The following is a 72,089-nucleotide window of genomic DNA, read 5'->3' as shown; positions in this document are numbered from 1 at the left end:
AATTTACCTTGAAGGTTGATTGGCTTCAAATGAAAATTTCCTTAGTGTGGAGCTTGCACTGATCCAGTATAAAGCAGTCAACCATTAAGTTTCCTTCTTGATAGAATTGGTCTGGGCCATGCCACTAAAAGTAGGCTTCCATTAGGAAGAAAGCAGAGCCCATGAATTAAAAAAAATTTATAACTATTTCAATAGCATTAGTTTTCTTTGTAATTCCATGCTTTATTTTACACATTTAAAAACATTCTTTTGAGAAGAAGACCATAGATTTCATTTGACTGCCATAGCTCTATGAGGCAAAAAATTCAAGAATCTTTAAGTCCTAGGAGTGTTCTGTTATCAGAGATATTTATTAATTTGTTCAACCAGTCCACAAATATCCATTAAACATCTACAAATTGCCAGGCATCATGTTATGTACTGTAGATATAAAAAAAGGCAAAAAACAACCAACTTCCTTCCAAACCCCTCTCCCCAAGCCCAACAACAAAAAATCAAGCATTGCTCCCCAAACCTTCATAGTGTAATGGAAGAGACATCATACAAACAATAATGTACAAACTGTTATATGCCAGATAAATTGGAGATGATCAACAGAGGGAAGACACTAGCAATAAGAGAGATCAGGAAAGGCTTCAAGTAGAATGTGGGATTTTCACTGGGACTTGAAGAAAGCTAAGAGGTGGAATTCCAAGATGACTCATTTGGGGAGCTTTGGAAAGTCAGAAGAACCAGCCACTAGGAAGTCTTGGAGTAGTGCTCATGACCTGACTATTTGAGTCCAGCCAATCCAGCACTGAGATAGCCTAACAGCAACTGAACCTTGGACTTATCCAGTGCCATATTTGGATGTGAACTTGGTGTGACCAATGCTATGTAGGAAATGTGTTAAGTCCTCTGGAACTGAGGCAATAGCAATAATACTAACTAGCCAATAATACTGATGATAATATTTATATAGAGCTTAAAGTTTTGCACATAGCTTTATAAGTATGACCTCATTTTATAGATATTTTAATAGAACTTTATAACATATTTCCAATACAGGTATCCCTTCCATATTACAGCTTGCCCCATTGCGGTTTCAATATATCTTGGGTAGTTATAAGAAATTTAGTGAGAATTTTAAGAGAGTTTTGTGGAAACTACAGACTATCTGTGAAGACCAGTAGACTACACAGAAAAAGTTTAGAAAATCAGAAATACATAAAATATACATATGGATGCATGGTGTGAGGGTGGAATTTGTGCAACTCCTCCTCTGGCTCCTTTTTTCCCATCCCCCTTGCACAAATTCCATCCTTACAATGGTATTGTATAATATCATCATGGCTTATCTTTTAATACCACAAGTATACACAATTTCTCTTTTAAAGTTAAAATAAGTCAAAAGTTAAAATTTGCAAAAAAGGTAAAAATCAGCACAAAGGTTAGAAATGTAGAGAGACCTTACCATTTATCTACATATAGTGTATGACCAGATACTTACCCCAGATTTTACAATAAGGCACTGTATATATATCCCATACAAGAAAAAGAGAAAATTCAGATTTTCTTTGGTAGGAAGGGAGGGCCAAAACATTTTACATGGATTTTCCAGACTGTGGGGGTGCCATGTTCCTAACCTCTCCATGTGTCAGAAACAGTATTTATATGAGCTTTAAGATCTACAAGGAGTTTTGTAAATGTGATCTCATTTTATCCTCACCAAAATCCTGAGAGACAGGTGGTAGCATTATCCCTATTTTCCAGCTATTTACATAGAGTTTTATAATATAGAACCAGTCGTCTTGACTATTTGTCTTGCCTTTGGATTTCAGTGATTCTGGAAGAGAGAGTGATGCCAATGACTTTGTGCAACTCTGACTCACTTAAATCTAATTTATGGCCAAGTCAAAGGACATAACAAGTGATGTCATTTTGATCCTTTTTGAGTATAAAGGAGAACAATCATACTATAACATATTTATAATATTTATGTAGAGCTTTATGGTTTGCAAAGGGATTTATAAATGTGATCTTGTTTTTATCCACACCATAATCCTGGGAAATAGGAGTTATTTTTATCCCTCTTTTACATAGGAGGAAACTGAGGCACCAGCAGTTAAGTGACTTCCTCAGAGTCACACAATAGTAAGTATCCGAGACAGAATTTGAAGGTCTTCCTGACTGAGACCTGGAGCTCTGTTTACTGCATCACCTACTAATAAATGGGAGGTGTTCCCTGCTGAGCTCAGGGGGAGGGAAATGCTAGTACTTCTGTTCCTGGCATATCTTAGAAATGAATTCCTCTCTTTTCTTGAAGTTGGGTTGCTTTCATGGGAAGCTTGGGGCCATTAAAAAAACTCTGCAGTTTCCCAAAGACAATCTAGCTCATTCCCTTCTGAGTGTGTGCTCTCATTCTCCAAATACTCCAAATATCATTTGACATTCCTATGAATACCCCTTCCCCATCACATGCATTTTAAAGGAAAATATCTCTTGTTATGTCTCCTACCTTTTTTTCAGTTTATCCTCTCATCCCTTACCCAGAGATCAATTTCTTCTGACAAAGGATATTTAAAAGAAGATAAAAAGAACCATATCAGTATACCCAAAACACTGAAAAAAAAATGCTCTCTGTGGTAGTCTATCTCCATAGTCCCCTGCTTCTATAAAGAAGCTGGAGATGTTTTTGGTTTTTGGACTGACATTAGGGCATAACTCACAAAGGCCACGGATTTGGAGGATGATTATAATTTTAGTAGCAATGCCATTAAAATATAAGCTAGTACAGGTAAATGCTCTGCTTTGTAGTCACCGATTTTGGGGAGAGTCTTAGAAATTTTCTTAAAAGGGAACAGACCAGGTGATCTTCTACCCAAGTGATACCATTTTCTTGCCCTTCCTCTCGGTTTATTTCAGATCCCTTTGTGCTGTCCCATTCAAAAAAGGCAGCTCAGTGGATAGAGCACTGAGTCTGGAATCAGAAAGTCTTGAGTTCAAAGTCTGCCTCAGACATTCACTAGCCGAGTAACCTTGGGCAAGTCCATTTAACTGCTGCCTACCTCAGTCTCCTGAGGTGGGAATGATAATAGCATGTATCTCTCAAAGTTGTTGTGAGAATCAAGTAAGATAATTGCAAAAAAAAATTTAGCACGATGCCTGACACATAGTAGGTACTATGTAAATTTTTATTTCTTTCATTCTCTACAATAGGACTATTTATTCCATAATGTGCCAGGAGAGCAAGGGTTTGGGAGAAGCGCATATGACTGGTTTCCACATATGATGTCATAGGCAAGTAGATGCCAATTACCTCCAGAAGATGGCAGTTACCAAAGGTGCGGGATTCTGTAGAGAGGACAAGGTGGAGAATTCAGACCAGAGAGAGCCCGTTAGAGGATCTCATCTTATTTGTAGGGAATACAGATTTTAAAGAGTACGTGGGGGAAGTGAAGGTTTGAGTGGAAAGCTATTTGGATATGCATTGTTGACTTAAGAGGAGCACTTGGAAGGGAAAAAATTACAACGTGATGACCCCCCCCCCCAAATGCTCATGAGAAAATTTAGCCAAAATTGAATTTCCCAATTACTAAGCATGTGGAGAGTCGTAATGAAATTCTATTGAATACCACAATTTAGTTGTTAAAATGACAACGTCTAAAATATGCCCTCCGTGTTTCATCATGGGTCTTTTGGGCTTTACTATACATATTTTAAAAATCCAAGATGTGCTCAAAGAGGTGTCTTACATAGATTTTCGTTGGTAGGAGGTTTATGTGGTCTGACTGGGGATGAGAGCTATTGAATGTTTGGCATGAATATGGAAAAATGACTCTGTTACCCAAACTCTCTCCAAGGATCTCCTAAAATGTTACTTTCAGAATTACAATCAGAGAATGTCCCTACGCATGACACAGGAAAATGGAACAAGGGGTGCCTTTGAAACACTGGACACAATTGCAAAGCATGCTGAGAAGGTGCTCCCATTTGGGTCCCTGGTTACACAGCAACAGGGAATAATGAGAAAAATCATTTCCTTTTTTTAATGGCACATTATTCACAACAACTCTGCCAGATGGAAGGTCCAAGTATTATGTCCTTATTTTCGAGATGAGGGAACTGAAGCTCAGAGAAGTCATTTCACAGAATCTCAGGTTGGGAGGGACTCTGGAGGCTGGCTATTTCGACTTGTATATGAATAAGAAAAACCAAGACATCTGGAGTGGGGACATGGAAGGTCCAGGGAATGAAGAACTAGCCTAGGACTCAGAACAACCTGGGTTAAAGACTTGCCTCTGACGTATATTAACTGTGTGACCCTGGATAGGTCACTTAACACCTCAGTGCCCAAAGCAACCCTACAGAAGCTATATAAGTTACTGAATATGTACTGATCTGCAAGGGCAGAGGGTATTCCCTCATTGGGAGTTGCCTATAGCAATTCAATTATACACCCAGATTTTAAAAATTGACACCTAATATGTTATGGAGATATAGGTGGTATGGTGAATAGAGCCCTGGACCTAAAATTGGAAAGATCTGAGTTCAAATCCAGCCTTAGACACCTACTAACTGTGTGATCCTGGGCAAGTCACTTAACCTCTGTTTCCCCATCTGTAAAATGGCAGTAACAATAGCAGCTAATTCCAAGGTTGTTGTGTGGATCAAATGACATAATAACAATAGTTGTAAAGTACTTAACAGTGCCTAGCCAAGTAATAAACATTATAGATATGTCAACTATATAGTGTTTAAAGATCTATGAAGTGCTCTTTACACTTGTAATCACATCCTTGATGTATGTTTATCCAGTCTTTGCTTACCTCTCCCTGTCTGTCTGTCGCTCTGTCTCTCTGTCTCTGCCTGTCTCTTTCTCTGTCTCTTTCTTTGTCAATCTCTCTCTCCCTCCCCCTCTTCTCTCTCTCTCTCTCTTTCTCTCTCTCTCTCTCTCTCTCTCTCTCTCTCTCTCTCTCTCTCTCTCTCTCTGTTTCTCTGTCTCTCTGTCTGTCTCTGTCTCTCTGTCTCTGTCTCTGTCTCTCTCTGCGCTTCTCTGTCTCTTGTTGTTGACCTCTCTCTCATCATTTTCATAAACAACTCTGGAATTTTGATAGGGATAATTATCCCCCCATTACAGAGGAGGAGAGAGATAAAATGACCTACTTATCAATCAACCAGCATTTATTAATGGGAGGACCTGGGTTCAAATTTTCTCTTACACACTTCCTGGACTCTGGACAATTCACTTAACCCTGACTTCCTAGCCCTTACTGCTCTTCTGCCTTAAAACTGATGTCAAGACAGAAGGTAAGGGTTGGGGAAAAAACAAACAAGTTTTTAATAAACGTTTCCTCTGTGCCAGATGAGTAACAGATTTCAAAGTAGAGAAATAAATCCTCACACTCAATGGATCTAATGACAGAGAATTTCACAGTCCATTCATCAGTTTAATGGACAAAGATCCTTGATGATGCTTATGTCCGGCCACCTCACTGCCATTCTGTACTACAATATTGTTTCTGGTTCTCAGAAATAAAATAGAACATGGAATAGCTGGAAGTCACCAGCCCTTATCAGACTTTATTGGTAAATTCTGCATACCCCAGGGAGTTTGGGATTTATGGGGTTTTATACAAAGGTAGACCAAGGGGACCTGGATCTTTTTATGTACACTTCGTGAACAGATGCACCAATAAAAGATAAGCAGACTCCAGCCACCTTTTAATTGGCCAATTGTAAGAAGGCCAGAAAAGGCAAGACTTAGGGGCCAAAAGGATGACTTTGGCATCTGGAGCTCTTCTGAATGCACTCAGTGATTCTGGCTATTTCCTCTTATATGCCCTTTTCTCTTTTGGGGACAGTGAGATGGCACAGTGGATAGAGTGCTGGGCTTGGAGTTAGGAAGACCTCAGATACCAGCTGTGTGACCCTGGGTGAAGTCATTTAATCTTGTTTGCTTCAGTTCTTCCTTTGTAAAATGAGCTGGAGAAGGAAATGGAGAAACACTCCAGTATCGTTGCCAAGAAAAAATGGGATCATAAAGAGTTAGATATGGCCGAAAAATGACTGAACAACCTGTATTGAATTGAACAAGACTGTATCAATTATATAATCAAGGGAGGGCAGAGAATTAAATTTAGACTGTCACCTCTATCTCTTGGACAGGCTGCTGAGACAGTTGGTGTTATGCTTTCATGCCAAAAGGTGACCACGCCAGAGAGAGAGAGGAATTAGAATATGAATACTCTCATCTTTGAAAGTAAGGGGTTCAACTGGAAAATTCCTAAGGTCCTTTCCAGATCGAAGTCCCATGATTTTTGTAATTCTCCATATGACTTTAAGAAATTAATGTCCCTGGGCCTCAGTTTCTTTTTTAGTGAGATTGGGGTACTAGCTGAGGATTTATTTCTCTACCCTGAAATCTATTACTCATCTGGCACATAGTAAGCACTGAATCAATTCTTTTTGTTTTTTCCAATCCTTACGTTCTTAGTATCAATTCTAATGCAGAAGAGTAGTAAGGGCTAGGCAATCAGGGTTAAGTGACTTGCCCAGAGTCACATAGCTAGGACCATAAATGGGTCCTCCCATTTATAAGTAGCAATTAGTCTTGCCTACCTCATAGGGTTGTTAAGATCAGAAGAAAGACTATCTGGGATAATGCTTTGAAAATTATAAAACCAATAAAAATCTTTTTATTATTTTTTGGTGTCTAGACTATATACCTAGGAATCATGGTTACCAGCTACATCTTATCTTCTTAAATCTCAGTCAATGTCAGAAAAAAATTGTCACTGAAGCAAGAATTGAACTTTAGCAAGCTTTTATTCATTTTATCTTAAAGTCACTTATGCTTTAAGGACTGATATGTTTGTGCTGCAGACTAATGAGCTATAATGCATTACATCATAGTCAATCCTAAGTGCCAGGTTGAGATTTTAAGCATGTACTGCCACAAATAATTGGAAAACCATAACAAAGGCTATGGCTCAATGAATGCAGCAGAGGCAATGACTCTTCTCTCTGGGGTGGAACAGATGTTGGAGAAGCTGGCCAGGAAGCAGGCTGCCATGATGAGGACTGATGAGATCTGAAAAATACATAGAAACAGAGAGCATGGTGGCTTAGCCAGCATCATTGTTCACTGAGCTTTCATGAAATGGGGAATGGAGTCTTAGTTCAGTGTGAATGATTTGCCACTTGATTGTGTGGAAAGCATTTAAAATGTCTATTAAAGGGGTAAAGGATGGAGAAAAGAGGGGAAAAAGGCACGGAGAAAGGAAGACTAATCCATTACACTTAAGTCTACATATTTATGGCACCTAAAGCATAACAAGGAGCAGAAATACTACAAATTATATACACAGACATACATATATATGGAGTCACAAATGTAGGATATGACTGAAATGATTCAACAAGGACAACACATATAGATATGCACAGATTCATAATTATATGTATTTGCAGCAGTATGTGGAAAGTACATTGGTTCTACAGTTGAAGGACCTGAATTTGAATCCCCTTCAATTCCCATGTAACCTTGGACAAATTACATACCCTGGACTTCAATTTCCTGACTGATAAAATGAGGAGCTTGGGCTAATTGTCCTCTGAGGTACCTTTCAGCTCTAGATCTATGATTGTATAGAGCATCTCTCAGCATCTCTTTTGTTTACCTCTCTCTCTGTCCTTCTCCCCCTCTCATTTCTTACATTGTTTATGTCCAAAAATGCATGTCTCATTCTGATTTAAGTCTATCATCTCTCTGGCCAGAAGTGAGAAGTGTCCTGTGAACTTGTGGTTAATGATTGCATTAATAAAGAATTTTTAAAAGTCTTTCAAAGCTATTTTTCTTATCGATATTGTTATTGGTTAATTTAATTAACTCACTCTATATTCTGTTCACTTCATTCTGTATTAGACTAGGGAACTCTTCCTAGTTTTCTCTGAAACTATCCATTATATTACTATAACACATTGTTTAGCTGTTTTTCAATGAGGGAGCATCCCCTTAGTTTTCAATTTGGGGCTACCATACAATAAACTGTTATGTATCTTTCGCTTTCTTTTATTAGTTTTTTAATCATATGTGATATGTATTTTCTATCACAACATGGGAATATGGAAATATGTATTTCATGAAATCACTGCTATAAACTGTATCAGACTATTGAGGAAGAGGGAAGGGAGGGAGGGAGAGAATGTGAATGATAAAATGTCAGAAAACAATTATCAAAAATTGTTTCTACATGTAATTGAAAAAATAAAGTTAAAAAACTAATATAAATACTTTTAAAGATATTGGAAAGATCCCTACCCCCTTTAAGATTGCCCATTCCACTCTGAGGTAACTCTCAGAGTTAACACATTTATTTGGTTCTCCAAGCTAAAGAATGCTTTTCTATAACTTGTACCAATTGTTACTAGTTTTGCCTTTTGGGTCCAAAATGAAGTCTAACTCCTCTCCCATGTGGCAGTCTTTAAAATGCTTGAAGACATCCATTTTATTCCATCTCCATCTTCTCTTCTTCAGACTCACCATCTCCAGTTTCTTCAACTGATCCAGATATGGAATTATCTTGCTATTCATTCACCATCCTAACTGGTGCCCTCTGGAAGCTCTGTAACTTTTCAATAATATTCCTTATTTGTGGTACTCAGAAATGAATATGGTTTCCAATGTAATCTGACCAGGACAGAGAATAGTAGGACCTCTCTATCTTTAGTCCAAAACACCAGGCATCCCTTAATGGAACCTCTGATTGCATTTGATTTTTGGCTGCTACATCCCCTGTTGACTGACAGTGGATTTGACCTACACTACAGTTCTAAGATAACATGAAGAATTTACTGCTGTGTAGTTACAACTTCTTCATCTTGTACTTGTCAAATTGATTTTTTGTGCCCAGGGACATGACCTCCCATTTATCCCTATATATTTTAATCTTTTAAGATAGGGGACAATATTCTAGGCTGTTAAGGTCCTTTTGATTTCAACTGTCTTCCAGTGAATGTGTCAGTTATCACTCCTTGCTTTGCCTTATGTGAAAAATGATGAACATATCATCGTTCCCATTATTCAAAACAGTTAAAATATTTATTTTGTTGGTTCTTCTTTTTAGGTCCTTTACAGTCCTGTCCCACTCTTTAGGACACCATTTGGAATTTTATTAGCAAAGATCCTGGAGATGTTTGCCATTTTACAATTTTTATCTAGCTTATTTTACAGGTGGGAAAACTGAGGCAAACCTGGTTAAACTAACCCACAGGTTCACACAGTTAGGAGGCCAGATAAGAATTCAGGAAAATGAGTCTTCCTGACTCCGGGCTTAGTACTCTATCCAATGTGTCATCTAGCTGCCCTTAAAAAGTGCCAATACCATATGTCTATAGACAGTTCTTTGGGACTTTCCCCTTGTGATCCTTTCTCAAGTTGATTCTAAAATATTAATAACTGATTTTTTGTCTGGCCATTCAACTAGAACTGGATATATTTAACTATATCACTGTTCATCCGTGCTTCCAGCCCATGGGGGAATAAACCAAAAGACTTGGGACTTAGCTGTCTGTTCTTCCAGCCAGATTGTGCCAATTGCCTAAGGTCATGCTTCTGACTTAGCAAAGGAGCTGGTGGGAGGAAGAAGCAGGATGCTTTACAAGCTGAGAGATGTCTGAGATATATCATCAGAAACAGCTGGTGAAAGATAAGTCATGAGGAGGTGCCAGAAGGTCAGGCCAACATGAAGCACTGCCATGACTGGAAGCAGGAGAAAGTGTCCGGATCACAGACGGTGGAGAGTGGGACAAATCCTGTGATGTAGGTTCAGCGAGAAAAGCAGAACATGGGGTCTGTAACCAGCTGGGGCAACGAGAGAGACATTTACCTGGATTAATGGTGTCTTTCTCTGATCTCCCAAGAGGAGCCACAGTTCTGTGAGCTGGTAATCCCTCCAATTTCTTAAAGAGGGCCTCTTACCCCCTTTTCAGCTACTGATAAAAGTCACCAGGCATGTACCAACTTGGGTTATCATTGCCCTTCTATTTTCAACTTAGATTTGAAAAATTTATCTTTCATAAAATGAACTGGACAATGTTTTTGACCCAGCTCAATTATTGTGCTACATGAAAAGAAGGGAGTTATAATCGTGGAAGGTTTGGAGACTGAATTTGGAATCTGCCAGTGCACACTGACTGGAGGTTCAGAGGTACTCATTTAATAGGGATAAATCAAAATGGGTTCGCTACGAACAAGAACAATTCCCTCCTTTTACATACACATAGGGGAACTGAAAACCAAAGAGTAAAGTTACTCGCCTAACTTCACACAGGATGGAAATTCATCCTTATTCTAATTCCGCATCCAACTCTCTCTACTACTCTATGCTGTCAGTGAAATGGCCCTGGAGAGAATGGGCGTTGGATGGGTATTGGGAATACATGATTATTTGAGGACTTATCCAGCTCTAGCCATAACTCTCATCTTTTGTGTCTGTGTGATTATTATTTTTCTTTTCATAGCTACTAAAATATGTGGAATTCCATCTATTTATTTGGGAAAGACTTGGTATTCATAATGGCTTTGTTCAAAGGCAGTCAAATAAGCAATTAAACATTGATTAGGCACTCATTATATCTATGCCAGACATTGTGCTATGCTCTTGGGATTAAAAAAAAAAAAGGCATATTGCTCTTAAAGTCTTGCCTTTAGGGAGCTTATATTCTATTGAGGAAGAACTATATGTAAATTAGAAAATACAAGACAAACTCGTAGAGGACACAAAATAAGCTTAGAAGAGATGGCAACAGTAACTTGGAGGGGATGGTGAAGCAGACAAAAAAAAACATCCTGGATTAAGGGATTCATGAAGTAAATATTAAAGTAAGGCAAAGACTTAAAATTGAAGGTTGGAAGGAACAGTATTGTAGGGATATAAAAGAGTCACTGCAATGGCACAGAAATGGGAAATGGGAAATGGGATGCTCTGTTTGAGGAAGAGTTAATTAGCCATTGTGGTTGGATCATAGATTTCTTGGAAGGGAATTGAATATCAAAAGATATGGGAAGGTGGGGCAGCTGGGTAGCTCAGTGGATCGAGAGTCAGGCCTAGAGATCGGAGGTCCTAGGTTCAAATCCGGCCTCAGACACTTCCCAGTTGTGTGACCCTGGGCAAGTCACTTGACCCCCATTGCCCACCCTTACCACTCTTCCACCAAGGAGCTAATACACAGAAGTTAAGGGTTAAAATAAAAGATATGGGAAGGTAGAAAAAGTTATAAGTATAAGGTTAAATACAAGACTTTGTTTTTGATTTTGGAAATAACAGGGAGCCCTTGGGGCTTTTTGAGCAATGGAATGATAAGGTTAGATGTCTAGCCTTTAGGATAATCATTTTGAGAGCTAAGATTTAGAGTGGCAAGAAACTTGAGGCAGGGTGAACAATTAGAATGCTATGGCCATATTTCCATCCTAGTCAGCTTGGCTAAAGCAAAATGTTATCCTATGGAAGAGACAGAAGGCAGCTTGTACCAAATAACTCAACCACTACTATCACCTTGACCACATCTCTCCTCAGATCCTTCTGGAGATAGCTTAAAACTCTGGACTCAGTGTTCTCCTATTCAAATTGCTATGGGAGAAATCATCATGAAGAAGGGGTGTGCCTTTGTCAACTGCTGATCAACTGCTACCAATGGGCAAGTAAGCACAAGAACCTTGAGAATGTTATTACTCCCCAGAAGACTAGTTCTGCTTCTAGCCCAACCTTCACACCCATCATAAAGAAAGACAATTCCTTTGGAGAGAGGGCAGCCAATACCACAAAGTGAAAACTCTTGTGGGGCTACTTGTGGGGCAAATGAGTCAGCCTAGCTGAAGTAATAGGGCACTGTAAGGGAGAGACAGGAAATAGTAGGGGCCAGTTAAGTCAAATCACCATCACCACCTTGACCAGGTATGCCCTCAGACTCTGATGGAGACGTACCATGACCTTGAACACAAGAGCCCTGGGGATGACAATGTTTCTAGCCTAGTGTCCACAGCCATCATCCTGGAATAATGTAAATACAACTAGCAATTGCCTCTGCAGCTGCTATAGCCATGGCTACCAAGGCCTACAGAGGAAAGTTCTTGCCATCAAAGTCTTTGGCACTGTCAAATTGTTCAGTAGTCGAAATTAAAGAAGAAACATTAACCTCTGTTTTGCCACTAAATCCTAAGGACCATGGGACCTTTCCGTCTGATTTGTAGTTGAAACTTTCTATATATGTGGTTTCACACATAAGCACATGAGCTTCTTGAGGGCCTCTGTCTTGCTTTTCTGTTTATATCTTTGGGGCTTAATACATAGTAAGCCCTTATTAAAGAGGATGAAAAAAATTCCTTAATTTATTAACAAACTAATGTCCTGGGTCTGTGAGTGGAGAGAAAGAGGGAAGATTCGAAAAAAGGTTGCAGAGAAGGGAATTACAAGATTTGTTGATTGATTTATATTTGGGGTGAATGAGAGAAAGGTAGATGACGTTGATATTTTGAATCTGGGTGACCAGGAAGGATGGTGGTGCCTTCAACAGTATAAAAATTTCAGAAAGAGATTTTTTTGGAAAAAGATGGGATATGTTGACTTTGAAATGCTCAAGGGACAACCAGACAAGCAGATGATAATATGGGATGATAGTTCAGGAGAGAGTAGGGCAGGATAGATAAGATCAGGCAGTCATGTGCATAGAAGAGGTCATTGAATCCACAGGAGCTGATGAGATCATTGAAGGATAGACTATAGAAAGAAAAAAGAAGACAGTCCAGGTCAGAGCCCTGGGGGATACTTAGAGTTAGTGAACATGCCATGTATAAAAGATGCAGCAAAAAAAGTTAAAAATGGAGTGGTCCTATAGATAGAAAAGAAGCAAGAGAGAAATATAATGAACACCCAAGAAAGAGAATATCTTAAATAAAGTGATCAACAGTTTCAGAAAGGTCAAGAAGGATGAGAACTGAAAAGTGGCCATTAAGATCAGGCAGTTAGATCTTTGGTAACTTTGGATGAAATAGTTTCTTTTGAATGATGAAGACAGAGACACATTGAAGAGGATTTGAGAAGAAAGTGAGAGGAAAGGAAGTGGAGATACTGAATGCAGACAGCTCTCTCAATATTTTCTCAACATCTTAATTGATAATGGGAGAAGAGATATAGCTGGAGGGCATGGTAGGATCCAGTTAGGGTTTTTAAGGAGGGGAGAAAGATTTTTGTGGTTGTTTATCGGCAGCAAAGGAAGGAACTTGTAGTAGACAGGAAAAAACTGAAAATTTGAGATGTGAAGGATAATAAAGGGAACATCTTCTAGAGAAGAGAGGAGGGGATGAGATCAAGAGTCCACATTGGCATGAAGGATTAGAAGGGCCATCAGAGCTTTAGTGAAGGAGGAAATAGTTGAGGGTGAAGTCAGAGGATGAGAAATGAGGAAGGAAGAAAGAATAGTCTGGGAACATAACATCTATATGAGAAATATAATATTATCCACAAACATACACACATATTATACATATTACATACACACATGAAAAGTCCTCAATAGAGAGGGTGGGAGGAGAGAGTGGAATAGGAAAGATGAGGAGAGAAGAAAAAGCTAAGAACAACTTCTATGGTGAGTGTGATAGAGAATACTAATATTATGATTGCTTTCCTACAGAGAGAATTTTATTGAGATTCGTTAACATAAATTTGACTCAGCACAGTTTCATGGTCTAGTTTTATTCAGCTGCATGTGAGCAGGAACAAAATATTCAGTTAATGGGTGAGAGTTTGACAACAGAGGAAGGGTTCAAGAGTAGAGGACAATAAAGCGTTGAAGTGGTCAAAAAGTCAAAATGTCAAGATCAACAAGAGAGAAGAGTATCTCTAGAACAGGGGTGAGGGTTTATGGTATTACTAAAGTTTAGAGGGTCTGGAGGTCACGGTGAGGAAGGTTTAAGAGGAGTGGGCATAGGAAGAGACAGAGGGACAAAAACTTATAACATAAATAAAATTTAGACATAGAAAATAAAATACAATAAAAACATATGTATAACCCAGTGAAATTGCTTGTCACCTCTGGGAGGGAGTAGAGAATAGGGAAGGGACACAAGAATCATGTAACCATGGAAAAAATTAAAAAGCAAAATCAAAAAGAAAATTTAGGCATAAAAACACAAAGCTTGTGGGTGATGATAAGATTAAGAGTATCCCCGCATATCTGAATGTAGGTCAGATGTAGTGGAAGAAAAGATAATAGACTGAACTACATTGAGGAACTGGGCAGTATAGTGCATAGAGTGCTGGGGTCTAGGGTTAGGAAGACTCATCTTTCTGAGTTATCTCTGGTCTCAAACATGTCCTAGCTGTGTGATCCTGGAGAAGTCACTTAACTCCGTTTGCCTCAGTTTTCTCATCAGTGAGTTGGAGAAGGAAATAAAACACTCCAATATCTTTGCCAAGAAAAGCCCAAATGGGATCATGAAGAGCTGGACAGAACTGAAAAATGATTAAACTACGAAGCTGAGGAACTGGGGATTTGGGGTGTTTGAAGAAATATCAACATGTATGCTGATGTCTCCCATACTAGAGGAAGAAGTTGGGGTAGAGAGGAAAATGTGAGCCAAGTATTAAACTTACTGTAAAAGGAGGGACAATATCCTAAGGGTCAGTAGATAACAGCTGCCAGAATCTGGATTGGATGATAAATTTGGATTGAATGAGCTTTAAGGGAGTAGAGAATGCTGAGTGATGGTGGAAAAGGAAGAGTCGGGAACTTTCAATGGAGAGCAAACAGAATTCTGACTCCATTATCACTACAAATGAGTAGGGTAGGAGTGGAATTATAACCAGTCCTGGAAAGGACAGAAAGTGAAATGATGTCATTTCAGCCAGTGCTGGAAGATGAAAGAAATGAAAAAAAGGGTGGGGGGGGTGGTAGAAAATGAAAGCAAGTTCCAGGGGGCACAGTGGAAGGGGTAGACAGTGGAGTGGGACATTGGGGTAGATGTCAATCAGGATTTTTTTTTTCTGGAAGGAAAAAACTTAGGAGAGAAAGAGAAAAGGAGAAAATAAGAAAAGCATTTCTTCAGATTTTATCTGTTGTCCTCGAGAGACAGATGGACAGAGGCAAACTGAAATGATTGTGCAATGTAGCCTGTGTCAGTAGGTCTGCTTGAGAGTTGTGTCCTGGGGCAAAGCTAGCAAGAATTATATCTGTGTACTCTGGAAAATCACGCTCCTTAGGAGCCTTTACTGGGCTGAGTAATTAGCCAGTGGCATTTGAGAGTTCTGCCGAGAGTTTACTGAATTGAATTGAACAGACTCACAGACCCTTCACACCAGGTGATTAATTTCTTCTAGAGCCCACATTGCAACACATTTGCTTGTGGCACACAGAACAAATTGTCTGACCACATCTTTTGGCATGTTCTAATTCCCTAACAAGATAGCAGCCAACCAGGTTTATTTCCTTACATCAAGAAGACAGAATATAGATCTGGAAAACACTTTAGAGGTTGTCTAGACTGAACTCATGAACCATTCAGATGAAGCAGCTGGAGATAAGAAAAAACACATGGCTTGTCTAAGGTCATATAACAATTTAGTGGCAGAACTAGGAGTAGAACCCAGGCTTTCTGATTCCCATCTCAAGAAGGTTTCATGAAGGCGATGACCATTATAGGCTTTAAATAATCACAGAAACAATGACAGTAAAGACATTTGGCACTAGGAGAGGGTGTCTCAAAAAGTTTTAGTGTCACTTAAGCTATTGAATTGTAAAGTTTGCAATTTCCCGTGTTAATACTATGGAGTAAAATAGTCCCTGCTGTCAAGGAGCTCACATTCTACTGGGGGAGACAATACATATGGACGATTTTGGCTGCAAGGCAGATAGAAAAGTTCCAGGGTCCTTGGGGTCCAGCAGCAAATTAGATGTCAACGCCTCGCCTCAAATGCCATAAAATATCATGTCATATCATTTCACGTTTCTAATGCTGAATCCTGTGACCGAGTCATGGACCTTGGTGACTAGACTCCTTTCTGGATCCTGAGAAGCTGTGGCCAGGCTGCATCCTCACAGGGGTTGCTTTCCAAGATGATGGCCTTGAGCACCGACCTTGATTTCAGATTTCTGGGCTGTCTCCATCAGGATCTAAGGGGAGATGATGGTAAAGAAGGTAGTGGTGATTTGGATTGCCTGGCACATGCCCTGTGCCTTATTTCCTCCTTTGTTAGAGCTTTAAACTTTGCCAGACTTTTGGAACAACCTGCTTTAAGATTTCTAAAGTACTTTACACCTATTGTTCATTTGATCTGTGAAAGAAGTGGAAGATCTGGCTGGGTGGAGTTTCGGCACTGTTAATTCTCTTTAACAAGATGCCATGGCATGCTTTTCAACTAATTAAAGTTTCTTCATTTAATGGCTGACAAATTCTGCACCAGGGTAACTTTCTGTTTCAGCAAAACTTACAGAGAATGCCTCTGTAATATGAAAGTACCTTAGGGAAGCAAATAATACTCGGTGATATTTAGAAAGCTTTTAATATTTGTAAACTGTCCTCCATCCATTATCTCAGTTTGATCCTTACCTTGATTCCCTTGAAGTAGGGAATTTTTATCTCATTTTACTGATGAAGAAAAGGAGGCTCAGAGGGCTTCAGTTACTTGCCCGGGTTTACACACCTAGAAAGCCTAAGGTAGGCTGGGAAACCAAGTCTTTCTTACTAACAGGCCAGAGCTGTATTCGCTGCCCTATGTTGTCCCATTAAATTATTGATTTCATAAATTTGGTTTTTCATATGCCAAACAGGGAACATATTACCTATCAGATTTATGGTACAGCAAAACTGACCAGACAAAATGACTAGACAGGAACGTGCTGATTGCTTAGGTATTCTTCCACATCTCCACCGAGGTTGGGGCCAAAAAGCCCATTATCTTTTCTACAGAACCAAGATTGGACAAACTGAGAATTTTGTTGGTTAAGATGAAATCCAGCATGCTGTGCAGTATAGGATAGTAATAACCTGGCTTGGTTTGGGAGCTGTAGTCCTCATTTAACAACTCACTTTTTCTTCCTGATAATTCAAGAACTTCTCAACCATTTTTAGCCACCCTGCCTTCCCTGAATGACAAAAATTGGTCTCAGGCCTGGGTTCTAGCAAGCATTTACAGATCTTCAGACTGTTCTCTCCTTTTCTGCTTATCTGGTGATCATTTCTGATGACTACTGGCATTTTTCTACAATATTGAATTTAGCAGCAAGCCCTGCTGTATTCTAACAATTTCTTAAGTTCAAGACACTAGGTATTAATTTCTGTGTTCATGCACCAATTTAATATTTCTGTTGGATTAAAATTCACCATGATGCATTTCCTTAGAATTTAGGACATTTTTACTTTGCCAACCTGATGAAGAGCTGTGAAATTGCTGTTAGATCGTACTTTAAAAGATAATTAATAACAATTCCTAGAGCAAGTTTCCTCACCCTGACCTCAATATTTCTTCTTGTTGATTAGAAGTGGGTTCAAAGAGTTGTTGCATTCAGGTTGTGTCCCTACTTATTAGTAAGCAGTGCAGTCTAGACAATTTCCCATCTCTTAGAGTTCAAAGCTTTGCAAAATTAAAAAAAAAATACATTTATCATGTTCCCTTAATGCTCCAGATCCTTCCCTTTGCCATTTGCTAAGGTGATTCCAGTTAATACTGAGTACTCCATTTTGGTACTTAGGGTAGAAGAGGCCCCCAAATAATTAGTTTGATATGAATAATGAGAGACTTTAGACCTTGCTTTTCAATAATGATTTCATTAAGCTTAATCATCTGAACTGCAGACATCCTTTTAACACCTATTCTTAACAAAAATAACTACTACCACATTTTTCTTGTGTTATCTTTAATCCCTTCCTGCCTCCTTTTCCCACAAAGTGCTACTTAATTAGAGCCAACTCTTTTTTTGTAGAATCTGCTTTTAATTTCCCTTTGGTGGATAAGGCTTCATACTACCTCGGTATAAAGGGATCTGAAGTCCTTCAATTTGTCAGCTCTCAGTCACCGAAGGCAATGAGTCCCAATTTTTTTCAGGCTGTGACCCAGATGTGAACTTGCTGGAGTGGAGCTGGGGACATTCCTGACCCACTACCTGCATCTTGCCATCTGGCCAGCAAGGCCACTACACAACCATTAAGGAAGGGTAAGAAGACACACACACACACACACACACACACACACACACACACACACACACGATTCAACTACCTCCTACCTGCATTCCTAGTTAGAAACCAGCAAAAGTGATTGAAGAAACCAGGATTCTCTGACACATAAGGGGTGTCTTTCTATTATCTGTGGCCAAAGTTCCTCCAGGATTATGAACTCACACAGATTTGGGTCCAATCCTAGTTGCTGGACTTAAAAAAGGGTCATTTTATTCTCTTTGGTTCATGGCTCCCATCTTAAGTAGTTCTAAGAAAACTTAATGTACTCAGGGCAAAGCTCACATTTAGATAACCCCAGATCAGGGTAAAAGAGAATCCTCAAACCTTTATAAACATTTATGGTCCAAATACATATTGGGCACAGGTCAACCTTTATGTAACCTCATAGAAACTATCTAAGATGTAAAAGGACTCAATAAACAGGTGGGAACACATAAAGCATGCAATTAGCCCATGAGCACCCCCTGGGAAGTGATCTTAATGTGGGGTTGCCATAATGCTAACTCTTGGACATTTCAGTGAATCTTTAGCTCCCTACTGAGTCCTATTAGCCTGTTTTCTCAGTGTCCAAGAGAGAGGCATGAATTCCTCTGGTAGCTCACTTTCATAGACCAAGAAGGGGACAGTCCCTTTAAAAATAGTCTCTGAACTTAAACGAGCCAATCATCAAGAGTTTCTGTATCCTTTCAGGAAGGTGCCAGTACCCAAGTCCACACTCCTTGGGGAGTTGTGCCTCAGCTGCTTCTATTGCTTGTAATCACAACAGATTGATGAGTAAGTTCATTAAGTCAGTCAGGGTCTCCTTTATTGGGTTTGCCTTTACATTTCCAAAGCCTCAGAGTCCTGGCAGACTTCTTGGGAAATGGTGACTAAAGGCACCAGATTTCAAGTCAGAAGAAGAACTGGTTCAAATTCTATCTGAGGCATTCACTGGCTGTGTTAATTTCTCTTGGTTTCAGTTTCCTCATCTATAAAATGAGCATTTGGAACCCTGTGGGTAAAACGTTGATTTTGAGGTAAAATTACAAATTACTGAATTGTAGGAAAGATGATTAGTTATTTCATTGTTTGAATCTTGCTTTGATTGACAAGAAATGAGACATGTATTGCTTAGAAACCAGACTGGTTTAATGCTTAACTTAGGACCCTGGGTTGTATCAACCCCAGAATACTTCAGAGGCTCCAAAGATTTATGTTTGGAAGGGAGAGTTAATTTATAATTTTCCAAGAAGTACATTTTAATTAATCGATGTGAAGTTTAATTAATCTCTGCCTTATTTATAAAACTTATTATGAAATAACCAATCAACTGATGTTTCTTGGCTTCTTTGTTTGAATCCTATGTTATGGGCTACTTTTAGAGGTCTATGGGGAGCATGCCACCTATTTCAGCTCTCCCCTCTGTTGAATGACTTCAATTTCTTTCTAAATTAGTTCACTTTGGTATTTTTTTTGTTGTTCTTGGCTAAGAACCCTGTGGTCTCTAAGGTCTTGTTTAGCCTTAAATCTATGTTCCTATGAAGAACTGAACAGTCACTGTGTCTTGAGGAAAGAAAGAAAGAAAGTACATAGATGCTGTGATAGAAGGAACTACATTTTTGGCATTACTGTTCCTTCATTGTGGGGCAGGGGTGAAGAATGTTAGGAGACTCACCTTAAGAAGGTAGCGTCTTCTAACTTTTCTCTGGAAAGCTTATTGTTTATCCTGTTTACTTTTATATGTTGCCCTTAAGTGTCTAGAGATTTCTTTTGGTGATCCATTACTTGTTGACAGAGCTAGGAGCTTAAAATACCAAGAAATTGGTTTTCCAATGAAGAACTTGAAGTAGGAGAATGTCAGGATTAAAGTAGTGGTATGTATCTCTTTGGAAGGTGAGAAGGAATGAGATGAGGAGCAGTGTAGTGTATCACGTAGTTCTGGACTTCCCACTAGGTAGACCTGGGTTTGAATCCATCCTTTGAATCTAGTTTTGTGATAATGGACACATTACTTATTGTCTCTGGACCTCAGTTTTCTCTGCTGTAAAATGTGAATAATAATAGCACCTACCTCACAGAGTTGATATTTGGATCAAGTTAGATGTATCAAAGTATTTACATTAAATGCTATAATTTGGAAGTGTTCTCCAAGGTAAATGCTATCACCTAAGGTCTTTTAGTACATTTATGGTAGCCATAGACTGACCATAAATAAATGAATTTGTTTTGTTTTGTTTTACTTTGAAGGAGCTTAAATTCCCCAAAGGTCATAAAACTGATGTGCTGGTGGGTTTTTTGTGGAAGAAAAATAATATCTGTGAGCTCATGCTTGCTTTTAATATCTCTTCATGACAATTATCTTTTTTTCTGTAATTAATTCCCAAAGCAGAGCTTACTCTGGTATGGATTTACCTCCTTTATTAGCCTTATTTCTGAGTAGAATTATACATAACCAGTTCTTGTTAGGTGGTCAATGAAGTGAGAATGAGGCTTTATCTTTCCCTTTTCTTCCTGTTTTCTTTCCTTATATACCATATATTCTCCAATTCCTGAGCACAGTGTCAGTTTATCAGTGTTCATCAACTGATTTGTAAATTGTTAGACAGTTACTTCCTCTTTTCCTCTTCTCTCCTGACTTCCCCCTATCATATATAACTATTAAGTTAGAAAAAGACTTTTAAAAAACCATACACACACACACACACACACACACACACACACACACACACACACAAAAACACCTTGAACTAATTGCCATATCATTAGTTGATGAGTTCTACTAATAGGACTCACTAACCTTGAAATACTGATTTTTTCCTACCAGGCATGCATAAAAATATTTTTAAAATAAAACTTTAGAGAGTTCAACGCTGTTTCCTTCCTTCTGCTGTGGCTGCCATTGGTGCTGCTTTCGCGCCGCAGTCATGGCCATCTGCTATCCTATGGCCGTGGACCTTAATAAGGGCCACAAGGTTACCAAGAGCGTTTCGAAGTCGCGACTCTCCCGCCGCCGTGGGCGCTTGACCAAGCACACCAAGTTTGTGAGAGATGTGATCCGTGAGGTATGTGGATTTGCTCCTTATGGAAGACGTGCAATGGAATTGTTAAAGGTCTCAAAGGATAAACGAGCTCTTAAGTTCATCAAAAAAAGGGTAGGAACTCACATCCGGGCCAAGAGGAAGAGAGAGGAGCTCAGCAATGTCCTAGCTGCCATGAGGAAGGCTGCTGCCAAGAAGGACTAAACTGGATCCTGCTTCCCTTCCCCACCTCTACCCAATAAAGATTTGACAAATAGATTTATCTGGCCCTGATCTGTTCTGAGAGTGAACAAACGTTGTCAGGTATTGTTAAAATAACATTGAGGCAAGAAACTTAGAAGTAGCACTGCCCTGGAGCCCTTAGCACAGTGTGGGTGGGGAGAGACCTAGGCTTGGCCGGCAAGTCAGGTTCAAATTCTGCTTTTGCCAGAGCTCGGATTGAGTTAAGCTTTGAATAGGTAAAAAGGAAAGGCAAAGCACAAAACAATGGGGTGTGTGTGTGTGTGGTTTAAGGTCAATCTCCTTTGTTGGGCAACAGCCTCAAGATGGGGTCTAAAACAAGCATTTATTAAACTACACTGTACTGCAGGCTAGGTACATTGATAAATACCACAGATAACAAAGGAGTTCATGCTACCAGGAAAAAAAAAAAAGGCTGTGATATGTAAGATGCCCTGTACTCCATTGATTCAGGTTGCACTCCCCCCCTCCACCCCGATATTTTTGATGAGCCCTAGCATCTTTAGTTTGATAAACTGGTACTGTATTATGATCAAGAAAAAGATTGTTACTGGCTTATGGGGACCAATATAGACATAAGACACATCCTTGATTTCACCAATCAGGGTAACTCAATCTAGTGCTCTTTGCTCCAAACTCAAACCTAATTGCTCTTTCCACCATATTTATAGTCTGATACATAGACAACCTCAGTCCCTGATCAAGACAATGTCAAGGCACATTGGTTCATATAACTCAAGCAGCTGTCCCTTATTCTGAATGATATTGCTAAGAGAAAAGTTTTTTGATTTGAATAGTTACTGTTGATTCCTCCAACCAACTTCTATTTGTAGAGAGAAAATAAAAAGGTTTTCCTGATAAAATAAAACTTTAATGATATCTTTGCTTTTTAAAAATATCATCTACATTTCCCAATGAATCTCTCCTTTCTATCCTCTTAGAGTCCCATCTCATTTAACAGAGATTAATAGAAGGGCAGGAAAAAACAAACAGATAAACCAATGAACACCTCAAATCTAACACCACATGCAGTAACCCATACACATGTTGACCCATGTCTGCAAAGAAGAGATGGGGTGGTAGAGTTAGACTTCCTAACAACTGCTTCTTTACTCATTTATTGTAGGATGCTTGGTTTTTCGAAACCCTAAGCATATCCTGGTAAATGTTTAATAACTGTCTCTCAAAAAACAAGTATATGCCTTTTAAAACTTAATCTACATGATTAACATGTGCCTAACTCTAGACAATGAACAAAACAGTAAACCAAGTCCTGATTTTTAGTGTTTTCCAATTTTGGGGTTATAAATGCTCACATTGAAATTTTTACTATACACTTAAGAGCTGTTTCAAGCTGGCTTCAACATACTCCTAGGGTTTGTGTATTGATGATGATCTAACTTGGTGCTTGAGATAAGTCAGAAAATTTTTAATACTACCATACCATAAGATCATAGGTTCAGAAATGTAAAGAAGAGACTTTAAGTTTTTTTTATGCCTTTTGTTTTTATCTCAGAGAGTTATTTTGAGAAATAATGACACTATATTATTATTATTTTTATTGAATACCCAACATTCCAACTTCCCTTGCAATAAAAAATACTTTAGCAAAAATAACTAATAGAGGGATGGCCAGTTCAACAAATCCACCTTTGGTAGCCCATGCAACACTGTTTTTATATTCTTCCACACTGCTAAAAAGAGGAAGGAGGTTATTATGTATTCCTAGGACCTCAATTGGTCATACAATTACTAGTGGGGTTGGATTTCTTTTAATTCACATGATTGTACCCTTGCAAACTGTTCTCCTAGGTCTGCTAACTTCCCTCTGCAATAGTTCATACAATTTGGAAGAGAATTTTCTAACCAATCTTGCTCACCCAACTTAAAATTTTAGAGAGGAATTCCAGAGAGGAAATGATCTAGGACAGTGGAGAACCTTTTAGAGACCAAGTTTCCAAACTGCAACCCCCACACCATATGTGAGATACCCCTTTACCCCAGATAGGGGAGGGAGGAAGTGCTCCAGAGGGGCGGGTGATGAGAGAAATGCCCTCAGGTACAGTGGAGAGGGGGAGAGGAACAGCCCCCTCTGGCACGTGTGCCATAGGTTCACCAACATGGATCTAGGAGAAGTCATACAACTTGGAAATGACAGAATTGGAATGAACCTACATTTTCTGATTCTGCATCCAATTTTCTTTACCTTATACTAAGTTTTTAATACATCTATCATTAATGAAAAGTTGATTGGAGAAGAATATCTGTTCATATCTAGCATAAATACTGCCAGTCTTTTAGAGTGATATATTTAATGCAGCATTTGTGATTGAATTTTCATTCATTACTTTCTATAAATGTGTAGGCATCAAGCAGAATGATGATTCCCCCCGCTTAGATTGACTTCATGAATAAATACTGGGAGCTTTTTACCAGAATTGAAAAAGTGACGAACAGTGGGACTCTAATTTGTGTTTTTGCATGAAAACTCCTGTTGTGAAGCAAAATACAATTATACTGATGGCAAAAGTCCTTGCCTTCACAGAATCAAGAGCACCTAGAGCTAGTCATTGACTGAAACCCAGGGTGTTTTATAGAAATTTTCAGTAATAGGTGTCAAACATAAAAATACATGAGAATGAAAAAGTGCCATGTAAATCTAAGGACCCATTATTTCATAACTGTGTCATGTACAAAGTTGTGAGAGCATAAAACATGAATCAGTCATTAGGATTTAGGTTCATTATAAATAATGAACCTAAATCCTAATGTCTCGACAGATTGAATTGCCCCCAAATGCTGCCAAGTTTCCTTTGTTCTTAAGATGTTTGAATTCATTGAAAAATATACCTCAAAAAAGGGATATATTCTAATCTGAGCAATGTATAAAGGAGAAATCTTCCAAGACAAGGGCCAATGAGGCAAACAGTGACTACTGACTAAACAAATTTAAGTCTTCTGCCCCTTTCAACCTTCTTCCACCAGTGAAAATTAATGGAATTTCCCTTTCTTTACTACTTTTGTGACTTTAGGCAAGCCATTTAACTTCCCTGGTCCTTATGTCCTTTTGTAAAATAACATTGAAGCACAGCACCTTCTTTGATGTGGGCACATCATGCTGGATGATCCTGTGTGCCAGTCTTTCCCAAGACTTAAAATCAATAACAAAGTTCTTCAGATAGACCTTGAGAATGTCTTTGTATTCTTTCTTTTGACCTCTGAGTGAGTGCTTGCATTGTGCAAATTTTCAGTAAGAAGTCTTTCAGTAAATGTACATTTGGAATTTGAACAATATGGCCAGTCTATCAGAATTGCCCCCTTCTCAATAGAAATTTGACTGTTTGGCAGTTCAGCTCAAGAAAGGACTTTGGTGTCCAGTATCTCATCTTGCCAGGTGATCAGAATCTTCCCAAGACTATTCAAATGTAAGAATTCAATATCCAGGCATGATGCTGGTAGACTGTCCATGTTTAAGAAGGCACATAACAATGAGGTCAGCAGAATGGATCTGTAGACTTTTAGTTTGATAGATAGCCTAATACCTTTTCTCTCCCATGCTTTTCTTCAGAACCTTTCAAACTTCTGGCAGTGCATGTGTCAACCTCATTATCTATGTGTATATCCCTGGAAAGTATACAGCCAGGGTAAGTGAACTTAATCCACAACATTCAAAATTTCTCCATTTGCTGTAACTGGTGCTTCCACGTATAAATGGTATAGTGCTGGCTGGCGGAGAACTATTTTCTAGGTATTGTCAAGAAAAAAGTTGGCACAAGAAACAGAATTGATTCATAGTCTATTGCATTTCAGTCTCAGAGGCTGCACTGAGTACACAATCATCTTCAATATATGGGATTCTTAAAGTTCCAGTCTTATGGTGTTACCAAGTTAAAACTTGTGATATCAAGTGACAGATGGACAAAGAAAGATATGTATATTTTGATTGATTTTATAGCATGTTAAATTTAGATTTAGGATGAAATAAGTTGGTGTTTAAAGAAACATTTCTGGTTGTTTGAGATCTCTTCTTAAATCTTTGACTTCAGCTCTTTACTAATCAAACACTCATTTCCATGGAAATAAAAGTAGGAAAGAGCCTTCTTCTATTGGTGATTCCATTTATATGGAAACAGAATTTTAAGCAGTAAAATCCAAAAATGAGACATTTTACAAGCAGTATTTTCTAATGCATCCTTCAAATTCGACTTCTCAATAGCTACAAGAGCTATTGGTATACATTCTCTGTAGCTCTAACTATAGAGCTAGAGGACATTTGAAGATATACACATCATTTTACTTATTGCCCAGACATTATTATCATCTTATTCTGAGAGTGTTGCCCCCCCTCTTATTTATTTCATTACCAGCACTTTCCCTGTTCCTGAGATGAAAGGGGGACCTGCCAGTGTGGAGGGTAGAATTTTCTTTTTTTTTTGTATTTATTTATTACTAATTATTCATTATAACAAATTTCTATACAAGTTTTCCTAAGCAATATGATTGAAATTATCTCTCTTCTTCCTTTCTCTTCCCCCTCCTAGTGCAGACAGACAGTTCAATCTTGGTTATATATGTATTATCGTGTAAAGCGTATTTTCATATTTTTTTGTGTGAATAATCTTGTAAAACTAAAACCCCAAAACATAAACCCAAATAAACAATTGAAACATTGTACATTTCATCTGCTTTCCTTCTCCAACAGTTCTTTCTCTGAAGGTGAATAGCATTCTTTGTTCTAAGTTCCTCAGAACAGTCCTGGATCATTGTATTGCCAATAATAGCTAAGTCTATTACATTTGATCATTCCATAATATTGCTGTTACTGTGCACAGTGTTTTCCTGGTGCTGCTTATTTCACTTTGCATCAGTTCATGTAGGTCTTTCCAGCTCTTTCTGAAATCATTCTGTTCATTGTTCCTTATAGCACAATAGTATTACATCATCATCATTTGTTCCATACCACAAATTTGTTCAGCCATTCCCTAATTGATGGACATCCCCTTAATTTCCAATTCTTTGCCATCACAAAAAGAGCAGCGATAAATGTTTTTATATGAGTAGGTCCTCCCCCATGCAATTTTTAAAAACCTTTCTGGGATACAGAACCTAGTAGTGGTATTACTGGATCAAGGGGTTTGCATTGCTTTATAGCCCTTTGAACATAGTTCCAAATTGCCTGGAGGGTACAGTTTTCAGAGACATGGATATCTAGAACCAACATATGCTTTGAAGGGATGAGATGTGATTTCTTGGTGGGGAAGTGTGTTCTGTTACTCTTTTCAAATTGTTAATGGTCAAACTACTTACTTTATTATAATTACATTATTTTATACAGAAAAAGGAGTGAGAATATTATATTTCATAGTGAAGATTTCATAAAATGGTCAGCAAGATCACTATTTGATGAATGTTTATTGACTTTAGAATTAAGAAAATAATGACAGAAAGTTTGTAGTTTTAACATTAATTTCAAGAATGACTCCTTGTGGTTCCAGTTTCTGGTGTGGTAAATAAATATTTATAACCAAGATACTTGTCTCTGAGAAACCAATCTGAAATCAATAAAAGCCATAATGAACTTGGTTACTGGTGTTATTTCTGTGGCTTTCAGTCTTACCACAGAAATTTTAGGTATAGCCTCAAATGAAGCAAATGAAGTTATTAGATTGGTTCACCTTCCTTCCTGTACAGTATTCTTAAACTTAAACTTTCCTATGAATAAAATTAAGTAGATTTTCCTTGCTCAAACATTGGAATCCCAGAAGCAGATGTTTTGCCCTGGGAAACAACAAGGACAAAGCCTTATTGTATAGGTGGCACCATTATTCAGACTTCTGAGAAGGGAGAAGGGTTGTGGTAGATCTAGTTAAAACTACAAAAAAAAAAGCTCTTGCTGATTTTTTAAATTGTATTTTCTAAATGTTTATTAATAAATGGAAATTAAATTTTAAAAGTTAAAAAGATAATTTGATTTTCCAGATATATTTTGTATAATATATACTAAAATAGTATATTACATGAAAAAAGGAATTCTTTATTGCTTTTCTTTAATTTAATGGGGGACCTGAAAGTCCTCTTACCATAGAGATGTGTAGGGATTAACCAGCCCACAGTGACAGGAAGGAGAAACCATAGATACAGGAAGGAGGAACCATAGAGAGAAGAAGTGAGGTCGAAAGAAGGTATAAAAAGGTGTCAACACGAGTTGGTCAGTCTGTCAGTTGCTGACAGTTAGGGATGGAAATTGTGGGGATGTTGGCTGCTGGGTGTGACTTGGTCATTGGGTGTTGGTTGTTGGTGGTGTGGGTTGGTGATTAATTGGTAGTTGTCATTTAGTTGCTGGAATATAAAGGCAGGCCTGAGCTTACTGAGAGGGCTTGTTGGCTTTTGGCTTTTGGTTTGGGCTGTTAGATTTTTTCCCTTCCTTGAACTTTTTGGGAGGTGACTGATCTTCATTGACAGACCGAATTGGGGTTGGATTAAACACTGATTGGGTTGATTTTGATTGGGCTGTATTGGGTTGGAACTTTGTGGGGTGGTTGTTATTAACGGTAGTTTTAGGCTGTTATAGGGAAATAAAGGCAATTTAGGTAATAATTATAGGTAGTTATAGGATAACTAATATAGACATCAGGAAATTTTCTTTCTCTACCTTTTTCCTATATTTCTCTCCTTTACTATATTCATTTTACCATATTCTTTTACTGTCTCTATTTTAATTAAATTTAATTGTTAATTGTTAAAAGCTACTAAAAGTTTTCTTTTCAGGGGCAGCTGGGTAGCTCAGTGGAGTGAGAGTCAAGCCTAGAGACAGGAGGTCCTAGGTTCAAACCTGGCCTCAGCCACTTCCCAGCTGTGTGACCCTGGGCAAGTCACTTGATCCCCATTGCCCACCCTTACCAATCTTCCACCTATGACACAATACACCGAAGTACAAGGGTTAAAAAAAAGTTTTCTTTTCTCTGGCTTAAAGGGATAATATTAATTTACAACTTCACTATATTCTCATTAAAACTTAAATTATTAAAAGCTGCTCTCCTATGTTGTCAAAACCCCTATTTTAACCCTTACATATAATATATAATGTTATTTATATGCATTAATTTACCAGATATATGTGTGTGTATGTAGAGTCATCACACCCTTTGGAGGTATGATAAATAAAATCTGCTTATCAATAATCATTATATGAACATAGGTGTTTTCTACAAATCTCAGAACCTACAAAGAACTTTCTTCACAATGAGTCTTTGAGGTAGGTGGTGGTCCCATTTTACAGATGAGGAAACTGAATTTCCCAATGTCATAAAGAAAATGATTATAATAGCATTTCTATTTGAGCTATGTTCTTAGATTTCAGTTTCCAACTGGATATTTCTATTTAAATTTCCTGTAGTTTCCTGAAAGTCAAAACCAAAATCATCACTTCCCCTATCTCTATTATCTTTAAGATTCATATTTCTATTAATAGTAGTACCATATTCCTCCTCAAAACAAATTTGAAATCCCAGAACCACCTTTGCCTTTTCACTCTGATGAAATACTAAATTTAATTACTTAAATCTTACCAAGTTTTCCTTCCTAATTCCTTTTGAATTTTATCTCTCATATCTTTTTCTGTTGCCTCAATAGCAGCCCAAGCCCTAATTGTCTTATGCTGGGGTTACTTACAAGTCTTCTAAGAGATCTATCACTAGTCTTGACTTAATTTAACCATCTACAAGCTGTCAGACAAACATGTGTCTCTGCTGCCACCATGTCACATTCATAGCATTGTGGAGGATGTGAGCTTCTCATTCTGACAATCGAGCCCTGTGATAATCTGGTTCTATGATTCCTACTCAACTTCATCTCACTTCTGACTCCTTCCTTTCTCTTCCCCCACCTCCTTTTTGGTCACACCCTATTTTAGTTTTCTTCATATGCCTTTCCGGAATGTTTTACCTATCTGCTAATTCAAATCCTACCCATCCTGTATATATGTTTATATAGTCTACTTACCATTTACTCCAGCTCATTTTCATTTTTCCTTAGTCTTATTTCCAATAACAATTATTGAACCTGCTTTAGTTTTCTTATCTTTAAAATGTAAGTAATAATGAATGACTCCCCTTTTATAATTATCATGAGGACAGGACCTTGTACATGTTGAAGCACTATAAATATGAGTTGTGATGTTAAAAAACAATCAACATCCATTTATTTAAATGCCTACTCTGTGCCAGGTACTGTTCCAGGCACTAGGATATAAATATGAATTTACTCAGGGATTTAACATTTTAACAGTGAATAAGGTACATACGTAAGAATAGTATATGCAGTATAAAATGGATAAATAATACAAAGTAGTAAAATATAAGACAGTTGGGAAGAAGGGCACCAGCAGTTTGGGGATCAGGAAGGGTTTCATGTAGAAGATAATGCTTAGACTATGTCTTGAAGGAAGAGAAAGAGACTGTGAAGCAAAATCTGCTTGTCTCTGTTGCCCTGCTTGCTTTCAGCTCCACAGAACCAGATGCCCCCTCACAGGTTACCCCAGTGTTCTGCCCTTCATCTCTCCTTTACCAGCCTCAGCCCCTTTCCTACCTCCTTTTGAGTGTGGTCCTCTTCCTTTGTATGTAAACTCATTAAGGGTAGGGACTATCTCTCTTTTTATTAATTGTACCCCAAATTTTAGTGTGGTGCCTATCCTGTAGGCACTTAAAAGTCTATTGGATTGAAAAGGTGAGGAGGGAGTACATTCCAGGCATGGAGGGCAGCCAGTGCAAAGACACAGAGACAAGAGATGGACTGTTGTTGGTGACTGAGAGAAGCTATTTTAGCTGGATCAGAGTTAAAGAAGAGCAGTACTTTATAGAGAGGCTAGTGCCTACCTGCCTGCCCTCTGAGGTTGCCTGCCACTGTCTTGATCTTATATGGACATGGTTGTTTGCATGTTGGCAAGTCATCAGACTTAGAGCTCCTTGAGAACAAGGACTGGGTTTTGCCTTTCTTTGAATCTCCAGCACCTAGCATAGGATCTTGCACACAGTAAGGTACACTTAATGTTTGATAGATACTAAATACTCTAGTGAGATCAAATTGGGGACTTTGTGCTATTTGTGAGCAAATATACCCAAATACAAAAACATGGGGGCTCACCTCTTGTACTCTTCCTTCTTGATCTGTCTCAGAAGCACCTGCTCTCACAAGGATAGTGTTCACAGAATGCAGACATACATTCATGTCTCCAATGTGCCCCTCCTTTTGGGGGCCAAGCCCCAGAATGGGACAAGATATTTTATCTCAGAGAAAAATTTTATTTGCATTTACTTATGCTTAGAATCAACTTACATTAATTCCTGCATGCTGGTAGCCATCTTAGCTAATTTTTATTCCTTTTAAACTATGATTTGTAAGTTGTGCTTATAAAGTACCTAGTCTGAGGGATCTTTCTGTTCTCTCATACTTGCTTTTATTTTCTGTAACTGCTACTGTCAAGAGTTATGTTTTTGAGTACTGGCAGATCTTGCTAAAAGTAATTCTCACCTACCTAGTCAGGGAAAGCTTCCAGAGATTTGGCAAGACTTAATGGCTGTTGGGTTTAATCTCCCAGATGCTGTAATCCTATATCCCCCATTGCAGACATCAAATAGTTGGGACATCAATGAGGGGTCAAATGGGAGGAAGGGTCATGGAGTCCTCTTCCTTGGGCAAATGATGGTCTTATATTTCCGACCTGAACAGCCGGTGTGTCATGAGTTCAGTCAATTTTGGCAGAAGTACAAAGGGTCTTGGAAATTCTGAGTGAATTATTTAAAGAAATTTCTGTGAGAACAGGTAGAAACTTTATGAATTTTCAGACAATATAATTTTGTAAATGAGACATGTTTCCACATTTTACCACACAATTTAGTAGTCCTTTTAATATGATAATTAGAAAATTGACTTTGGGATTTCAAAGATTCAGGTTAATCATGTTTAAAAGCCTGCATGAATGCTTTGTACCTTTATGATAGATGATGAGTGTGGCTATTTCTATAATTTCTCTGAGTATAGGAGACTTCCTCTACCCATAAACCTTCCCTCTGTTGAATGGGAAGATGGTAATTCCATACCAGTTTGTTAAGGATTGATTTGATCCTGAATTAATTTAAACTTTCTAACAACCATTTTTTACCCCCAAATAACTAGGCGATGCTTCCTTTTATATCTCCTAAACAAGTATATAAGAACATATAAAGCATAACTTGAAAGTCACATGATTCAGAGGAATGAGGAGTATTTAGAATATAATCAAAATATGGCATTAATTGCTAACATTTACATTGCATTTTAAGATTTACAAAGTAATGCATGTTAGCTATTTGTAAAATTATGATAATCCTATTTTACAGATAAGGAAACTGAGGCAGGCAGCCCTTAGGTTACTTGCCCAGAGTCACATAGCTAATAAATGTCTGTAGTGGGATTCAAATTCAGGTTTTCCTGACTCTAGGTCCAGAAGCTACCTAACCTGGTTATGGAAGAAGTTATTGGCATCAATACCAATATCATCTGTGATAATGATTTTTCACCTTCTTTCCATCTTCCAAAGTAGCATGTGCTGCTGAGTGCTCACTGTTATCAAACCCATATTATATTATGAGCTGTGCTTAGGACACGAACAAGCAATACCTAGATTTCACACCAAGACAGCCAGATGGAACACCCACAGCCTAGCAGTGACATACATTGAATCATTTTCCCCCCTCTCTAAATGGCCGTTAAACTCCTAAGCTTTGACTCCCTCCTCCCTAATGATAGTGAACTAGCTCCTATTTTCTGGGGTAGTCATGTCCTGAGGACCTACAAGGCTTATTACCTTTTATTGCCACCATGCTACCACTAACCATCCATGCCATAATAGATATGTAACATCAAATCCCCTTCCTACAGCCCTATCTTCTCCTTCCCCTTATTATCAATGCTACTCTAACCATCTCCTGAAATCCAAGATGGTATTACCAACGCAGGAGAAATGGGAATCCTGGACTTGGTATAGTATATAGTGATTCTGATGCTTGTTCTAATTTCCTTAGGACTTTGGAACTCTATTGCTATAGCTATTCTGACAACTTTTACCCGCTGCTTTTTGTGTCAGGTTTCTCAGTGTCATCATGTTATCTCTACAGTTGTTTATTTGTATCATCACTTTTTTTGCATCAGACAGTTCAATTTGTTATAGAAGAAAAGAACTGGATATCTCTTTTCTAAAAACTTGTATAAGCCTAATATGTTGAAAAGCTGAATGTTTTCAGGGACTGGCAGAAAAGTATACTATAGCTGCAAAATTGCAAGGCTCACTGATATTAATATTAACTTGAAAATAACTGTGCCCTCGGTTAATTGTAAGCAGTAAGACTTTTTGGGTGTGGTGGTATCTCTTGTGACTATACATTTGGCTATAATCTATTGTATGTATAATGTTTACTCAGGTAAAAGTGTTTATGATGCTAAGACAGTAATCCACCATGCAAGGGAAGATACCTACAGCTGCCCACAAAGCTTGCTCTACAACACTTCCCAATGTTGCACTCATCCAGGTGGATGGAAGCTAAAGAGACAATGACCTCACAAAGGTCATGCCTGGTTGGATCCTCTTGACTCAGTTTTTCCATTGTGCTCTTTTCCCTTGGAATGGAGGTTTCCCATCTCTTAGAACATGAGTCTCACAGAATAGCTTGAGGCAACTGTATTTCTCTTTCTTCTTTCATAGTATATTCCTCTGAAAGGAAGAGGAAAGAAAGGAATAAATATAGCATTTACTATCTTCCAGGCACTGTGCTAAGCATTTGTAATTCTGTGAGGCTAGATGCTGTTATTATCCTCATTTTACAGTTAAGAAAACTAAACAGAAACAGAGGGTAAGTGATTGACCCAGGATTGCTCAGCTAGGAAGTGTCTGAAGCCAGATTTGAACTCTTCTGTTCTTCTGACATTCTTTCCCAGAACTCTATCCATGGTGCTACATAGGTTGCCTTTCAGGGAATATTCAAATGCTTTATGATGAATCTTAGTATCTAATAGTCATCTGTAAGACACCCATGCTGGATCTATAATATGGTAAATTATTCCTGTAAGAACCAGACTTTCTCCCCTAGATTGATATATGTACAATTCTTAAGTGATTCCTTGTGCTATTACATGGTGGTGTGAAATGTAGGCAAAGAAGACAGTAGTGAACTCTTGTTGGCAAACTGATTGTGTGCACCTCAAAAGCCCTGTCATGATTCTATTACTATCTTGTGCATCCTCAGGGTGGAAAGAAGAACAAATGAACAAGAAATGGGATGCTATTATGCTGTAAGGAATGGGATGGTTTCAGAGAATTTATATGAACTGATGAAAAGCAAAGTGAACAAAATCAGGAGAACAATTTATTCAATAACAATAATAATGTTAATGCCAACAACTTTGAAAGACTTAAGAACTCTGGTTAATCATGTCAAGTAGTCAACCATGATTCAAGGGGACTAATGACAAAATGTGCTATCTACTTTCTGATACTGATAGAGAAGTGATGGTTTTAGAGTGCAGATGGAGACATTTTTATTTTGAAAATTGTCAGTGCAGAAATTTGTTCAGCTTGACTATATATGCTTATAACCAGTTTTGGGTTTTTTTTGTGCATTTCTTTCTAAACTATTACCTTCCATTTTAGAATCAATACAGTGTATTTGCTCCAAGGCAGAAGAGCAGTAAGGCTAGGCAAGAGGGATTAAGTGACTTGCCCAAGGTGATGCATAGTAAGAAGTATCTGAGGCCAGATTTGAATGCAGGATCTCCCATCTCTAGGCCTGGCTCTCAATTTACCGAGTCACTAAGTGGCCCCTATTTCCTAGCATGTTTATTTTTTGTTGTTCAGACATTTTTCAGTTGGGTCCAACTCTTCATGACCCCATTTGGAATTTTCTTGCCAAAAATGCTGGAATGGGTTGCCATTTCATTCTCTAGCTCATTTTATAGCTGAGGAAATAAGCAGAGTTAATTGACTTGCCCAGGATTACACAGCTGGGAAGTGTCTGAAGCCAGAGTTGAACTCTGGAAAGATGAGTTTTCCCAACTCTAGGTCCAACACTCAATTCGCTATTCCACCTAGCTGCCACATTTAATTTAATTTTTAATTAAGTAAAGTTTAAATTTAAATTCAAATAATTATTTAATTTAAACATGAATAATTAAGTACAGGGAGTGGGAATAGGAGGGGGAGGAAGAGAATATTGAAAATAAAATTGAATTTTAAAAAAAGTGAATTCTAGCTCCTTGAGGACAGAGACTGCATTTCAACTTTTTTCTTTTTTTCTCCTTAATTTCACTTGCCTTTTTTGCCTAGTGTTTGATACATAGTAACAATAAATAATAATAATTGTTTATTGGTCAATTTGCTGATTGAACAAGAAGATATCTGTATAAATTTTAAGGCAGAAAGGGTTAGAGAAGAGTTATAAACTTAAAGCTTTCTCTGTGGAGTTTCTCTTTTATCCTTCGATTTACTTACCATAATTAATATGGGCTAATTAGCATAATGGGGCCCATTGACCATGCCAGAGAGGAAGTGACTCATCAGCCCAATCCTACAGGCTGTTTTGATGACTCTTGGTCCCAACCACACAGATGGTCACTCTGAAGTTCAGGGACAATAACACTATGGAAATCCTGTTTGCCATCAGCAGATGGGTTGATGTGGTCCTTGCCAAGAGTTTGGTTGTACAGATTTTGAAGTGGCTGAAAAATTACTTCGGATGAACAGCTGGGGTATTCTGTAGTACATACAGTATGTATAAAGGAAAGCCTGAGTCTTTAGGGATGAGGGAGACAGCAACACTTCATCCAAATACTCAGAAAGAGGAAAAGGATGGAAAGAGAGGGACAACATGATATGAGTCAAATGAGTGCTGGATTTGGAGTCAGAAAAGCTAGATTCTGGTCCTGGCTCTGCTACTGTGTATCCTTCAAGAAGCCCCTTAACCTTTTTAGGGCTCAGTTTCCTCAATAACCAAATGAGAAGGTTGGACTTGATGACCCCAAAGGATCCTTTTGATTCTAAATCTGTGATCTTACGATCTCTTCCACAGCCAGGTGTACATTAAGCTATTATTTTCTGGGACTTGAAAAGGAGGCTATATTACATAGCTTTGGTGGTATCTATGGCAACCTGTTTGGGCATCTTTGCCTGAGCCACTTGAGGCCTTCAAAGCAGCACAGCTTCTCAAACTCAAAATATATTTCAAAAGGTTCTTGATTTTCATGTTGATGGGGTCCCTGTTGCTTTGGGCAGCTGCTTTCTCACAGGAGATAAACAGAAGAAATTTCCAAAACCCTTTTCCCTATCCCAAATCTGAAGTAGCTAAGATCTTGTTCTTGCTGCCCAGGGCTGTTACTGAATGAGATTCTGTTAGTCTCTGCACGGGGAAGATGAAGAATGATTCTGGGGTCTGCCTCTAGATATTCTTCTAACATAGTATAACCTTTGTACAGCTATTTCTGTGCCCATGGTTTTACCATTCCTTTCCTAATTTTCCTTATGTGGCTGCATGGTACAATGGTTTCTTAATGGTGAAGAAAATAATTAGCTTCTCAGTTTATTCTGAGGCTTCCACTCTTCTCCGTACTTCTGGATTTCATTGGGGGGACCGAAGTCATACAACCTCCCCAAATCCCTCTTTCCCACCCACCCCAAGACCCCAGGAGTTTGTTTGAGCAACTAAGGACCAATGAAATACCTGTTTTTAAAGTATTTTTTAAAAGGACACACTGATCACCTCATGTGGCTTTTAAATATCAGTCAGAAGACTCATTTTAAATTCACTATGTTGAAAAAAGCCCAATGAAAACCAGTCTCCCTATGTGGGGTGGCATTCTGTTGTGGTGAAAACAGCCTTGGACTTGGAGTCCAGAGGGTTGAGTTTGAATTTCTTATTGAGAGAGTGTTGCAGACTGTTCATTCCTACCATACACTTATCCACTGACCTTTTGGTAATGCTCAACTTCAGTTCTTTAACTTTGATTTTCAGTTATACTACAACAGTCACAGAATAGTGGTACAAAAAAGGTGTACCTTTGCTTTTGGGCTGAACATGGGGCTGGTAAAAGAACCTTGCAGTTTCCCAAAGGCAATCCATTTCTCTTCTTCTCTTGTTCAATTCTGGACTCAAAGTCTAAAGCTTTTTACTCTACTGCCATTGTCAGTATCTATGCTATTACTTCCAAATTCCTTCCTGCTTTCCGTTCTCTCCCTTTTCTAATCCATCTTCCATAGAGCTGCCAAAGTGCTATTTCTAAAGCACAGATCTAACTATGTAGCTTCTCTGCTGGAGAAGCTAGATTGGCTCCCAACTGGTGGATAAAATGCAAATACCTGTGTTCAACATTTAAATTCCTATACAGTATCTCCAGGCTGCTTTTTCAGGCTTATATCACAATTCTCTCCTTTACCTTCCATCTCTACAAATCTTCTTGATGATTTCCATACACATCATATCTCCTTCCAAATATTTGTTATGTTCTCCCCCTTTCTTGGAAGGTACCTCTTTTTTCACCCTAGCTTTGAAGAATTCCTACCTTCTATCATGGCTCAATTTAAGTTTTACCTTCTGTTGGATACCTATGCTGATCCCCTCTGGCCTTAGTTGTTAGTTTATCACTTAATAATTATATTTGAATTTATTTGTGGTCAATTGTTTTCCTTGAGTGTAAGCTCCTTGGGGGCAATGACTGTTTTGTTCTTGTCTTTCTACCTTTATTTCCTAGCACACTTCCTGGCATATAGAAGGTAATTAATTAATGCTTGTTGAATAAACATAATGGTCTGAATAGGCATTCTTCATCTACTTGGGGATCCAATTGCCCGGTTTCATAAGCCACCATAAATGTCCCTGTAGTTTATAGGTGAACCTCAATGGTTTTATAGTCTAAACCATTTATTTGAATAGATAATGAAACTAAGACCAAGTATGGTGACTTGACTTAATATAGCACAACTAGTCTGGGTATTGGAGGTAGACTTGGTACACTTGAGTTCTTCTGCCTAATGTCCCTCTTCCATACTCCATACTACATAAGACCCATATCCTAAGCCTTTATTCAGTCATTTCAGTCGTGTCCAATTCTTTGTGACTTCAATGGGGTTTTCTTGGTAAAGATACTGGAGTTGTTTGCCATTTCCTTCTCCAGCTCATTTTACAGATTAGGAACTGTGAGGCAAACTGGATTAAATGACTTGCCCAGGGTCACACAGCTTGCATGTGAGACTAGATTTGAAATCATGAAGATGAATTTTCCCAATTCCAAGCCCAGGGCTCTATCCACTATGCCACCTCCATGACCTTTATTTACTTTGGTATGACATTTTTACTACAAATTTGGAAGTAAAAGCATGATCTGAAAGATAGCAAATGCCACCAAATATTTGCTGAATAAAAATGAATGAGTGAGGTATCTACAAGCAAATATTTATTTCTTTTCTTCCCCCTTTTTAAGCAGTTCCACTGGATTTACATGTATTATTGTTCAAAACCTATTTCCATGTTATTCATATTTGTAGGAGAGTGATCCTACATCAAAACCCTAATCATATCCCTATCGCACTACGTGATTGATAATATGGGCTTTTTTTGCATTTCTGTTTCCACAGTTCTTTCTCTGGATGTGGCTAGTTTTCTTTCTCATAAGTCCTTCAGTCTTGCTCTGGATCCTTGCATTGTTGCTAGTAGAGAAGTCCATTATGTTCGATTGTACCACAATGTATCAGTCTCTGTGTACAATGTTCTCCTGGCTCTGCTCCTTTCACTCTGCATCAATTCTTGGAGGTCTTTCCAGTTCACATGGAACTCCTCCAGTTCATTATTCCTTTCAGCACAATAGTATTCCATCACCAGCATATACCACAATTTGTTCAGCCATTCCCCAATCAATGGGCATCCCCTCATTTTCCAATTTTTTTTGCCACCACAAATGGCACGGCTATAAATATTTTTGTACAAGTCTTTTTCCTTATGATCTCTTTGGGCTATAAACCCAGCAGTGGTATGGCTGGATCAAAGAGCAGGCAATCTTTTAAAGCTCTTTGCACATAGTTCCAAATTGCCCTCCAGAATGGTTGAACCAATTCACAACTCCACCAGTAGTGTATTAGTGTCCCAATTTTGCCACATTCCCTCCAACATCTATCACTTTCCTTTGCTACCATATTGGCCAGTCTGCTAGGTGTAATGTGGTACCTCAGAGTTGTTTTAATTTGCAGCAAATATTTGTTTCTAACAATATTTGTGTCAAGTAAAGACTCACATCCTACCAAGAGAGAAACTGAGGTTGAGAAAGAAGTGACTAGCTCATTGTGATAGAGTAGTTTTTGACTGCACAAATCATCAGAAAACATTAATTAAAAAGAGAGATGCATTCCATTTTAGTTTTAGAGCCAATCAGAGACTCTTTTGATCTAACTCTGTTTCCTTCTTTTTGGTTATTACAATATGCTTAAAATTGCATTCATCACAAAGGCACTGGGACATGAGAAGAGGAAATTACATCTATGCAAACGAATAATAGGAAATGATAATGGGTTTATTAAGAGGAATATTTACTCAGTACTTTAAGAATTTGTGATTTCATCTGTGAAATTCAACTCTATCCACCAACATGATTTGTTTCTTTCCAAAAACTTTCAGAGGCAATGTATTGCAGTAAATAGAGTGCTTGGGTCAAGAAAACCTATGTTTGAGAACCATTTCAAATACTAGCTAAGTTAAAATCTCCACTCTCTCACTTAGTACCTGGGTGACCTTGGTGAAGTTACTTAAATTTCTGAACCTCCTTTTCTTCATATGCAAAAAAGAGGGGTTTTGACTTCACCTTTGACCTCTAAGGTCCTTTCCAGTTCTAAACCAATGATCCAGTGACTTACAAGATGGCCTTTTATTGGGGCCAACAAATTCATCCCCCTGCAATGACCCTGGAGATGAGTGTCTTCAAAATTTTCTGGTTCTTAGACAACAAACAGAATAAATCCCAGGACACTATGGTAAAATGCTATTCTGATGTTTAATAATAGTATTGATTTGACTCTCTCCAAGGCTTTGCCAGCAGAGGGTAAGCTCTGACTAGGGAAATACTTCCAGGATAAGCCTGATGATAATGAGAAGGGATATTTACTGAAAAATTTAGACTCCTCCAGGTACCAAGTATATAGAATTTATTATCTATCCCGAATCCAAGCAGAATGAAGTTTAAAATGTCCCATTCTAAATCACATTTCTCTTAGCTTTAAAGATCTTAAGAAAAAGTGATTATAGCCTTCCTTAGTAATATTCGCACTGCTACACAATTCACTACAATCCAAGGTTCTAAGTGACATAGCTTTTGAGAATGGATGTGATGGAAAAGGGCAGGGGATACTGTATTAACAGAGCAATATATAACATTATTGGAGTCAAGGAGAAAAGAAATGAAGTAAGAAGAGAAATTTGAAATTAGGGAGAGAAGGGAAGTATAAAGAAAACTGGAGGGGGGTTTAGGGAAGACGTTAGCTGAGTAATAGTAAAATCAACTGCATCCTTTCCAGAATCTTGTTGCTGTTATTTATGAACTTCTAGAGAGCCTCATTTTCCCTCTGTAAGTGTAGTAGGCTTAAGTGTTCTTTTCCACTTTAACCTTTCTCTGCTTCAAACACTTGGAATTATTTCTTATATCCCACACAAAAAAAGAGAAAGAATGAAGACAAAGTATTACACAAGAACCTTCCACACTCCAAGTCAATTTTCTGTTTTGGCTTCATATTTCTTAATATCTTAAACTTCCTAATGTCTGTCTCTAGTCTACCTTAACTACACATAGGAGTGGTCATAATTTAGAACTACCTATTCCTCCCTTCCCCATTAATGGGCCCCAGATGCCAGAATTTCTAATTATGGCTTTGAGTGCAAATGTTAAAATGCCAAATTGTACCTCCCTCACAAGATTTACGTGGGGAAGCACTGGATAAATGCAAATGATAGTCTTTATGTATCCAGAGAGTACCATTAGTTTTCATGAAGACAAAGCAAATACATAAAACCTTACAGGTGAAATAGTATAAAGTACTACATTTTATTTTATCCTGGGTATGCTTTTCAGAACAATTTGTTCAGTGTGATTGAACAAACACTGGTTGAATACATACTATGAACAGGCACTTTTAGGGACACAGAGGAGAAATAACAGTTCTTGTCCTCAGGGAACTTAAAATCGAATGGGCAGGATAATGGCATTATGGTATATTTATCATTAACTATAATATGCCCAAAATGAGAAACTCAAAAGAGAGGTCCTACAGAAAAATTATGAGAGCTTTTGGGGCAGAAAGATCACTTCCAGCTGAAGGTTTAGAAGTAGGGAAGGAATCATGGAAGTGGTGGCTCCTGGGTTGGATATTCAAGAAATGGAAATATCTCTCTTTTTTTATAAATGGAAAGTAGTCAGAGACAGAGATAGAGAAAAAGCAAAATGATAAATGGTCTATTGATATGAACAGGCAGTTCTCAAAGAAAGAAACCCAGGCTATGTAGCTACATGAAAAGATGTACCCAAATCACTTATAATTCATATAAATTTAATAATTAACATTATTAAAGAAATGTAAACAAAACCAGTTCTGATAGTCTACCTCCTTCCAATCAGAATGACAAAAATTAAAAAAAAAGGAAAGTGATAAATGCTGGAATGGCTCTGACAAAAAAAGACACATTGATGCATTGTTGGTGGACTTGAGATTGTTGAAATTATTCCCTGAAGTCACTAAATAATGTATGATCTTTGAATCAGCTATACCATGTCTAAGCCCAAAAGAAGTTAAAGAAAAAGGAGAAGGTACTATATGTACAACAAATATTCATAACAGCTTCTTTTTTTGTGCTGCTCTGCCCCCAAATGGGCACCAAGAAGATGCCCATCAACTGAGGGATGTCTGAATACATTGTGGTATATGAATTGATAGAACATTATTTTGCTATAAGAAATGAGAAAAAATGATTTCAAAAACTAATGAAAAGTCTTATATGAACAGATGCAAAATGGAGTGAGCAGACCCAGAACAATGTAAACTATAATGCTGATATAATAAAAGTGAATAATTTTGAGGGCTTTTAAAAACATCCAGAATGGAGTGAGCAGAACTAATAGAATAATAACAGTACCATCAAGTCTAATGACTTTGAAAACTGCAACAAATGTGATCAACACAATAAATCCATGATTTTAGAGAATGGATGATGAAATATACTATCTACCTTCTTACAGAATAGTGATGAATTTAGGGTACAGAATATGATCTTTATATTTTTGTATATAGCCAATAAGGGAATTTGTTTTGCTTAACTATGTACATTGGTACAAGGAATTTCTTTTTCTTTTCTCTTTGGTTAAAAATGGGATGGAGGTAGGAGAGGGAGAAAACAGATTTCATAAAGAAATAAAATTTAAAAATCTACAGATCTTGAATGTTTCTTACACCTTCAGAAAACCCCTAAACCTTTACTTCCATCTTAAAATCAATACTAATGATCAGTTGCAAGGCAGAAGAGTATTTAGGGTTATGTGCCCTGCCCAGGGTCACCTAGCTAGGATTTGAACCCAGTACTTTTCATCTCTAGACCTGGCTCTCTAGCCACTGAGCATCCTAGCTTGTCCCTCATACTCTTTGAAATGTATTTCATTGCATTGCTAGTTTTGCTTAATTGTTTTACTTTAAAAAAAAAAAGAACTCTCATGGTAGTAGTAGTGGTAGTCTGGAAATGTTAGTAATATAAGAACAAAATACATCAACAAAATTTAAATTTAAAAAATTACTTACAAATGACCTACCAAGGTTCGGTGATCCCTAGAGTCTTGTGAATTGCTGATAAAAATCCCCAAACCCAGCTATCTAGCTCGGAGACACTGTGGCCAGCTAGAGGATGTGGGGCTGTGGCTGGAAAGCACAACCATAGCTTCAACATCAGGTGAAGGGAATGGCTGTGAAGTTAGCTCTTGAATAGTTGGTGGCCATTCCTATTGTGGCAATATTCAGTCAAAACATTGTCACTGGGCCCTTAGGCATGTAACACCATATGTCTAGCAGCATCAAGTGAATTTCTCTGTCAAGTGAAAGAATGATTTTAATTAACTTTTTTCATACAATTTCTTCCAAAGCCATAAGAAGACACACACTCAGGGGAATTTTAAATTGCTCAGTAGGCTCTCATCTAAACATTTCCAGATGAATTTCATCTGACTCTAATCACTCCAGTTATTCCAATATCTTGTATGGATTTTACCCACTTTTTGGCTCAAATAGCTCAAGATCTGCTTCTGTCATTTGTAACCTGTATGACCTTGGGCAAATTACATCATAACCAGACCATCATCATCAATATTTTCACCAATATTTAGATAGAGCTTTAAAATCTGTAAAGTGACTAATATACATTGTCTTACATACAAAACAATGCTGTGAGGTAGCTAGTCCAATTATGAACACTTCAGAGTACTCCCTCTCCATGTTATTATTACCATTTCACATTACTACCATTTCCAGATTACTCTGACTTCATTATTATCCTCATTTCACAGCTGAGTTAACTGAGGCATTGAGCATACAGCTAGTACAGAGGCAAGACCTGAATCCAAGTCCAACAATGTATTGCTGACATCATACCACCTCTCACCTATGTGCCTCATTTTCTTTATCGGCAAAATGGGGCAACTAGATGGCCCGAATGACATCTCCAGCTCCATGATTTTTTGAGCTATTTTGCAGACAGCAGTCTTAATCTTAATTGTTCGTTTTGCAAATGCATGCCATTAGTCAGGAGGGGTCAGAGGGAGAGCACACGGGCAGTCGATCCACCACTTTTATTGGAAATAAAACTCAAAGGGCAAACCTTTCTGACAATGGTTCAATTGCATCATCATCATATTCAGAAAGCTATAATTGTTCCTATGCCATTGGGCTCTTTTACTACCACCCTTTTCACGAGAAAATTGATCACTCCTCCCCTCTGAGGGCTAAGAGCAAGAAGAGTTTAATATTGTGCCTTCAGTTTGGTTGAATGACTATTATTCTCTTTATATCTAGCATCTCGTCCTGATTTATTCATAATTCATTATGTAATGCCAAGGATCTTACAGGGTCCATGACAGTTTTAAAATGACACTCCAGCCACTTGTGTAATGATGGGGAAAAGCACTTAGCATTTTTAAAGATTGTCTGATTTGTTCAGTGTTGAATATTTAAATATGCCTGAAGTGTCTTCCCCTGGTTGTGTTGAGGACTGTTAACCTCCCTGGAGTATGACACTGGCTTCTTGCTGCAGCTAGATAATGGGTTTCTTATCTCCTGGCAGTGTAATCACTGGCTTTTCTGTGAACTTATTTCAGAACTCAACCCCGTGGATTGATAATAAAGTTGAGTTAAGATCCCAGACGAAGAGAGAGGTGTCAGCCAGAGAGAAGCAAAGAAGCAAAGAGAGCACTGATCATTACCACTCACGTGTGACCTCTGAATGACTGTCTAGAATTCTGTTTTTGAGGCTGCCCAAGGCTTTGCCAGAGAGTTGATTACTGCCTGATCTTCCCATCATTCCCTTCTTAACAGAGATGGACAGGATTATACCACCTGTCTGTTTTGGGAGGAAACAAGCACACACAGTGCAAGAGAGTATTTAGAGGAAACCAGAACTTTCTAGTTTTGTTGGGAAAAACCAGGCTATGATATAGATCCTCTATGGTGATAATTTAAGAATTTTGGCAGCCACACAATCTCTCCAGGGCCATCATGAGGCCATTTAACTGTCTACAATAATAATGTACAAAGGGTGGCTAGTGGTGCCTCATTCCTATGAGGTGTTTGCAGATAAGGAGTGAGCAATGACAAAAGCTGGAAGATCCAGTTTTGCTTAATAATATAGTTCATCTAAATCATGGGCAGTTATACTCATTTCTGTGTTTTTGTTTAAGAAAAAAAGAGTAAGTGCTGGGGTAGAAGGTGGTAGCAGGACCATTGCACAACATAGTTCTAAGTCTGAGCCATTTCTCCCCTGCTTGATGCTTTCTCAAGGCTTTCATTATCACTGCTGCCTCTCAACTCTATGTTCTCTAGATGTTTTATTTTGAATTCTTGTTCATGCCCTAATTATGTTTTTCTTGGAATATTGCAATAACCTTCTAGTGTAAAGGTTAAATTTCATGGTTGGACTTAATTTATATGAAATAACATGGTAGCCAAAGTTATTATATCTCAAGTCAGAGGTTTATTTACCAAACTAGAGGGGAAACAATAAAGAAGAGAAATGTGAGAGAGGTTAGAGAAAACACCTATACTAGGCTTAAGCCAGGAGGGCTGGTAGTGAGTAACTATGAGGCCTCCTCCAAGATGAAAGCTAGTCTCTTAGGAAAACTAAGAAAGGAGTCAGCTCTTTTCAGTCACCCAACAAAGTAGTCCAGGAGTCAGATTCCAAATTGAAGCCACCATCCAAGCCTCAGTCTCCAGTGAAGTTCCCTCAAAGTTAATCTCTAGGAGACACTCTCCACAAGACTCAACTCACAAGACTGCTGCCAGCCCAAGGATTTCGTGGCTTTTATGGTGGTTTCCTGTCCCTGCCCCTTTTCACAGGGGCCAGTCACAGTATCCAAATTGTCCAGCCCTGCCCAGGGGCAGTGTCTGTGGGATTGACTTCTCTCCTCTAAAGGTGTTAACTCTTCTCCTAGGATTCACACATTTCTGAGTGTGTGAACTCTTAAAAGAATTCAAAAGTTTCTGGCTGTTTGAGTTAGAAAAAAGGGTGGAGCTCTCCAAGTATCTTACTGGCTTCTCACCCAGCACTTAATAGAGTGTGAATTTACTAAGTGGTTTTCAAGCTCCTCCAGTAGTTCAAGTTTGTGTTGATTCGATCAAAAGGTAGACAAAGGCGAGTTAATCCCGTCCTCACAATCTAGTGAGGTACAAAGTAGGGGTACTTAAGTTATTGTTAACCAAAGTTTTAACTCCAACTACACAAAGAGAATAAAGGATTCCTTTTTCACAAATATAAACTCAGAATAGACAAAGAGAACCGGGAATTTCCTTTCACAATCCCCACTGTGATTCTTTGGGAGACTAGTGTCCCCAATGAATCATTTTACATAACTATCTTGTATCTCTAAAGATCTTCTAGCTAAAGGTGCATACAATATTCAATAGTTAGAGATAAGAGGGAAATAAAAGAGACAGAGAGAGCAAACAAATGTTTGCTAGGTGCATTGACAATAAGCCAATTAGGGGGGCAATCCCTGTGGCATACATCCAAAATACTTGTGTTCAACCCCCCAAAGTTCAATCAGTTATACCCCAAAGTTCATGCTGGATCTTCTGATGATGTGGAGGTTTTCTTTGGGCATCTTCGTGGTGCCTTATTAAAACAATTCATCTTCTTGATTCAAAGAATTATTGAACTCTCTTTCCTGAAATGTTTCTTTCTCAAAAGATTTTTTAGTTTTATGGCAATTAAGCAATCCCTATGGTAATTTTACACCAGCCAAACACTCTGCCAGGCTTTAATTAATCTCCTATTTAATTAATTATATTAATTGCTTTCAGATTAATCTTCTTAAAGTGCATCTCTGATCACATAATTACACTGTAGCTCCCCATTATCTCAGAAAAATCAGCCTGGCATTCAAGGTTTTTCACAATCTACCTTCAATCTCCTTTTCTAGCCTTATCTTGTGCTGCTTCTCCATACCACTCTGTACTTCAGAGAGTTTTTGTCATGTCATCTATCCCAAATACATCTTGTACTCTCCTTCCTCTATATCTTTGCACCTACCACTTCTGACACTTGGATTTCCCTTCCCTCTTTCTGACTTGCTGAAATCCCAGTCTTTCAAGATGAAAAAGTTACTTTCTTTGTGAAACCTTCCTTGATTAATCATGGGTGATCTCTTACTCATACAGACTAATTTATATTTGTTCTAATTCTGATATTTTAATTTGTATTGTGTAGAAATAGTATCGCATAGTGGAGACACTGCAGGACTTGTATATGGGAAGACCTGAATTCAAATCCTGCTTCTGACACTAGTTGTAAGATGCTGGGAAAGTCCCTTATCTTCTAAGTCACCAACAAGTTGTGATTTGCAATAATGAAGGATGTTCCTACATTTGGATTTTCCTACCATGATTGAGTTGTAGACGTTTTGCATTTCATGATTGTAATAGAAATTATAATCATGAGCGTGTCAGACTTATCCCTACTTGACTGTAAATTCCTTGAGTACAGGGATAGTTCCTTATTCATCTTTGTAGACTGAGAAATGATAATGCTTGGAACAGAATAGGTACGTAATCAGTGCTCATTAAAGAAATGGATGAGTGAATGAATGAATGAATTTCCTGTACTATTTAAGAATGAAAAAAGACTGAAGTGCTTAGGAGAATTTCATAGGGGTAACATTGCAGTGAATTTAAGGCAATGACTTTTCCCTTATCCCTTTATCAGTTCTGTTATATTCTTAAAGCATTTTTTATATCCTACTCAATAACCCATAGTTTACCATGTTACATAAAATCTAGGCTTTCTTGTCTGGCTTTCAAGATCTTCCATTAATTAACTCACACTCTATCTTATTAGCTTTAACTCTCCCTAAAACATGACTTTCTTTAGGCTAATCTCAACATAGGCCACCATGGCTATACTTATTCCCAATTCTTGCCATTGATCATGATATCCCTGGCAAAATAAATCATTTCTCCTTTTCTATCTTTCAAATTAAATCCTTCTCATCTCTTAATACTTGTATCAATACCTAGTAACTCCTCATTGATGCCTTCTCTGGTAACCATTCTAGCCCATTCTCAGTTTCTGTGTTTGTCACTTAATTATCTTTTATAGCATTTCACATGCTTTACATGTGCTACTTTTGTCTTCCCATTTAGTTTGTAAGCTCTATTAAAGAAACATCTGTATCCCTCATAACTTTCAATACAGACCAGGGTACATAATAGGTACTTTGTAAGTCTTTGTTGATTAAAGAGAGGTCAGATATTGAATATTTTACATTTAAGGTCTTAGATCAGGGATGAGCTCAAGACTCAGTGCTCATTCTGACAACTGTATCTGATACAGAATGCCTCTCTTCTCTGTTTCCTTGATTTTCATCACGTTTTTCAGGAGGAGACGACATTGTGACTCATTTATAATTTAGACAGTATGAACACTTTGTTCAGTGGAATTACACAAAATTAAGAAACTGTCACCTGCAATTCAATCAAAACTACAATGGCAAAGCCCATGGTATATATACCTTTTGTAAAACATGACATTGTAGGGAATTAACTTGTTTGAGGAGATACTCTCTTTACTTTCACAATGAGATTCACCTAAGCAATAAATGGAAAAGCCATGAAACAGCTGGGAAATTATTTTGATGTTTGGGGGATGTTAAGGGAAGCTAATAAAACTTTATTTTTCATTGTGCATGAAACAATGTTCAATGAACCAACATGCAAAAAATTTAAGGAATATTTGGTAAGTTTTAAAATTAAAGGGTGGTACATTCAGCACAGCAGCAGCCCTTCTTTCTCCACAGCAGTCATCTACGACCTCTGACGCCTTAGCAAACATGTTGAATGGACCTGTAGTTGGTACTGATCTTGGCACCACTTACTCCTGTGTAGGAGTCTTCCAACATGGGAAAGTGGAGATCAACTCAGGAAACAGGACCATCCCCAGCTACGTTGCCTTCATTGACACAGAATGTTTTATCTGTGATGCTGTATAGGATCAAGTTGCAATGAACCCCACCAACATGGTCTTTGATGCCAAATGTCTGATTGGTTGTAGATTTGATGATGCAGTTGTACAGTCAAACATGAAATATTGGCCTTTCAAGGTGGTGAATGATGCAGGCAGGCTTAAGGTCCAAGTAGAGTAAAGAAGGGGAGACCAAAAGTTTCTCTCCCGAAGAAGTATCATTTATGGTCTGGACCAAGATGAAAGAAATTGCTGAAGCTTACTTTGGGAAGACTGTCACAAATGGTGTTGTCACAGAACCAGCCTACTTCAATGATTCCCAATGACAGGCCACCAAAAATTCCAGAACCCTCATCGCTGGTCTCAATATGCTCTGAATCATCAATGAGCCAACTGCTACTATTTATTGCTGATGGCTTTGACAAAAAAGTTGGTGCCAAGAGAAATGTGTTTATCTTTGACCTTGGAGGTGGCACCTTTGATGTCTCCATCCTTACCATTGAGGATGGCATCTCTGAAGTCAAGTCTACAGCTGGGGATCCCCACTTGGGTGGTGAGGACTTTGATAACCACATGGTCAATTATTTCATTGCTGAGTTCAAGCGAAAGCACAAGAAGGACATCAGTGAGAACAAGAGGGCTGTTTGCCATCTGTGTACCACTTGTGAATGTGCAAAGTGAACCTTCTCTTCCAGTACACAGGCCAGTATTAAGATTGATTCCCTTTATGACGATATTGACTTCTATACCTCTATCATCCGGGCTCATTTTGAAGAGTTGAAGCTCACATCTTCCATGGCACACTGGACCCCATGGAAAAGGCCCTAAGAAATGCCAAGCTAGAAAAATCACAGATTCATGACATTGTCTTGGTGGGTGATTGCACTCGAATCCCCCAAATCCAGAAGCTTCTGCAGGACTTCTTCAATGGCAAGGAGCTCAAAAAGAGTATCAATCCTAATGAGGCTGTTGCCTATGGAGCAGCTGTCCAGGCTGCCATCTTGTCTGGAGATAAATATGAGAATGTGCAGGACTTATTGCTATTAGATGTCACTCCACTTTCTTTTGGAATTGAAACTTCTGGTGGAGTCATGACAGTTCTGATCAAACATAATACCACCATTCCCACCAAGCAGACTCTTGCTAGCTGGGTGATGCTATATATATCCCCAACAGCCTCAGTTTCATTATCTACAAAATGGCAATGATATACTTCTTATACTTAGGGCTCTAGTGAGGGAAATGATTTTTAAATCTTAAAGCAATATATAAATGTGAGTTTTTAGTGATAATAAATTCTTGCTTGTAACATTTCAGAAATATTCTCTTGCAGGTCCCTGATAGATGACCTTTAGGAATGGGAATTGGGAGGTATCTTAATTACATGACAAATTCTGCAAATAAGATCATTTTGAAGCTCTTTTTTTAAGAGGATGAAGGGAAGATTACTATAAGAGTACTTTTGTTTGCTTTGAGAGAATGACAATCTTTAAAGAAAAAGTGGTGCATATAAAATGTTGAGAATTATAGTATGTGCCTTTGCCTGGGTGTCTGTTGCTTTTTGGGGAAATTGTGTCTGTTGCTTTTTGGGGAAGAAATATGCTCCTAAATGATATTCACTAAATTGGAAGATATTTCCCTACTCTATTACCTAGAATGAATAAATATATACTACCACAGCATTTCCTCCTAAGAGGATTAAGAATTTTATAGAAATAATTCAGAGACAGACAAATATTTCTAGCTGACCTACACAGAAAGAAGACTGAAGAAAATTCTAAATTAATATTACAATGAGATTTCTAAGGAGTTAATATATGGTAAATTACTTAACAATGAAACTCCTGCAACCTTTCCTGCTCTTTCCACATCACATACACCTGTTTGATGACAACCTTTGTGCCTTTTGTTTGACAGGACCAAAGACAGATGACAGATACTGACATATATTGGCAGCTGTGTAGCTATCTGGTTCAGCTGGCTGTCAGCTTTTATTTATCCATGTCTTGAAACAAGCTCCCCTTGGGAATAAAATTAATATTATCTAAGATTTCTCAAGATTCAAGCAGAGGAGAAAAAGACAGGGATGATAAGCCCTTTAGAAAAAATATATAATGGCTAGAATTGTTATTAGAGAAGCAGTCAGTACCATGGCTAGAGGTAATGGCTACTTGATTAGTATCAAAGTTGAGACAGCATCATCAAGCCTGGAGTAGTTCAGAGAATCAACACTTACATCATTCCAAAGCTTGGTAACCACTGAGAGAGGACCTATAATTTCACTGGTATAGGGGACTCCCAATGAAGAAACTACCTCTACCAATAAAGAATAATATCTTCTCTGCAACTTATAGTCTTAGGGAATTGACTGGAAACAGCTTTTAAGATGTGTCAAAAGTGGGACTTGATCCCAGATTTTTCTAACTTCTTAACTCACTACTATACCTTAGTTGTTGGGGATACTATCACCCAGCTTATTTAAGGAAGGGGAACAGTTATTGGTAGTTGATATCAGATTCTACTGTTAAACTTTTGTGTATTTGGCTTATTTCTTTTGTTTACTCAGTAAAAGTCAGACCCAAAGAGGTAAGACCTCTTGGTGCAGTAATATTGTCTTGAATTATGAAGGAGAAATAAATGGTTATGCTTATGTTCTTTCTTGGGATACTGGCTGGCAGTTGGGGCATCCACACAGTTCCTTTTCCTCTTTCTTTGATCTATTTGTGGTATCTCTCAATCCAAAAATATACAAAGTATAGAGTTCTGGGGACATAGTTCCAAATTGCTTCATAAGTTGTATTCTTAACCAAATAAAAGATAGAGGCAATAACAGAAGATAAAATGGCTAACTTATTAAATGAAACTGAAAAACTTTTACACACAAAATTAATGTATCTAGGACAAGAAGGAAAAGATTCAAGTAGGTGAAAATTTTTCATTTCAAATTTATCTGATAAGTGTTTGATATCCATGATATATAAATGATGTACACACATATGCACATTTGGTATAAAGGTATACATATATTCTCCAATAGATAAGTGGTCAAAGAATACAAATAAAGCAATAATGTAGGACAATCAACTGTGAGTGATGTAAATATTATTGATAAGGTAAGAATCCAAGACATTTGTGACAAAAAAGGATATCCACTACCATTGAAGGAATAGATGAAGTCCAAACAGGGGCAGCTGGGTAGCTCAGTGGATTGAGAACCATGTTTAGAGATGGGAGGTCCTGGGTTCAAATCTGGCCTCAGACACTTCCTAGCTGTGTGACCCTGGGCAAGTCACTTGGTCCCCATTGCCTAGCCCTTACTGCTCTTCTGCCTTGGAACCAATACATGGTATTGATTCCAAGATGTAAGGGTTTAAAAAAAACAAATCAGACAATTTTCATTTTAATTCCTCCATGAATTTTTTCTAGTGTAAGCAATTTGTGTCTTATTTTAAAACATGATAAACATGGAAATATGTGTTATATGCTAATATATGCATGACCTATATCATATTATCTGCCTTATTAGAGAGAGGGGAGGAGAAAAACAAGAATTAGACATAATTTTTGTCTATAACGAATATGAAAATTTATTTCTATTGTGTAAGTATATTTATTATAATTTATTACATATTTATAAAAAATCATATGTATTATATTATTATGTTACATATTATGTTATATATCAAAAATGGTAAAAAAAAGAGAAATTCAAATCAAAAGAATTCTAAGATTTTTCTTCACAATCTGAAATTTGACAAACTAACAGAAGGTGGGCCTGGGCGATACTGGAACGGTTTTTTAGACAGCTAAGCACCTGTTGTTAGAGCTGTGGAACATCACATTTTGTAAAGCAGTTGAAAATTATGCAAATAAAGTGATCGAATGCTCATATCCTTTCACTCACTGATTCTACTATTAGACTTAGACTACAAGGAAGCCACAGATAAGAAATTCTACTTAAATAACAAACTATTTATGGCAGGACATTTTCTGGCAAAGGAGAATCGGAAGATACCATTGATTGGGAAATGGCTAAACAAATTATTTTTTGCTGTTTGTTGTAATGTGGCTATTAGAATGTGAAGAGATCCCAAATTATTGCTTAGGTGTAGTAGTTTTTGAATGTAACAGAATATTATTGTGCTGTAAGAAATAACTAATTTGATGAATTCAGTGAAATATGGAAGAACCTACATGAGCTAATGCAGAGTGAAGTAAACACAGTTAAGCAAGCAATATACACAATATTTAGAACAATATAAATTATAAAGGACCACCACCAAAAATCAAAAGTTATGTTCAAAATTCTATGTTAAATTATATATTAAAATTATAAGGAATAAGCATGTTTCAGAAGAGGAGATATGAGAAGAAAGTCCAACCCCACTCTTTTGAAATGTACAAATATTGCACATTGTGCATATTTTTATACTTTTTCTCTTAAAAAAAACCCAAAACACCTTACCTTTTGTCTTAGATTCTAAGAAGGTCTGGGTAATTAGGGTAAAGACTTATCCAGGGTCATAGAGCTAGGAATTGTCTGAGGACAGATTTGAATGTGGGTCATCTCAACTTTAGTTCTGGCATTTTATCTACTGTTCCACCTAGCTGCCCTACAATTTTTTCATTGTGTTGAAAAGTTCTGTTGATATTTCTTCCTCTTCTTCTTTTTCTTTCTCTTCCTCTTCCTCTTCTTCTTTCCCCCCTTCTCCTCCTCTCTCTTTTTCTTCTCCTTCCTCCCTCCTTCTCTTTAAAAATGCTATTTTTAAATGGGATAGCTCTGTGGGAAAGGTAGGCAGGAGGTACTGAGGAAAATTATGGTTGTGTTTTAAAAAGACATTAATTAAAGTTTAATTTTTAAAATAGCCATATAGGCTTCTGGGATGAATGAAGAGGGAAGGAACAGCCTCACTGTAAAAGTAACAATAAAAATCAAGTTATTTTGATAAAAAATAATGGAGGAATCATATAAAACTTTATAAGACACTTCCTGATAAATTTGTACTTCTAATAATAATAAATTTTAAATTTCATTTTTCTCATATACATCTAAAAATCTAAAAACAATTTTAACATTCATTTTTAATAATTTTTGAATTCCAAATTCCCTCCTCTTCCTTTCCTCCCCCTCACTGAGAAGGCAAATACTTTGATATGGATTATACAAATGCAATATTGAAAAATATATTTTTATATTAGCCAGATTGCAAAAGAGAACATAGAATTCTCCACCCCACCTCCGCAAAAAAAAAGAAAAGAAAAAAGAAAAACCTCCAAGAAAAATAAAGCTTTAAAAAACTATGCTTCAATCCGCATTCAGATTCTGTCAGCTCTTTCTCTGGAGGTGGATAGCTTTTTTTCATCATAAGTCCTTTGGAATTGTGTGTCACTGAATTGCTGAGAGGAGCTAAGTCATTCACAGTTGATCATCATACAGTATTGCTGTTACTGTGTACAATGACTTCCTGTGAACTCATTTTCAAAAGGACATGAACAAAAGATGGTAAAAAATGCGAGGAACTATTTTCTTTTTAGACAGTTCCTTGTGTGATATATCAAACACATAGTATATCTTTAATTTGCTAAGGCAGTTGACACACTGTAACATGATATTCTTGTATTCAAGAAAGCAACATGTTCTGAATGATAGCATAATTGGGTGATTAAATAGCTGATTGAACAACTTTCTAAAAGATTAATGAATTAATTTTGAATTGGAGAAGAAATCTATAGTAGCCTGTGAGAGTTTGATGGTTGGCGCTGACCTGTTCAGTATCAAAAACAAAAAACCCTAGCATGAGGATATATTAATGGATAGCATTTGCCTAGTGCTTTAAAGTTTACAAAATACTTTAAAAATATTATCTCATTTTATCCTCACAGTAACTCTGTAAGGTAGGTGCTATTATTAACCCCATTTTACTATTGAGGGCAATGAGCCAGGTTGTAGATTTAAAAAATTAATATTCAATATTCAATATTATATTTTATAAAGTTTCATTAATAATAAATGAACATATAAAAACTGGAGATCTATAAGGTCCAGAATTCTATCCAGCGTGCCACCTAACATCCATGACACAGAGCTGGGAAAAAAAGTATGAGATGGAATGATAGAATAAAAGTAAAAAAAAAAAGTCTAAACAGACTGGAAAGATGGAATAAAAACGTACAATATATAACTTTATAGGAAAAGGTAGGGAGTCCTCTGTTCAGGTTTGCAGTAAATCAACTGAACAAGTTAAGGATGGCACTGAGCAGATTTGCCTTGACCATCAGTTTATATGAAATGGACATGGGCATGGACATACCATTAACTTCCGGAAAACTCAGCAGGAAACTCCAGCTCATATAGCAGCCCAAAGAGCAAATGCAAACTTGGGCTGAGTGAATAGAAACATATAAACAAATTCAAGAAAAGCGTGAATACTTCCATTGTGCACTTTTCTTGTCAGACCTCCTCTCTCCGGGGGCATGTGTGCTGCTTGTCTTCTTCCTTTCCCCCCTCCCATTTATATCTCTCTACTTTTTTCTCTTTCTCTCCCTGCTGGCTGGATGCTGAAGGTGGGCAGATGGCAGCCAACCTGCTCCACTAGAGGACCAGGCTGGCCCAGCCCTTGGCTGCTGATCCAGAACTCTGGGGTTATAATAGAGGAGCAATTCCTGACCTTCCAGCTTTCCCCTTTCTGCCAGGCTTCAACTAAGATACTGGAGATCTGAAAGATTCTGTGCTCTAGACTAGGGTAAAAGTACAAAGAAGAAATTGCCACTTGCAAAGGAATTTACATTTCAGTGGAGTCAAGAAGTACTATCCCTCTCAATGGACTGGTATCATTCTATGGTTCTTTCTAACTTCACATTTCCTCTTCTGTCTATAAAAAAATAAAACTTCCTGCTCCAAAAGAACAAACACACACACATTCACAACAAAACACGTGTACTCTTTTCTAGTCAGACTACAGCTAGAACAATTCTTGATTCCATTTGAAAAGTGACAAAATGAAATGCATTAGGAATAGGACAACCAAGAAAAGGAATTTGGCACCTTTGCCATTTGAAAAATCAATGAAGGAACTAGTGCTATTTATTCAGGCAAAAAGATGAAGCGGGAGCATCATATGATGCAAATGTTCCAAGTACTAGCCTGTGGAAGAATATCACATTCTGAGTTGAACAAGAAAGAAGATACAGAACCACTTGGGGGAAATTACAGGGTGTCAGTGATAAACTCAACATAAAAAAAAGACCTTGCTTTTTTATGAATAAAATTTCCTTGCCATCTATTGTTTTTATATTATAATATTTAAAGATACTACATAGTCAGAAGTTATGAAAAACTTACAGAATAGATAAATCTTAGATAAAGCTCCTTCATCAGACAGAAGAGGATAGAAACTTAAAACACATTACCTCCTTCAGCAGATCTGGAATCACAAACACATCAGCAGCCTTCAGTCGATGCTCTAGTCATACCCCTTCTTAGGGGTCTGAATAGCCTGAGGCAGATTGGCTCTTCTGCCAGCTGTCTTAATACCCCAATTTTAGTTCTTATTCAAAATGTGCACCTTAAACTGTCTCTTCCATTACCCCATCAGTTCTAATCTTGTCAAATTGCTTTCAATTGTCTTTCTCTCCCCCTATCTCTGAAAAATTTCTCTTCAGATGAGAAGAAATACTACTGCTTTTCTGATACTGTGATAATATCCCCTGGAATTCATACAACTAGATCTTCTGCCCTTGTTTACAGAGATTCTGTATTTATTATTTACCTGCTAACATTGAAACATATTTGAGCTTCCATGGCTGAGGATATATTTAAATGCATACAAATATATACATATATACTGTACACATATATGCATATACAGGTAAAACAATTATTTTACATATTGTATTACATAAATAGCACAAATAATATTATATATAATTGTTTGTATTTGTATTTACATTTTGTTTGGTAGTTTGATTTCCAGAGATTATCTTTCTGTCTCTTCCTCTTGGTTTTGTTAAAATTAAACAAACATTCTTTTCTATTGATTTATTTTATTTCTTCTACTTTAGTGAATCTATAGTTGCAGTTTGTTTGTTGATTCTCTGGAGTCTTCTAAGTAAACAATCATCTCATCCACATATAGAGATACATTTATTTTAATTTCACCTATAATTATTCCCTTACTTTATGCTGATAAAATCACAGTCCAGACCAAACAATTCTATAGTTCACATTTCTGTATAGTTCTTTGCCAAGTAATAATTTATTTTATTTTAACCATACTCTCAAAATAAAAAAAGAAATGATTCTCAAATTTGTATTCCATTTTTGTTTATATCCTAGTCTAATTTTCTCCAAATCATTCCAGTTTTAGTATATATGCTGCTAGAAAAGCTCTATCTGCATAATTTTGTGCATATCCCCATATATTTTAGGGGTTTATATTTTTAAGGACAATAGAAAATAAACTTGGGTATGTTTTATCAATGAAAAATTGACTGGTAGAGCTATTTTTTGAAAACCTTTTGTATAATGACTGAGTTAGGTTTGCCTAATTTCTACTTGTCATTTTATAGGTTGTATGAAGGACAACTTCTCATAGATATCCTATTAGTCCCAAGCAATGAATGCGGTTTTTAACCTGGAGGGCAGATCAGTAACAGAAATGTCAAATGTCCTCTTTATTCCAATTCATTGAACTTAGCAATAGCAGCTGTTTGGGTGAAAGGGTTCAGAATGATGGCTCACTTCAAATTCTAGTAGAATAAGGGACTGAAAGAAACAACATACTTTTTATAAAGAGAAAGGTTCAACCTTTGACAATACTTGATGTACTTCTTGAAATAGTAAGAGGAAAAAGGATTTACTTTTGCTTTTAAGTGGAAATGACAGTGTAGGGGTGGGAGTAGTGGTATTTTCCATTGCGTCACTCCAGATATTTGGCAGATATCTTCAAGTCAACATCTGAAGTGGAATTTTGAAGACTTAAGAGAAAGTGTTCCAGAAAACTTTCTTAGCTGTGGAATTTAGGTACTAAATGCACTAATGAAACATCTGTTTAGCTTTTGAAGGTTTAGTTTTTTAGATGTTTAGCTTTTATTTTGATATGAGAAATAAATGGAGACTCAGAATAATTTTCAAGAATTGCTTTTAAAATATAGCGTCAAGCTTCTAGACTAAATAATGTTATTTTAATCTTTAGATAATTGAAGAGGGAGAAAAAAATCCCATAATTCTACTACCTCCCTTCTTGACTTTTTCTTTTTGGTCCTAGATAGCCACAAAGGCCAGATCCTACTTATACCAGAAATGAGAAAGAGAATGGCATAGAGGAGGCTAGCCTTGGAGTTAGAAAGACCACAATTACAGTTAAAATCTTGCATCTGACCCAAACTGGCTATATGACCTGAGGTAAGTCTTTTAATTTCACAGTGCCCTAAACACTTCTCTGAGGCTGATGAGTTAATGATTCATATTACTGGAGGAACTTTCCACACTGGAAGTTAACACATGAAATCACAAGTCTCGACAAAAAAAATCATTTTAATGACATGAGAACTGGGCATGGACAATATAAGAATTTATTGTGTTTGAATATGTGTATTTGATAGGAGGCTAAATCAGAGTGAGAGGGAGAGATAAAAATGCTTGTTAATTAAAAATTAAGTTAAATGAAAGAGAAGTAAAGAGAGTTAACCATTTTTGTCTTTCATTCATTCTGAACCATTGTGATATAATAAAAAGACATCACTAGACTTGGAATAGACTGCCATAAATTAGCTCAGTGACTTAATCAAGCCACAGGATTATACATTATATTTGGAAGGATCTACAAAATGAGAGGACCAGCAATTCCTAAAGATCCTTTTTGTTTGAATGGCCTTTGATTATTAAGTGATTTTTTAGTTCTGATCATGTGAGATATACAAAGAATCATGCAATTTGGTTCCCAAATTTAAAAGAATTCATACTCTATCTGGGAAGCTAGGTCTGAAACAAAACAACGGCACCAGAGCAATCCCAAAACAATGTTTAGTTGAATACTGAATAAGTCACAAGGGCAAAACAATTGCAGTCATATTTTGTCTTGACAACTTGGGAGACCTACCAAGAAAGGTTTCCAGGATGCCGAGGGGTTTGGAGAACATGCCATAACAGATCATAGGTTCATTTAAATGAAATGGGGATGTTTATACTGGAGGAGAGAAGAGTGGGGGAGAAAAGACATGATTATTATTTTTAAGCCTTTGAAAGTCTGGCACATGGGAGAGGAACTTGCTTTGCTTTGTTTGGCACTAGAGGGCAGAACTAGAATCAATGGATAGAATAATAATAATGATAACAATAACAAGTAGAATTTATAAAGCTCTTTAAGATTTGCAAAACATTTTACAATTTTACAGCTAATAAATGTCTGGATTTGATTGTTGGATCTCTTTGACTCTAGGTCCAGTTTTCCACTCACTACACCACCTAGCGGCCACCAGCAGAAGAAAGCTTGTTGTTTTTTTTTTTTTTTAAAACAAAATTTTCGCTCTGCTGAGGGACTTATGGAAAAGATGCTACCCACATTCAGAGGAAGAAGTACAGGAGCGGAAACACAGAAGAAAAACAACTGTTTGAACACATGGGTTGAGGCGGACATGATTGGGGATGTAGACTCGAAACTACCACACCAATGCAACTATTGATAATATGTAAATAAGTCTTGATCAATGACACATGTTAAAACCAGTGGAAATGTGCATCGGCCATGGGGGGGAAACTGGGGAGGGGGTTGAAGGGGAAAGTAAGAGCATAAATTATGTAACCATGTTAACTTTTCAAAAAATAAATATTAATAAATGTTTAAAAAAATAAAAAATAAAAACAAAACTTCCTAAATTTAAGCTGTCTAAAAGTGAAGCGGCACACACACATGCACATTATTTATCCATTTATCCTCTATCCATCATCTATCCATCTCTCATCTCTCATCATCTCTCCTCTCTCCTCTTCCCATCTCCTATCATCTATCATCTCCATCCATCTCTCTCTCTCTCTCTCTCTCTCTCTCTCTCTCTCTCTCTCTCTATATATATATATATATATATATATATATATATACTTACATACATATATATACACATACACATTATTTCTCCATCTCTCCTCTATCCATCATCTCTCCATCTCTCATCTCTCATCATCTATCCTCTCTCTCTCTCTCTCTGTATATGTATGTATATATATATACACACACACACAACACACACATACACATTATCTCTCCATCTATCCTCTATCCATCATCTATCCATCTCTCATATCTCATCATCTATCTTCTCTCTCTCTCTCTCTCTTTTTCTCTCTCTCTCTGTCTTTATATATATATATATATATATATATATATATATATATATACATATGTGTGTGTGTGTGTGTGTGTGGTCTTAATCTTAAGGTTTTTTATGTTTTTATTTTTTATTTTTTAATATTTTTTATCCAAACTACATCCCCAATCATGTCTGCCTCAACCTATGTGTTCAAACAGTTGTTTTTCTTCTGTGTTTCCACTCCCACAGTTCTTCCTCTGAATGTGGGTAGCATTCTTTTCTTAATCTTAAGGTTTGAAGAGTACTTGTGTAGGAATTTTGAATAGAGAATTCATGTTTATTAGATTAGCTGGACTCTGAGGCTTCTTCTAGTTCTAGGGTTCCATAATTCTATTTGATCACTCACTGTCATATCAAGATCACTGTCCTCTGCCAAGTTGTATGGTCTTATACAAGCCATATTTCCAACTTTTCTTTATCCATAAAATGAGGAGGTTTAGTTGATTTTTCCCTTCCAGTCCAAGGATTCTCTGATTCCATATTCCCTTGTGAGTAGGAAAATGGGGGCATGAGGATGTATTCTGCCCTAAAGTATTGTTTATCTGGTAAAAAAAGCACAATGGAAGGTTCTGAGGCTTGGGGCTTGAGTCCCACACAGCTCATTTGGCTTAGCCATGATAAAACATTTGGAGTGAAAGCATGTGACTTTCCATTTGGCTAACCTCAAAGCCTTCTGGAAATAACAAAAGCCCAAGCATTAGCTACATATATATGGTGGGTCAGCACCACCATGGCCCTATCTGAAGGTCTATAAGTTACTGCTATTAGGATTGAGATAGAAATGTGTTGGGGTGTCCACTCAAATTATGTTTTCAAAGAAGAACCTGTTGAATGATCTAACCTTTAAGTGGGAAAGTAGAGAGACTAGTGAGAGTTTTAAAAAAAAGCAGTTAGGTACACATAATTAAAGGGTTAAAATTAGGCTTCTGGGGGAAGTTTAAAGGAATTGTGATTTGAACCTAGAGAGGAAAAGGATCATTATGTATTTGATGATTATCATAGATATATATCATGGGGTATTAAAAAGGAGTACTGGGTTTGGCATCAGAAAATGACCTGGGCTTGAATACCAGTTCTAAAATTTACTGACTGTGTGACCCTGGGCAAGTCACCCTCCCTCCTCTATCTCTTTAACTCAGTTTCCTAATCTGTGAAATGAGAGAAATAATGCTTGTACTTCCTACATTGGCAGGTTGTTGGAAAGAAAATTATTTTTAAGCATTAAAGTGCTCTGTGTGTGACTTACTAAGTTTTTGAAAGATTAATAAATTGATAACTGAGACTCTTCCCTCCATTTTTTCTTCCACATTTAGTCTAATTTACTCATTCTGAATTTCTTTTTCTAAGTGGAAGCCACTGTAGTTTCTTAATATTGTCCCATCCACTTAAGCAACACATCCATGGGCCAACAGAAACTTCTGGTTGGACATCTTGTACTTGTCTTCAATCACTTTTCTACTTCCAAGGCGATGAATCATGAAAATTGTTGAGATCCTTTTCCCCAGTGGCTATATCCTGAAGGACATGCGTTGTTATAATAATTATAATTTCTAAAAATAATCATACATAGAAATATTGATACCATAACATCCTACCACCCAATTGAGCAAAGAAACTACACCTAAATTATGTCTACTGAAGGGTAAGCCAATGTCCTAGAACAGCTTTCAATGTTTTCTTTCCTCCTGTAGACCCAGGCACACTAAAATAGTTTGAGGAATTTGTTAGAGGTTCAGACTTCATTTATTTGGAGGTCACTTTATTCCAAGTTCTGGCAATGACAAAACACATTTCATCCTAATTTCAGAATATCATTCTCTTGTGTACAATTTGGAAACTTTTATTATATAAACCACTTTGGATTTAACTTAATAGTTAAGGCATGTCAATTACCATAGAGGAAATAGAAGGTCACATTCATTTCTCAGGAATCTAATGGGAAGAATACTGGAATTGGAGTCAGAGGACCTGAGTTCTGCTCCTGACTGTGATTTTTACCATATGACCTTGAACAAATTTCTACCCTTCGAGCCTTGGTTTTTCTCCACATATTCCTGAATTTTCTTGTCTCATTTAAAAAAACAAAACAAACAACTGATTAGTTCTGAATTTTCTGGGGGAAAAGCTGCTTCTGTGGGTGAAGTCGCAAAACCATTTCCTGCCACAAAATGTAAAATGGGGAGGAAGCCATTGTTAAACAGGTTTCTCTATATTCAGGAGCAAAGTACTTTTGTAGGCAGCTTCGAACTGCACATGTTGGTGGAAAAGAAAGCAGATCATTTTAGAGCCTTTTGACATAAAGTGGGGCCTCACGTTTGGAAAAGAGCTTCATGCTTTTCTAAAACTGAAAAGAGCCTAATGCTTCTGTGAATGACATAATTAAAAAGAAGCTTCCATAAATGACTTAATCTGGGCCATTGCTGAAAGAAGTTCAGAAAGAAGAATTCATTCAGAAGGACTGTGTGGTAGGGAATAAGGAGGAAGATTTTTTAAAAAGAGGAATCTCAGCATTAGAGATGGAGATTTGGGCAACCACAGATGGAAGAGCAGCTGAGTCAAATCTGGCTCAACCAGTCCTTTCTGGAAATATGGGGCAAGTGCCTGAAAGGAAAATTGGGTTCTGGTTGAAAAATAGAAAGTGAGAGTTAGGGGGTTGTTTATTATAGAAATTAGTAAAGATCAAAGAAGATTGTTTTTGACAGCATTGTATAATAAAAGCATATGAGAAAAAAAGCATATGGGTTTTAATCCAAAAGACCTGGGTTCTAATTTCTCTCTCCATTCAAAGTAATAAACAGAGAGTAAAAGACAGGACTGTCCTGAGTTCAACTTGAACTGACTCACCAGCACCAATTGTTAAATTTTCAGTGTAAATATTTATACCTCAGAAATTGGTAAGCACCATAAATAAGGGCTTGATTTATTGTCTTTTTGCCTTTGAGACTAGATAAAGCGATTGAGTAAATGTTAATAAAGCAAATTAAGTTTTAAAAGTGTATTGGGTAGAACAGCTAGGTGACTCAGTAGATTGAGCACCAGGCCTAGAGATCAGAGGTTCTGGATTCAAATTTGGTTTCAAACACTTCCTAGCTGTGTGACCCTGGGCAAGTCACTTGACCACCACTGTTCTTCTCTCTTGGGACTAATTCACAATATTGATGCTCAGGTGGATGGTAAGGGTTTTAAAAAAAGTGTATTAGGTTCATACATTCCCCTTCCCTCAGAGCTGGTTGTTAAACATTTACCTATACTCTTCTGAAGAGGCAGAAGAGACCATGATGTTGGAAACAAAATTTGGATGTCTCAAAAAAATCTTTGGGCAAATTTGAGCTTTAACAGAAGTTAAACTTTAAGAATTTAAAGCTAACCTAAGATTTTGAGGCTCTATGTGTATGTGTGTGTGTATGCATCTTATATATAATGTATAAATATGTAATATTTAATATAATATATGATATACTATTTACAGATTACATATAAAATATTGTGTTATATAATACATAACATATTATATACAATTATATTATGTATAGCAGCATATTTTATATACATTATGTATAACGAAAATTGTACATATACATGCAGGCATAAAATGAGTGTATGTTTGTATATGGTGAGAGACACAGAGAGGGAGAGATGGTAAATCAAGATGGGTGACTGGGGTTTTTACTTAACCCAGTCTGGGCTGATGATCTTCTCAAGTTCAGAGAACACGATGGCTGCTCTCTGTCTTAGGCCAGTTGAAAACCACTCTGACGTCACTTAAAAAGTAACAGATTTATTTAAAATGTTATTTAGGATGGGGTAAGGTATGTGGGCTGAGGATTTCCCAACTCTTAATCCATTCTACCTTTCCCCCACCATCTGATTCTGCAAAGACTTGCTTCTGCCCTTCCTTTCTGTCTGTCACAGTTTTCCCCTGTCCATCTGACTAGGCTAGGCTCATCCCACACTGAATATAGTCCTAGTGAAAGTAGCTGATGGTACAAGTGCCAGGCATGACCTAGCCACCAGGGTGAAGCTAGCGCCCACCAGAGGCAACGAAGCAGTTCGGGTCAGTCTCTGGCAATTCCTGCTTCTCCAGGTGTTAAATCAGAGTGTGAGACTAAACGATGTTCAGTGGCTGGCTGGTTTCTCTCAGGAACCGGTTGAAGGTCCATAGCAGGCTGGGTTTTGGAGATCGTTCCTTCTCCAGAGTTCAAACTCAACTCCTCGAAGGCAGTTACTTCCTCAGAATTCTAACCTCAAGATTCTGGGATCCTCCCCTGCCCTTCCTGGTTCTCTTCATTCCATCTATTTTGTATTTCCACTCTGGTTCATTCCTTCCTTCCCAAATTTCCACTTATCAATAGAAATGACAGGATCATGGTGCCAGTTAAAATCTTGGGCTGAATGGCAGCCAGTATATTTTATTGATTCTGGGGTTATTCCCATATCATTTTAATTAGGTAGCAGTTGTAAAAAAAATGCTACAAAATGCCCTTTTCCCTGTGTGCTTCTAGGATATAGTCATCAACAAAAATCTAAAGGTGAATCTTTACATCACTGTAGGGACACTTTCCCAGAAGACTTACATGAACTGATATGGAGCAAAAAAAGCAGCAACAGAAGAACAGCATCATAGAGGTAGCCAGGACATGAATAGAACCCTAAGCTTGGAGTCAAGAAGATCTGAGTTCAAATCTCACATCTACTAGCTGCATGACCCTGGGCAATTCACTTAACTCGATTTCCCTCAATTTTCTCATCTGTAAAATGAGCTGGAGAGGGAAATGGCAATGGCAAACCACTCTAATATTTCTGCCAATAAAACCCCCAAAATAGTTCACAAAGAAATTTCACTCTGGTGACCAGGGAACAGTCTAGAAGGCGCACACTCAGCAGCTCCAACCTTGTTGCCTATTTCTATTCAGAATAACTTTAGAATCTTCCCAATCTTCCTTCTGGAGTAAAATCCATAAATAAATAGAACTTTTAATGATTTGCTTCCCCCTTGTTACCAAGTAATCAGGGCCAGTCAGGTTGAACTTGAAGAAATCAGTTTGATAAACACCATTCCCTGCTCATTTGCAGTTAAGATGAGATATGGGATAAATTTGAAACTTGCTTTTTGTGGGTCCCCTGAATTTTGAATTAACCAGAGTTAACTGTAATTGTGTTTAAATTGCTTTCAAATGGTTTACTGAATTGGAAAGATTTAACTTAATAGTTGATTCTGTTTTGTTTACTGAATCATCTTGTATGGAAAGGGTGGTAAAGGTTTAAAATAAAAAGAGGATGAAGCACATTTCAAAAAGACAGCTTTCTCAAGGGCATTAAAAGACAAACAACCAGAAAGTAGCCCCTTTTCAATTACTCAAGCTAACAGCAGCCAGAAATAGTTGGCAGTGCATTAAGCTCCTTGTTTTCTAAAACTCTTAACCATTTGTACCTTTGAAATGGAAGTAAATTTATCCAGTGAAGTATAATCATGCTGTGTTTCAGATGACTACTTTTCCTATTCTTATTTTTGTTAGTTGAAACTCACTACTTTTTATTATTCGTGTCTTTAAAAATATATGCAATTATATATCTGTATATTTATCTGTATATATACTCCACACACTAAATGGTGTATTGTATGTTGGACCAGATTCAAGAAAATCCAGGTTTGAATTCTGCCTCAGACATTTTCTAGCTATGTGATCTGGGCAACTTATTTATCCTATATAAGCTTTATTTTCTTCATCTGCAAAAATGGAAATAATTATAACAGCTGCTTTAGGGAGGTATTGAGAGGACTAAATGTGATGATGCAAATTTACAAATCTCCAAATACTATAAAACAGTAATTATTATTACATATTAATGGGAAACAAGAACAGAGAAATAAATGAGTCAGCCATATCGTAAGAGCAAGGGGATACTGATGGACTCAGTCAGCATCCTCCATTGGTGTCCACAAAACACCAAGAATTTCAGAGGAAAGGCCATAGCATGTTGGGTAGAAATCCTCTAGTAGATATACGATCCCCAATCCTACCTCCGAGTATTTTGTGACTCATCCAATAGGTTTGATATATTTGATGAATAACATAGGAAATGCTTGTACAACAGACCATCTCTTTTCTCTCATACATAACGAATTTGGATAATATGGGTAAAAATCACGGAGATCCTTGTTTCAGCCAACCATTTTATAAGACCAGTGTGGATCCAGCTGTACCTAAAATAGCAGCAACAGAAGGTTAGTTAGTAGTATGGGCACTGCAGGAATTTTCTTGGATGAGTTGCATGCCATTTTATGGAGCAGAGCTGTGGATGATATCATAGGTCCTTCAAATGATTCTGATTTTCACACATGTGTGTACACCTATGTTTGTGTATATGCATGTATGATACAGTTGTAGTTGTTCTAGACCTGTGATTTCATCAGGGTGGGTAATGTCTGGTGTAGAATTTGCATGGATATTCTGTCTTTTGAAAGATTGGTAGCCAGATCTGGCCTCAGACACTTCCCAGCTGTGTGACCCTGGGCAAGTCACTTGACCCCCCATTGCCTAGCCCTTACCACTCTTCTGCCTTGGAGCCAATACACAGTATTGACTCCAAGATGAAAGGTGAGGGTTTAAAAAGAAAGAAAGAAAGAAAGAAAGAAAGAAAGAAAGAAAGAAAGAAAGAAAGAAAGAAAGAAAGAAAGAAAGAAAGGAAGAAAGAAAGAAAGAAAGAAAGAAAGAAAGAAAGAAAGAAAGAAAGAAAGATTGGTAGCCAGTTTCCATCTTGTTAGGGCAGAGGTTCTGTGGCTTCCATGCTTGGTTCCTCTCCTGTCCAGGTCTGTACAGAGAACATCAAGAGTAGATTTGGGGAGTGATGATCTGATATGATTCTCTCGTTACTGAACTCAATCTTTATTTCCTACAGGAGACTGACTTTTATTTTGTGGTAGACCACAGTCACGTTTGGTGTTGGTATAGTCCACAAGCAAAGTAAAGGAAAACATGCACATCATCCTGCACACTCGGATCCATGATATAACTTTTGGTCATGTAGTTCCTATGTGATAGGAAAGAGAACAGGAAAGAAAGGAGCTTGATAGTTAAGGAGATGGCACAGAGAAGGTAAATAAAATATCCCCCAAAGGGGTGTCATTCTAAGACCCAATACTTGGTCCTGAACATGACAGGAAAAGTTATTTTGACATGAAGAAGTCGAGAGAGATGATTTTTCCAAATTTTCACTTGGGGTTCAGTTTTTGTGTTCCCCCATCTTACCTCCAAGCATTTTATGACCTATCCAATATGTTTGATATGTTTAATGAATAAACATAGGAAATATTTGTACAACAGATCATCTCATTTCTTACATACATAACTAGTTCAGGCAATATGGGTAAAAATCAAGGATGTCCTTGCTTTAGCCATCTGCTTTATATGACTAGTGAAGATCTAGCTGAAGCCTAAAAAGAGCAGCAATGGAAGGTTAGTTAGCAGCTGAAAAGGTGAGGCATTTTGACAGTAACAAGTGCTCCTGTAGTCTGACTAAAGAGCCACGTGACACACTTTAGAAAAGGGAGTCTTTACGTAGTTTCCATTTCCATGAACTTTAACAAATTTATTTTGATGACTACACTTTAATATAATGGATAACTATTTCAATGTAATTGAAATATATTTTTAAAAAATTTTGAATTATGGAAATTATTGAAATATTGAAAAATTATTGAATTTATTGAAATATATCTTCAAATATATTTTCTTTGGGGCATTTGAAAAAATCTGAAAAAAATACAGAAAAAAATCTGTAGATTTCACTTGACTACAAGAAGTTTTCATCAGTCTAAGAAATGAATCTTAACAAGGGTCAGTGAAAAAGGCAGAGAAAGAGAAAGAGATGGTTTATTATACAAATATTTTCTATATTAGTCACTAAAATATCGAACATAGAGGATGGGTCATAAAATAGTTGGAGGTAGGATTGGAAGAATGAAAAAGTATATAGGAACTAAGAGTACTTAAAAAGAGGCAGAGGAGTTCTGCCATGGTTTGGAAAGTAACACAAACTTCATAGAAAACTAGAATGAATCAAAGTCAGGGCTGCAATTTCTTCAGAATTGATTTACTTTGACCAGACTGGTCATCTCCTTGAGACAGGGGGTCCTGTAACACAAAGAGAAGGGCAATGAAAGTTAGGACTCTCAGAAACGGTAATAATTCAGCTATGGTGTTCTAGAATTTCCTTTGCTGTCCATCCTGGTGGTGGTATGTGTATATATGGTCTTAGTGACTTTTGTAAGCTTAAAAATTAATATACAATAACTCTAAGTATTATATTTAATAAGATTTAATAAGATTATATTTAATAAGATCATGATTGAGCCCAATCTCTCATCCCTACAGGAGACTGCTTAATTAGGGGACAAATTTGTAGTAGACCATGACAGTGTTGGAAGATGTATAAAGTATAGGACTAGTTCAGTTTAATAGTTAAATAGAAAGTTTGGCACCACATGTTGCACATTCATCATCCCACCTCAGGAAAGACAGTAAGGGAGATACCTTTTCATGTTTCTTTGGAGTCAATCCTGGCGCTATGATTGCAAAGAATTCAGTCATTTAGTTTTATTCTTCTTTATATTAACATGGTAATAATTAGATATGCCGATGTCCTAGTTTAACATTTTTTTGCTTAGCATCAATTCATCTATAAATTTTCATGCCTCTCTGTATTCATCATATTCATTATTTCTTATAGAATAATGATCTATTATATTAGTATAATACAATTTGTTTTGTCATCTTCCAATTGGTGGGCATAAACTTTGCTTCTGTTCTTTTGCTACTACAAAAGTGTTACCATGCATATTCTGATATTTATAAATCCTTTGTTTTTAGTCATTGACCCTCCTTGTGGTATAAACTTTGCAGCAAAATCTCTGGGTCAAAGGGTAGGGGCATTTCAGGCATTTTTTTTTGCATAATTCCAAATTTCTTTTCAGAATGGCTGGGCAGATGCACTTCACTCTTGCTACATGACCAGTCCAACACTCTAAAAATTACAAATATTATATATGTATGTATATATACATACACATACATATGTATCTATGTGTATATATTTGTGTGGGTGCAATTATAATATTTTGTGTTATGTGTGTATAATTTATTGTTTATAATATATGCTTTATGTATTTTCAGTCAAGCAACAAGCATTTATTAGGATGTTTTTGGTAAATGTTTTATAACTAGCTCTCCAGAAAAATGTAAGCACGGTATAATTTTAAGTTTAATCTGGGTTATTAACATTTTCTAGTTTCCAAGATATAAATGCTCACATTGAAAATTTCAAATTCCTTGAGCCAGTACAAACTGGCTCCACCATACTGCTATACTTAACAGAACCAAAATTTTTATTCCTTACAAATTAAATATTACATGGATTGTAGCTTTATTGAATCATAAGATCTCTAATTTTTAAGAATATGTGATTTTTATTTCAAGGCAATGCCTTACATGATTGAAAGAGGCATACCATTTTCCAAATGCAATAAAGCTGAGCTCTTCCTCCTCTTCAGTCCTAAGTCCAATGAATTCATTGCTCATTTGCAAAATTTGACCAAGTCCTATGTATTTCTAGAGAAGTTTAATACATTGTCATTCAAATATGTGCCATAGTCTATTAAATAAGTACTCGAAATCCATTTGTTTTTCCTATATAGATACTAAAGTTGAACTTTTTGAGTGGCTATGGACCTGACTGAAGAGACTCTTCAATATTCTAAGCATTAATACAAGATTATCAACAAAAAAAGAGACCTAATATGGTTTGTAATTATTTGATAATGGGCATTACAGTTTAGGAAGGACATAATAAGCTAGAGAGCATCCAGGGTATAGGAACCAGGATGGTAAAGACTCTTAAATCTATGCCATATGAAGGTCAGGTGAAAGAGCATCTATCCAAGTTGCTGAAGTTTTGGGGGTTATTGAACACTATACTACTAGGCTCATTGGCAGAATGTTGTCTACCTTTTGACAGAGAGATGATATATTAATATATAGAAAAGAAACATTTTTGGACATGGCTTAATGTGGTAATTTGCTTTAATTTTTAAATTTATATAAGCATTGGATATTCATTCTCTCCTTCTCTTTGACTCTCACTCTCTCTGACTCTCTCTCTCTCTCTCTCTCTCTCTCTCTCTCTCTCTCTCTCTCTCTCTCTCTTTCTCCTTCCCCTTCCCTCTTTCTATTCAGTGAGTAGAGGGAGCTAGGAGGTAGAAAAACAAAGATTTGATAATTTAAATTATTGTGAATTTTAAAAAGTAATAATTTATGAAAAATTATAAAAATAAAGAGGTCATAGAGAAGATGAGACTTGATGGTGAGGAGGGATGGAGATACGATATCTGCTTTCAAATACTTGAAATCACAAAGACCAGGAATTAGACCTCTGACTTGCCCTACAAGTAAAAAAAGGAGCAATATAAAGAGGTGAACTTCATTTCAATGGAAGGAAAATCTTCCTTAGTGATGGTTCTCTTTTAGAAGAAGTCTTTCAATGGAGGCTGGATAACCACTTATTGAGTGTGCTATAGTACACAGTGGGGTGGGGGTTGGACCAGATGTCTCCTGAAGAAGAGCTTCAGGAGGTTTGTAGCTACTAAAAGGAAATCTTTCTTTAATTTTAACTTTTTACTAAACATTCTCCACGATAGTTGTAAGCAGCTTTGGCAAGCATGACTCCATGTTCTTTGCATCTATTAAAGGATTTTATGAGGTATAGGACTAGAAAATACTTCGTTATAGGAGAGATTTACATTTTGCTCTATTAAATTAAGTCCCTTTTTAAAAGTCAGCATGTAATAATCTTGGATTCTCTATGCCCTTCATTCAAAAATGGAATTAAAGATGTGATCCATTGTAGACGATCACTTACAAAAGTCTGCCTGTTGCCTTATTTTTATCAAGCGTGCCCTTGAATATGAGTATAAATGAATTTTTGTGTTAAGTTCCCAATGAAAGAAAACAAAAATTAGTCTCAAAAAGTTTGTATAATTTAATAAAGTAAGCATCTGACTTGGTAATTATTAATATTCTCACAATATGTTTTTTTCCTGGTTATGAATTTCATTACTGGTTTTTAGATATCTTGATTAACACCACGATTCCCAATAATTGATTCAATCCGATAATGATGAGACACTTGCTATATATAAGATCCTTTAAGAATTAAAAAGGGACAGCCAACTTCAATGATATCCTTAATTCTACTAGTGAGAGACCAATTTATATTTAGGTTCTCAGGGTTTGTTTGTTTTTTTCTCTTTCTGATTCTATCAAACAATTCTTTGCTTTATTTAATTTTATCATCTAAAGAATTTGCCTCATAGTTGTATTGCTAGAGAAGCTCTATGGGCTTCCACTCATCTTCACATCATTTTCTATTCAAAAGGTATTCTTGATCTACCTGGTGGCTTTCATTTTTTTATTTGGTTTGCAGTGTTTGGTTCATTCTACTGAGGATTTGTGGGAGGAGACATCAAGTTTTTTTAGCTTCTGTAATTATTCAGCTTAATATAAGCTCCTCATGTTAATGAACTGAAGTAGTAGGTATAGTTCAAGGGTTAGATCCTCAGATCTAGCTCCAATAACTATAGAAATATAGATTTAAATCTAGAAGGAAAATTAAAGACACCTAATTTATTTATAAATATTAATTTGTAGTGAAGAGCTCAAAGAAGCTCAAAGAGGAAATGACTCCTCTAAGATCACACAGGGAATACATGGAAGTCAGGATTTGAACCCAGGTTATCTGACTAAAATCCTTACTCTTACCATCATCCCATTAGACCACATATAAATAATTTGATTCTGAGCCTTCCTTTTCTTATGCTAAATTTGGATCATAATATTTATATTAATTACCTCATGGTGTTTTATAGGATTTCGAGCTTGAAGGGATTGTTCTCATTGTAATGATGAAAGAAGCTAAGGTCCATGGAAATAAAGGGAATTTTATAATAATAATAATAATAATTTTATAATTCTATGTAGAATTAACAAAATCAACTTTGAACTCAAATGTATTTACTTCTTTGTTCTTTCCACTAAAATGTAGTCTGATAACTTGTAAAGCACAAAAATGCAAACTATTATTAAATAAGAAGCAAATGAATAATTCCTATATTCATCCACTATGGTCTCTTAACAGTATTACTATTAGCTCTATGACTAAGCTGGGCAGCTGAGCTGACATTTAGCTAAGTGGCGTCATGCTGCTACTGTTGGCGTGTCTGCGTGTGTTTGTATGTGTGAGATATTATGTTGTAATATTTAAGAAGGAGAAAGACTGCTGCCACTGGATAATTAGATCAGCTGCCCTTGGGTAGGTAAAATGTTTTGTGGAACCAGATGCCAAAACTCATGTAAGTTTTTGGAAACATTATATATTATCTATGTTACCTTACCTCCTCAGAGTTTCTTAGATACAAGTGTCTATATTTTTTTCTCC

General features: G+C 37.1%; 1 protein-coding gene and 1 pseudogene across 1 annotated transcript; both read left to right on the top strand.

Moving 5' to 3' along the window:
* The first annotated feature begins 21,117 nt into the window (after nt 1-21,117).
* On the top strand, nt 21,118-21,489 carry LOC123251871 (60S ribosomal protein L36-like). The gene has a single exon (XM_044681191.1). It carries the CDS (start codon nt 21,118-21,120, stop codon nt 21,433-21,435), a length of 318 nt encoding a protein of 105 aa, XP_044537126.1. The 3' UTR covers nt 21,436-21,489.
* Nucleotides 21,490-48,102: 26,613 nt separating this feature from the next.
* LOC123252334 lies at nt 48,103-50,243 on the top strand (annotated as a pseudogene).
* Nucleotides 50,244-72,089: the final 21,846 nt, after the last annotated feature.

Source organism: Gracilinanus agilis, chromosome 6 (assembly GCF_016433145.1).
Source record: "Gracilinanus agilis isolate LMUSP501 chromosome 6, AgileGrace, whole genome shotgun sequence".
Lineage (NCBI taxonomy): Eukaryota > Metazoa > Chordata > Mammalia > Didelphimorphia > Didelphidae > Gracilinanus > Gracilinanus agilis.
This window is presented reverse-complemented; position numbering and strand designations above follow the sequence as displayed.

Coding starts and splice junctions, on each gene's coding strand:
- LOC123251871 (XM_044681191.1), top strand. CDS start 21,118: ATGGCCATCTGCTATCCTATGGCCGTGGACCTTAATAAGGGCCACAAG.